Here is a 66,661-nt window from a genome sequence, read left to right on the forward strand (position 1 = left end):
CATCTTTATGCAGCACAACAGTTTTTAGGGTTTTCTAATGATAAATTAGCCTTTTAAAATGATAAACTTGGATTAGCTAACACAACGTGGCATTAGAACATGGTTGCTGATAATGGGCCTTTTTACTCCCATGTAGATATTCCATAACAAATCAGCCGTTTCCAGCGACAATAGTCATTTACAACATTGACAATGTTGACACAGTATTTCTGATCAATTTGATGTTATTTTAATGGACAAAAAAATGTGCTTTTCTTTCAAAAATCAAGGACATTTCTAAGTGATCGCAAACTTTTGAACGGTAGTGTATATATTTGTGAAGTGCTGCACATCAAATCAATTGCATGTGCTCTATTAATTTATAATTGATAATACTGGAAGAAAATGTACAACAAATGAAAGATCTATGTGGATGTATATAAAGTGTAATATTGGGATGCAAACTCAAAATTGAATATATTGCAACTCTACATGTATCTGACATGGTACAGGTCTCTTCTTTTGTTTGCCGTACATTACAAAGGGACCTGCAAATAGATCTTTGAGGTCATTAAGAAGCTTTTCTTTTGGAACGTTATCGTTTTACAGCACAATCAATCATATAATCAGCCAAATTGACATTTAGATAAATCAAAGAATAGGATTACTTTAAATATCAAGTTACATCCTTTTATGTGATAGTCAGATGTTTACTTACCAGTAGCCTGTGGGCCAGGGGAGAACATGAGTAACAGTTTCTCCTGGCTTTTCTCCTGGGTGTTTGTTGTTTTGTTGGCGACGTTCTTAATAAAGTAAAATGTACGCTCACCACGCCGCACCTTGGTCCGGTCATTTCCCTGATGAAGTTGGTGACACTTTCAGGTCAGGGAGCAATCTGATTTCCATGAAATACCCGTAACTAATCATTTAATACCCCTACCTGTATGTATGATGTTCTTGCATTTAGTTTTGATCTGCTGCCAGGTTATTTTTGCTCCCATGGGGTTGCAAATAAACACATAACACATTGCTGCCCGTGTCATTAAAAAGCACTATGAATTCAATAGATAACTATTAATCCTCCATAGGCTATGGAATGGGCCTACCATTACAATTGTGACATAGCCTAATATGTAAGTTGTAGTAGTCTATTGTCTTGACGTGTAACATCACCAGTGTTGCAATAAAAGTGCTCTATGAAGCTGGAAGCATTATTACTAATAACCCATGTGTGCAAGCTAGGGCTGTTGGATATTGCAGTCATTCCACTTCACTTGAGCATTTACTCTGTATACAATTTTCTTCCAGTGCCAGGCTCCCTCTGTTTTTTGGGGAGAAATTACGTAAACATTATTCAATGTTACAATTGCTTCTTGTTCTAGACTTGTGAAATATTGGGCTCTGTCTTTTGATTTTGTATCTGCCCATTAGCTGTCCTGGAACCAACAAATCCTGGACATCGTCTGGTTAAGTGCACCCGGAAATGTTCAACATGTCCTGAATTTGTTAAACCGTCTTTCTGGAATACCCCCCGATATCAAACCTATGGTTGTGTGACACACATGCATGCATGCAGACAGTAAGAGAGTAAGAGCAGCTCATGATTGTATGACAGTGCAGGGTCACGCTTTAATTGGATAGTTTGGATTGTCCATCTGTAGACGCTATACAGATGGTCATTCTATCAGCAAATTATATCTGCTGATAAGCAACTGCTTGCTAAGGTTGCGATTAGGGTTAGAATAAGGTTTAGAATACGGGTTAAGGTTATGGTTAGGCCTAAGCTTAGTAGATAGTTAGTTGAAATGTTACTGATAGTTTCTAGAGACCCTACAGATGGACTATCCAGATAAGTGTTGCCCAGTACAGTCGCAGACATCTACACATCCAGAGCTCTTAGATCATATCAGTAACAAAAAAGTCAAAGAATAACAAGCACTGGAACACACACACATCACATACTAAACCCTTTGTTCTCCCAAGTCTGTTGTGAACACACCCCACGATGGCGTAACCAAGAGTATATTTTTTAGGATATTGACTTCAGGTACTAGGCCTAAACAAATATTATTTTATCCAGACCTGGGACTATTCTGGTTTGTGCTGTGTTTCTGTTGTTTTGCCAATGGGGAGGCCAACTGAAAAAAATGTCATAACTGAATTGATCAATGAATGAACATACAAATGAACGAATGAAAGATACAGTATTGCTAGCAAATATCAAGATAATTTGTTACGTCCGATGGAGCATAGATTTGCATGTACTCGAGCCTTGCACTGGCTTATGAGGCTGTAACACAGTAAAAGAAAACCTGTGACATCAAAGCGATAGTTAAACCCAAAAATCAAAGTTTAGGCCAAGATGCGTTCCAAATTGACCCCTAGACCATACTCCTAGGCACTACATCTAGATCTGAAAGAGTCATTGAATAGACTGAAATGAAAACGTCTGGCAAACTTCGATTTCGGAGTATGTGTCGTCCCGTTGACTGTAGAGTAATTCAACAAACGATTCGTTGTCTTATTATTCCTCTGTAGTACTGAGATACAAGGATTCAAACTCGCTACTTCATCTTTGGTTCCCTCATCTTTGTATTAGGGGTTTTTCATCCGTCCGCAAAATTATTGACCCCTGTGATTACATCTGCAAACTCCCTTGAGTTTCAGCTTACCTAGAGCAGAGTTTTTAAAAGACTCACGTTTACACATTTCTTAAAGTCGTCCTGGCACGCCAAGCAGGTAAGACTCAAGGAATGTCAAAATACTCGCATGTAATTAAACGGCGGGTGTGGTAACAGTTACGGAGGTGTATCTTTGGGACCACTGTCTTGAAAGAGACATAATGTAAGGGGAGGAATCCAAACCATGTGCTCTTGGCGACAACCCAGAGTTAGTTATGTCTGTGGGAAAAAGCAAACTTCACAAAATACAAAATATCACATGTCAGCCGTAGCTGGTGACTTGAACTTTTCTCTGGCCAATAAATGACAAGGTCAATATGAATTGACTCTTGAACTCAATGAGTATTTATATATTTCATGCACGAATAATGCAATGTCTACCCTTTCCCCGGGCTGGCTAATGTTAAAAGGAAGCCCCTTCCACATCTCCCTCTTTTCCAGATGCACATAGCCTCAGGGCTACGGGGCCTGGCCCGCCCTACTGTGTTTCCTTGCCCATCCAAATTGATAATCTATTTGGCCGAGACACGCACCGACAGAAAGATGCATCCATCTCAGATAAAGCATCCAAGTGAGCGAAACAGCGCCCCTCTGTCTCCGTATGTAGACCATTTAGTCTATCTTCTGGACAAAAGGAGTATGGCACGTTATACTTTTCTGGCTAGACAACATCAGATACATAGGATGCATATAGTAAGACAGACGTGCACTGTTTTCCTTGCTAGTTTCAGCAGAGAGGAAGAGGAGAAGTGCAAGGGCTCAGTCTCGCCAAAATCTGACCTAAGTATGTTTCCTGCATTCCTGCCTTCTTGGGACAACGACTTGCATTGTTAAGACATGAGCATCTTGTCATTATATACAATCAATCAATTTGATATATCAATCCCTTTTTACATCAGCAGATGTCACAAGGTGCTTATATGGAAACCCAACCTAAAACTCTGAACAGCAAAGCAATGCAGAAGCACAGTGGCTAGAAGAAACCCACTAGAACATGGTGGGAGGAAACATAATAGTTCATAACCATCCAACAAATAAAACCAGAGAGACAAGTTGACAAGACAACATAAGAAATAACAACGGTGATGGATTCGGCAGAAGACAACGCTAACAGTGGCTATATGAGATGCCTGTCTATGCACTCAGAAAAATATTTGTCCTTTATCATTAGTAAACATGGAAAATATATGTACAGTACACACCTACTCATTCAAGGGTTTTTCTTTATTTTTACTCTTTTCTACATTGTAGAACAGTAGTGAAGACATCAGCACTATGAAATAACACATATGGAACCATGTAGTAACCAAAAAAGTGTTAAACAAAATGAAATATATGTTATATTTGAGATTCTTCAAAGCAGCCACCCTTTGCCTTGATGACAGCTTTCCACAATCTTGGCATTCTCTCAACCAGCTTCACCTGAAATGCTTTTCCAACAGTCTTGAAGGAGTTTCCACATCTGCTGAGCACTTGTTGGCTGCTTTTCCTTCACTCTGTGGTTCAACTCATCCCAAACCATCTCAATTGGTTTGAGGTCAGGTGATTGTGGAGGCCAGGTCATATGATGCAGCACTCCATCACTCTCCTTCTTGGTCAAATAGACCTTAGACAGTGTGGAGGAGTGTATACTTAAAATGCAGCACATTGGAATTTGTTCAAATGACCTTAACCTTGTTCTATGTCTGATTAGTGGGGTGGCAGGTAGCCTAGTGGTTAGAGCGTTGGGCCAGTAACAGAAAGGTTGCTAGATTGAATCCCTGAGCTGACAAGGTAAAAAGCTGTCATTCTGCCCCTGAACAAGGCAGTTAACCCACTAAATAAAGGTTTTAAAAAATATTACATAAGTGCTGTTGGAACACAATACATTATTTTATTCTATTTTATTTAACCTTTTTTAACTATGCAAGTCCGTTTACAATCACGGCCTACCCTTGCCAAACCCTCCCCTAACTCGGATGATAATGGGCCAATTCTGAGCCGCCCTACATAACATATTTAACTGATGCGCCATCATTGGTTTATGGGCTTCCCATTGTATTAAAGCTTGGCCCCAAGGGCAGTCAGCAACCAGTTTACTGAACAGAAAAATGAACAGAAAAATGTATTCATATACAGGTACAATGTTTTTTATGAAAACAATATACAGTGCTGTGAAGAAAAAAAATTGCCCCCTTTATTTTCTTTACATTTTCATATTTTTGATATTGAATGTTATCTGATCTTCAACCAAAACCTTTTATTAGATAAAGGGAACCTGAGTGAACAAATAACACCACAATTACATACTTATTTTATAAAATGTCATGAACAAACTTATGCAACACCCAATGCCTCTGTGTGAAAAAAGTAATTGCCCCCTTACACTCAACAACTGGTTGTGCAATGACTCCAACCAAATGTTTCCTGTCGTTGTTGATCAGTCTCTCACATCGCTGTGGAGGAATTTTGGAACACTCTTCCATGCAGAACTTCTGTAACTTAGCGACATTTGTGGGTTTTCAAGTATGAACTGCTCATTTCAAGTCCTGCCACAACATCGCAATTGGGATTAGGTCTGGCTTCAGCTTAAGCTCACAGATGGATAGCCTGACAGTCTCCTGTAGAATTATCTGAGACCCAGCAGAATTCATGGTTCCTTCCATTAAGGCAAGTCGTCCAGGTCCCGAGGCAGCAAAGCATCCCCAAACCATCACACCACCATCACCATGCTTCACTGTTTGGTTCTTAATGTGGAATGCAGTGTTTGGTTTTCACCAGGCATAATAGAGACCCATGTCATCCAAAAAGTTATACTTTTGAATCATCTGTCCGTAGAATATTACAAGGTGCTTCCAGATGCTTTTTGGCAAACTTGAGTCAACTTTTTGCCTGGCGGAAACCAAATGCTGCATTCCATAGTAAGCACCTCATACCAGTGGTCAAGCAAGGTGGTGGTGGTGTGATGGTTTGGGGATGCTTTGCAGTCATTGCAGCTAAAGGTGGCACAAACAGTTATTTAGTGTAAGGGGACAATTACTTTTTCACACAGGGAAATTGATTGACTTTGTTAATTAAATTAAATAATATCTACTTTGTGCATTATTGTCACGTTCTGACCTTTATTTCCTTTGTTTTGTATTCATTATTTAGTATGGTCAGGGCGTGAGTTGGGGTGGGCAGTCTGTTTGATTTTCTATGATTTGGGGATTTCTATGTTTCGGCCTAGTATGGTTCTCAATCAGAGGCAGGTGTCATTAGTTGTCTCTGATTGAGAATCATACTTAGGTGGCCTGTGTTGCACTGTTTGTTTGTGGGTGATTGTCTATGTTTGTTGCTTGTGTCAGCACAGTCCTTATGATAGCTTCACGGTCTTTATTTGGTTATTGTTTTTGTATTCAGTGTTGAGTTCTTTCTTTAATTAAACATTCATCATGAACACATACCACGCCGCATTTTGGTCCTCTGATCCTTCTCGCCTCTCCTCTTCAGATGAAGAGGAGGAAGATTGTGACAATTATGGGTTACTGTGCATTATGGGTTACTTTGTCATTATGGGTTATTGTGTGTAGATTGATGAGGGATTCTTTTTTTGAATAAGGCTGTAACATAACAAAATGTGGGGTCTGAATACTTTCCGAATGCGCTTTATATATACAGTTGAAGTCGGAAGTTTAGGTCATTAAAACTCCTTTTTCAACCACTCCACACATTTCTTGTTAACAAACTATAGTTTTGGCAAGTCGGATAGGACATCTATAATTTTTCCAACAATTGTTTATAGACAGATTATTTCACTTATAATTCACTGTATCACAATTCCAGTGGGTCAGAAGTTTACATACACTAAATTGACTGTGCCTTTAAACAGCTTGGAAAATCCCATAAAATTATGACATGGCTTTAGAAGCTTCTGATTTAGAAGCTTCTGAAGCTTCTGAGGCTAATTGACAACATCTGAGTCAATTGGAGGTGTACCTGTGGATCAGCCAACACCTCAGAAAATAAGACCTCCACATGTCTGGTTCATCCTTGGGAGCAATTTCCAAATGCCTGAAGGTGCCATGTTCATCTGTACAAACAATAGTACGCAAGTATAAACACCATGGGACCACGCAGCCGTCATACCGTTCAGGAAGGAGACGTGTTCTGTCTCCTAGAGATTAATGTACTTTGGTGCAAAAAGTGCAAATCAATCCCAGAACAACAGCAAAGCATCTTGTGAAGATGCTGGAGGAAACAGGTACAAAAGTATCGATATCCACAGTGAAAGGAGTCATATATCGACAGAGAATTTGTATTAGGATTAAATGTCAGGAATCGTGAAAAACTGAATTGAAATGTATTTGAAAAAGGTGTATATAAACTTCCGAACTTCAACTGTACATATCGATATCATATCAGAAAGAACTGCAACTGATATCCATATAGATTTTCCATTTAAATGCCCGTCTCTAGTTCATATTCAACTTTGTATAACACAGCTGTTCTTAGATCATGATAATGATAGCCTTTGTATACTTGATCAAGTATGTGGTTTGTAGGCGTGCATATTCTGTGTGTCATCAATGGCTGTGTGCACACGTTTGCACATACATATGTGTGTGTGCCATTGGCAAAATAATCTTGTATGTTTGTGGTTCTGGCATTTTGTTGGGAAACTCAGACTGATGAAAACACAATACATTTATCACAATCATGATGTAATAGAGTACATTACATTATGTATTACAATCCATTACAATTGCAACATCTATCAGGTCCAGGTATGTGTCTCCGTGTACGGCTAGATGAGGAATTCAGTCATGGCATGGGAGAGAGCTCATTCACTCTTCTTCAAAAGATAATTAGTACAGGACACACCTCAACACACCCTTTTCCAACGTGCTGTCGTGAACAAACATTTTCCTTTGCACCTCAACATTCATCCTAATGATGTCATCGAGGTTGTTCTTTAAGCTATAAAGGCTTTAGCAGTGAAGGAGCTAAGTAGAGGTTGGAGGTGCACCATTGGAAGAGTACTGAGCTTTCAGAAGATTTCAGCTGCAACATTACAACTGAAAAGAATCGCTGAACAGCAAGGACAGTAAAGGAGTGCTATTAAAAAAAAAACGACATCCATAACCCATTCATTTTTTGTGGGGTAAGTGTGGTGTTCAATTATTGTGTTACGTGTCTTTTCATTGTGATCAGAGTTTTAGTTTGTGTTTGTAAAGGTGCAATTTTGTCAGAACAATCTTCATTGACAAGGCAATAACTGGTCAACTTCCTCTCTAACTCTGTTCCTTGAACTCAGTCAACCATGTTCTTATCATCTCAAGTGAAGTTCTTAATCCAGGTACCAGAACTTTTTACCTTGGTCCTGGAATAATTTCAAGAACTCCTTAAAACTGCAATGCTTTGACCTGATAGACGAATTCAAGGCAATTGTTGCCGGCTTGCCGCAGGAAGTGTGCAACCGTTTTCACTCTTAATGGCTACATTTGTTTTAATGTGACGGTGGTAAGTGTTGTCACTGATATTAATGTTTTTGCTGTGCATGTGTTGTGGTAAATGTGTAAAAACAGTACATCTTAAGATACCATTCTCATTTGTACATTTGCAAATTTGGCAGGAAATCTATACATTTACAGTTTTTACACAAACACATGCACTGTACTGCATATCCATTTTTTTATTGAGCTGCCATATATGCCAGGTCTCCATCAAAATAGATGCCTTCTGATCTTAATTGGACTTCCTGTATGAATAAATAGTGGTCAAAATATTAATGAATAACTTTTAAAATACAACTGTGAATTAGTCAAATATTCAATCCTAGCAACAACACTGTACAAAAACAGGGACAAAATCAGACATTGTGATTGTGATCTCTTTCCACAATATTCCAATTGATGTTATGTTTGTCAATGTCATTCTGTTTGTAACTATTTGTCTTTTATCTTTACATTAATCTTGTGTGCCCATCTCTCTGTGACTACAGACTAAAAAGAAAACTGTTTAAAAAATGAACAGGAAAATTCTCATAGTCCTTCTTCTGATTGTAGGTAAGTTCATTCTCTAGTCTTTAAATTGTAGATCATGTCGAAATTCGAAAATATATTCTAAAATCTATGCTTTTTCATTTGCAACAGCATCAGGGAATGCCCAAAACCCAACAACTAAAGCCCCCGCAACAACCACAGCTCCCCCCGCGACCACCACAGCTGGCATGACGACTAGCACAATTATGGTCACAACAACCAAAGCTGCATCAACTACAACCACAGCTTCTGCTACAACTACGTCTTCTCCAACTACAACCACAGCTAGCATTACAACAACCACAGCTCCCCCCGCAACCACCACAGCTGGCATGACGACTAGCACAACTGTGGTCACAACAACCACAGGTGCTTCGACTACAACCACAGCTGCTGTAACAACAACCAAAGCTGCATCAACTACAACCACAGCTTCTGCCACAACTACGTCTTCTCCAACTACAACCACAGCTAGCGTTACAACAACCACAGCTCCTTTTAAGACAACCACAGCTTCTGCGGCAACAAATACAATTGCACCCACTTCAACCACAGTCGCACAAACAACTCCCATTCCACCCATAACCACCACAACCACAGACTCAACAGCAGCACCGACAGCGAATGAGGGGTCAGTGGGATTAGGATTCAGAATGATCCGTGCATTCCTCAATGAGTATTCTGACTCTTCCACATCAGCATATCAGGAACTTGCAGCAAATGTTACCAAAGAGGTAATCAGCGTATCTTTCAACACCATGACACTGACTTTCCTGCTTTAATTACTGATTGAAATTATTGATACTAATACATTTTTCCCCACAGGTGGGTCGTGTTTACAAAAAGGTTCACCCTTTAACATACTTAAGGTGTAGGGTTATTCAGTTCACGTAAGTAACAATAATTGTTTTCTGTAAGTCTATGAATGTCTTCATTCAAATACAACTATCTACAAATAAGTTTGAATAACACATAACACATAAAGAACACTGCCCTGAAAAGAAAAACAAAAGATGTATTTATTTCTTTGTTTACAGGAATGGCTCAATTATTGCCAAATTGGCCCTTATTTTCAAGAACTCGACAGTGGTTCCCAGTGCATCGACTGTAAGGCAAGAATTTATTGACGCTGTGTATCAGGACAACACCATCCTCAATGTTGATGCAACCTCCATTACTGCAGGTAAGAAAAATGCATCATTTGCCGAATCTTGTCATTGTCATCACTCTCAACATTCACACATGGCACTCTATGTTGGGTTCATTTTTATGAGTTAACTTCTGTGTTCTTACAGGGACACCAACCACAGCTTCAAGTCTACTCACAATCTTTCTGGTTGTATTGTCACACCTGCTTCATTACTATTGAGACTGATGACCACAGCGACAGCGCAACTTGCCAGTCAATCCAATTATATAACAGTTTTTAATAGAAGTGTATAGCATTAATTCATATTAATTATCCAAATATGTACATTGTAAAGATGAATTGCTATGGAGAACATGACAATATTGAACACCTTGAGGATAATGTAAAAATCTGAATATGGGTAGCTTTCCTTCTACTTACTGCACTGCCTTGATTTTTAACATTTGTTGATGTGAAATATTGTTTTATAATTCAGCATGAACCATGTTTTGAATGAATGAAGGAAACGCTGGTTTCATTAGCTTCGCTGTACTAATTAAGAAATTAAATGAAAAGACATGCACATCCCTCTTGAGTTACCAAAGTTCAAAATGAATGAACTAAAAGGGTTTAAGCTAAACAGGACATTCTTTGTTTACAATGGCAACAAAGACATAGACAATGGTCATGATAAGGTTCAGACAGGTATGTCTAAATTCATCAATATTATTATTATTTTTTTTTTTAAATGAATGAACATTTTAGATTGTGGCTATAATATGTTACCACATATCAGTCTTGGGCTGGGTATTTGTGACAGGAAATCTGTCATCAAGAGACCATACAAATGGGTCACACCAGATCACTCCCTTCAGATATAAATGTGTATTCTGCTTACATATTTCATTGTTCATCTCCTATAATCATGAGGGGGGGGGGGCTTTTAACACACCTCGACCATTGTTTAGTCACCCTGATTTCACCAATTGTGTGTCTATTTGGTTCTCTGAAAGAGTTGAAATTTTAGAGAGAGGCCTTACTGACATTCCAAAACCAGTGTCTGTCTCTAATGAACACAGTAAAAGTTCAGCTGTGTCATATGTATCACATCAAGGCAGAAAGATAGACATATGACATATGACAATCAATAAAAGTTGGGAAACATAAAGACCCAAGCACAAAAATGTTCATGGTATATGCTACAGGGCCTCCCGAAAGTATTCCTATCTCTTGACTTATTCCACAATTGTTGTGTTTTTCAAAAATGGATGTAATAAAAAAGAATCTCACCCACCTACACACAAAACCCCATAACGACAAAGTGAAAACATGTTTTTAGAAGTGTATTGAAAATGAAATGCAGAGGTTCACATAAGTATTCACACTCCTTTGCTCTGACACTCCAAATGGAGCTCAGGTTCATCCAATTTCGGGTGCGTTAGTAAATTGACTCTGGAGTGCCAGAGGGCTCTCAGAGTGCGCTCTGGGCTTTCATAAATTAAGAGTGTTGTCAGATTATCCGTTTGCAAAGTCAGAGTGTTTCCCTCTCAGAGCATTCAGTGCGCACAAATGCTCTCCATCCAACCTCACTGAGCTCGATCTGTTTTGCAAGGAGGAATGGGAAAACATTTCAGTCTCTCGATGTGCAAAACTGATAGAGACATACCCCAAGCGACTTACAGCTGTAATCGCAGCAAAAGGTGGCGCTACAAAGTATTAACTTAAGGGGGCTGAATAATTTTTCAGGCCCAATTTTTCAGTTTTTGATTTGTTAAAAAAGTTTGAAATATCCAATAAATGTCGTTCCACTTCATGATTGTGTCCCACTTGTTGTTGATTCTTCACAAAAAATACAGTTTTATATCTTTATGTTTGAAGCCTGAAATGTGGCAAAAGGTCGCAAGGTTCAAGGGGGCCGAATACTTTCGCAAGGCACTGTATACTTGTATGTTCCCGGCCTTGCCTCATATGCATGATTCGATATCAAATCCAACATGATTTTGCAGCAACGTCCAGTTCGTCATTACCACCACAGGGAATCAGCTCTATTTGGGGTGTAACAGTATAACTTTAGACCGTTCCCTCGCCCATATACCCGGGCGCGAACCAGGGACCCTCTGCACACATCAACAACAGTCACCCACAAAGCATCGTTACCCATCGCTCCACAAAAGCCGCGGCCCTTGCAGAGCAAGGGGAACTACAACTTCAAGGTCTCAGAGCAAGTGACGTCACCGATTGAAACGCTATTTAGCGCGCACCACCGCTAACTAAGCTAGCCGTTTCACATCCGTTACAGGGGCTTAACTTTCACTGAAAATATATGGTTAACCTCTGGGACTATCGATCCCGACGGAATAAGAGCAAATCTTAGATACTAATTACTAGTCTGCAGCCATAAATTATGTAAACCTGGGATGCTATTACCGACAACCGCCGAAACATCTATTCTATGAGAACATTTCTGAATGGTACTCTGAAGTATTCATTGTAACCACGAAAGACTTTGATCTTCAGGGAAAAAGAGAGAGAGAGAGTGTCACGATCGTCATAATGAGGAGACCAAGGTGCAGCGTGGTAAGCATACATAACTCTTTTAATGAAAGAACGAACACTGAACAAAACTATACAAAACAACAAAACGTGAAGCTATATGACTCGTACAAACAGGCAACTAAACATAGAATAACAACCCAAACAACTATCCAAGGAATATGGCTACCTAAATATGGTCCCCAATCAGAGACAACGATAAACAGCTGCCTCTGATTGAGAACCAATCTAGGCAACCATAGACATATAAACACCTAGAATATAAAACCCCATAAACATACAAAACCCCTAGACAATTCAAAAACTACACAAACCACCCGTTTCACACCTTGACCTAATCAGATAATAAAGAAAACAAAGATAACTAAGGTCAGGGCGTGACAGAGAGAAAGAGACTCGGATGAACTGACTGTCCAGCAGACGGACTGACGATTCCAACAGAGATCCCGACGACACATGGGCGTAAAACTATATTGATTGCAATTATTCCCAAATGAGTGAGCGTTCAGGTGCAAAGGATTAGCATTTCAATTTATATAGTTATCAACTGTGTGTGTAGTGACCCCTTTTGTCTTTCCCGCTCTCGCACAGTTCACACTCACTTCCCTTCGTGCACCAAGCCGTCATATCAGCTTAGCCCACTAGGGAACCTTCCCTATAATTTATTAGTAACATATCTAGTGTTGTTTGTTTATGCATTTCTGTGATTATTTAGTTAGTTGGTAAATGAATGATTGAGCCAATTGGTGTATGGATGATTCATAGTAAAGGCTGGGTTCGTGCAGATAACGAACAATTTGCGACGTTTGGAATGAGACTGACATGAGGTAAATAATAAGTCATTATTATGAAGACTAATTGATCAGATATTAAAATATCTGAAGAGTTACATTAGGAAAAGTCTGAATCTGAAGATTTTCCTTGATTTTCCTTGGTGCCCCGATGTCCTAGTTAATTACATTTACATGATTTGTTTAATCAAGTAATAATAATTACAGAGAATTGATTTGACAAAATAAAAGTCTCAAGAACAGCTCAAATAAGCAAAGAGAAATGACAGTCCATCATTACTTTAAGACATGAAGGTCAGTCAATGCTGGACATCTCAAGAACTTACTATGTTCTTCAAGTGCAGTCGGAAACACCATCAAGCACAATGATGAAACGGTCTCTTGTGAGGACCGCCACAGGAAAGGAAGATTCCAAGAATACAGGATGAGATGTTACTATCCTTTGTGCAAGCACTTCCAAGAGTTCATGAACAGTGAGCCTGGTGAAATTTGTGGAGCGCATCGTCAGTAGTGTACCTTTGGTTCCTAGGGTGTTTCGGCCTTTCACACTATACACCCTTCCCAAAGGCGGCCAGCGACAGGGTGATCAATCCTACGCTTGCGTCCCATTCCCAATTAGTCATAGGAGTTGCCTTGTTGTTGATAGCCAACATCCCATGGGACTATGCATGGCAGGGGCGTCCTCCCCCCTGAGTCAAGCATTGTTGACCGCAATACCTCCTGGCCCTCTCACTTCGGGGCCCAGCTGGGGTCTTTCCTCTTCATCCAGAGCCACTGACTGCTGCCTTCTGCCGCCTCCGATACAGCTTTGATTGCCGAACGCTGGCTCTGGCCCTTAATTCCCAGGTCTCTAAACAGTCTGGTTGTAGATGTTGCCACAAAACCTCTGCAGCCCACCTCCACTGGTCGGACTTCTGTGTTCCAGCCATGATGCCGTGCTTCGGCAGCTAGATCGGCATAGCGCAGATGTTTTCGCTCATAAGCCTCATCTACTGAGTCCTCCCAGGGTACTGTGAGCTCAATGATGAAGATCTTCTTGAGCGAACGGGACCAGAGCACCATGTCAGGTCTTAGGGTGGTGGTTGCGATCTCCGGAGGAAACACAAGTTGCCGACCAATGTCAGCTAGCATTTTCCAGTCTCGCTCTAATGGTGTAGAGCCGCTCTTCAGTGGTTTATCCCCTTCGCAGACAAAGGTCGTCCGTAAGGGGTGTGATGCTGCTGGGGGTGATAGGGAGTTGGTGGCAGCTCGCTTGTCCTCCAGGGCGGATGCAAGGTTTTTAAGGACTTGGTTGTGACGCCAAGTGTAGCGTCCTTGGGTGAGGCTTGTTTTACACCCTGAGAGAATGTGCCTGAGGTTGGCTGGCATGGAACAGAGGGCACAGTCCGGATCTTCACCATACCATTGGTGAAGATTAACTGGTGTTGGAAGGACGTCATATGTTGCTCTGATGGAAAAGCTCAACTGTCTCGCTTTCATGGCCCACAGATCCTTCCAGCTGATCTTCCTCTTCTCCACACTGTCCCACTGTCCCTGTTTGGCAAGAGAGACTGCCTTGGCCCACCTTGCAGCCTCCTCCTGATGGTGTACTTCCTGCACTACCATCTTCCGCCGCTCTGGTGCAGTGGCCTTACTCCAAGCATCACGGCTAGTTAGCCCAAGGCCTCCTCTCCCTTGCTGAACATGACCCACAATGTCAGCATGTCTGAGGGCTGCTGTTGCCTCCTGGACTGCTTTTCCTGGCCTCCATTTGCACCCAGTTGCCAAGGTCGGCGCATTGTTGCTCACCACTGGGTCTCGAGATTCATTCAGTGTCATCTGGAGCCTGGTTTTTGCACACTTGAATTCCTCTGTTAGACTAGTGGGGGGCAGCTTGAAGACACCATCTCCATAGAAGCCTATGGTGGTAAGGCATCGTGGAACTCCGAGCCACTTCTTTAAGTAGCCTGCGACTCCTCTTTCCATCTTCTCCACTGTTGAGATTGGAACCTCATACACTGCTAGGGGCCACAATACCCGGGGTAGGAGACCAAACTGCAGACACCAGGCCTTTAACTTTCCAGGTAGCTGGGTGTTGTCGATGGACTGTAGGCTACTACTGATGTCTTTGCGCAGCTGTTGCACCTGGTCTTTGTCCTTCAGGCTTGCATCATACCACCTTCCAAGGCTTTTTACCGGCTGCTCAGACACTGTTGGGATTTGGTCATCTCCGATGAAGAATTTCAGGTCAGAGAGTACTCCCTTCACAATCGAGATGCTGCGTGACTTGGATGGTTTAATCTTCATACGGGCCCAGCTGATGTTCTCCTCGAGTTTTCTGAGCAGTCTCCTGGTGCATGGGACAGTGGTGGTCAATGTTGTAATGTTGTCCATGTAGGTACCACATGTGCTGGCACCACGCATCAGGCCTATAGTGCGTCTCGCCTGTCCAGCGCTGCTAGAGCCTTCCTCCTCTCCAGCGCAGCCGGAGTCTCCCGCCTGTCCGGCGCTGCCAGAGCTCCCTTCCCCTCAGTCCAGAGGCGCCAGAGCCCCTCATTGCAGAGGCGCCAGAGCTCCTCAGTTCAGCGCTGCCAGAGCCTTCCTCCTCTCCAGCGCAGCCGGAGTCTCCCGCCTGTCCGGCGCTGCCAGAGCTCCCGCCCCTCAGTCCTGAGCTTCCTCTCAGTCCTGAGCTTCCCCTCAGTCCCGAGCTTCCCCTCAGTCCCGAGCTACCCCTCAGTCCTGAGCTACCTCAGTCCCGAGCTGCCCCTCAGTCCGGAGCTGCCCCTCAGTCCAGTGGGGCCCGTTGTTAGGGTTCCTAGGCCAAGGTTAGCGGCGAGGGTCGCCACTCAAGGGACGCTAAGGAGGTGGACTAAGACAATTATGTAGTGGGGTCCACGTCCAGCACCAGAGCCGCCACCGCGGACAGATGCCCACCCAGACCCTCCCCTATAGGTTTAGGTTGTGCGATCGGAGTCCGCACCTTGGGGGAGGGGGGTACTGTCACGTTCTGACCATCGTTCTTGTGTGTTTTCCTTGTTTTAGTGTTGGTCAGGACGTGAGCTTGGTGGGCATTCTATGTTGTGTGTCTGGTTTGTCTATTTCTATGTTTGGCCTGATATGGTTCTCAATCAGAGGCAGGTGTTAGTCATTGTCTCTGATTGGGAACCATATTTAGGTAGCCTGTTTTGTGTTGGGTTTTGTGGGTGGTTGTCTCCTGTGTCAGTGTTTGTACCACACGGGACTGTTTCGGGTTTTCATGTTTCTTGTTTTGTAGTCTATTTCATGTATAGTTTTCGTTATTAAAAGAACCATGAATGATAACTACGCTGCGTCTTGGTCCGATCCCTGCTACACCTCTTCTTCAGAGGAAGAGGAAGAAGAGAACCGTTACACGTCACCCTTTCCCACTAGGCTTGCAGATGTTGAAAGGAAGCCCCTTCTACATCTCCCTCCTTTCCACATGCACATAGCCTGCTTATCATCCCACATCCACCCTGACCCCGCTTCAAACTAGACTCTAACCTGACCACTACTTAAAAAAAAAAATTTCACAAGAATATACCAGTGTAGTACAGAAGAAACTCCATCTACTACAATGATTAATAGATTCAGTTGTCTGGTGGTAAGGGTCGTTTCAGGTCAAGTTGCCTGATGATAAGGGGTTGGTTTGAAGCTGGGCCCCTGTTCTTTTATTCCATTCATGCTTCGGGGGGCAAGCATGGTGCTGCAGGTATGGAAATCCAGTCTCCATGTGTGGGGGCAATCCATATTGCCTGACGACAAATGTGATATTGCCCTAAGGTACGAGACGTTAAGGTGGCTCTCCGCAGAACCACACCTGTCTCTCTGAATCAAAGACATACAGTACCTGTCATACCTATGTCTCATTGTGACGAGAGGGAGGGTGACTTGCCAAAAATAACAAGGACAAACAAGGAAGCTGCCTTCCCTACAATAACAACAAAACACGACACATTTATGAGCAGTTTTCGTGTTCCCAAAATCAAGGATGCTGTACATTTAAAGTCTGCGTTTGGGAAACAAAAACTGCCGCCCTGCCACTCAAATTTGATCGACAAAGCTATGGATGCAAGGACTGAAGATCCATGGGATCAAATGTATACTTTTCAAGGGCAACTCCGCCACTTGTAACATTTGGGGTGATGTTCTAAAGTATCTAGTGAGGTCCTACACAGTTTCAGTCTAATTTTATGATTTCAAGTAGGATCCTTAAGATCCCTAAGATGACTATTTTTTTCTGATCCTATTGAAACCCCTTGCGTTATGATGCTCTGGTTGTCTTTGTCTAACGGCAAATATATATTTTAAATAGAGACTCAAAAACCTGTAGAATTATATTCTACGACAACCTATTCCAATATTTTCCTGTTATTTAAGGCTCAAACTCCCATGATTTTTTGGCAAAACCACTCCTACCATCAACGTCGAAGTTGCAGCTCCAGGAGCAATTGTGCCCTGTCCAAATAGACTATATTTTTGTAGTGAATTACTTGTAAAATTCCTATTTTTGATTAGTTCCAATAGGCCTACAGTGTTGTTGGATGGTTTCTTGGGCAGTCACTAAGGCAACTCACGTTCAGCCACTAAGACCAGGGTGAAAAAACATACTGTGGCAACCTCCAAGACTAGCATAATGAAAATATGCATATTTTACACATTTTTTTATGCCTTCACGCCATTAAATTGAGTTAAGGAGGAAATTGATTCTTTGCAGCCTGAATGGAGAATGTTTTATGTACAAACCGATCCGCGGGGGATACAAGTGTATAGCCGCCTGCATACATTTCCTATGTCTGGTAAGAGGAAAGGACTCACTATCACCATCTTCCGGCTGTTGGGCTAATATAGATGTATACATCCAAGGCGGGTAGATGGTGTGGTTAAGACAGCTTATTATTTGAGGATTTGATCTGATAAAAACAAACCAAAAATTGGCTAGCTGATGTCTCAAACAATATTACACATGTGAAATTGGGTTGTCACTAGTTACCATAGCCACAAAGTCCAAACTGGCAATATCAGAAAAATGTGTGTGAACAAACATTTGCTTTTTGATCTTCATTTAAGGTTAGGGTTAGGCATGAGGTTAGCAGCGTGGTTAAAGTCAGTTGTTAAGGTTAGGTTTAAAATTGGCAACCCTTTAATTAGTGCACTTCCGCAACAGTCGGTTTGGCCAGAGCCCCATTCAGCAGGACGCTACGGTGTGCAGCGTTAATTCAACGGAAACTGTGCTGTTCTGAATGACCAGTTGAAGAATGTTATGTGATTTATGGTGTTGTGGCAGTGTGTGCTAATATTTCCTCTAAGGGCATATTAATCAGTAGCAACCAATCCAGTTTCAAACTCTGCGAAAGGCGGAAGTAGGCTTCTCCTGTGCAGACAGGGAGCAAACTGCAGACAATATCATCTCAAATGTTAAGCACCTTTACCCCAGCACCTTTACCTTTGGCCATTGGAGTACATTTGTCTACTGGTGGAGTGAGTATGTGAAAACTACTCTTCTCAAACATATATGTTTCTCTTGCTGTTCCTTTGAAGATAAGGATGTATTTTGTACCTGTAGTCTGCAGGTACAACCCCCTTTTAAATACCTTTAATCTACAAGGGGAAATCCAAGCCATGTCCAATTAAGGAACATCACACTTTCCTTTTGGTACTTTTGGCACCATCCTCTTTGTCAGGTGATTTCCAGGAAGACTGTCCTTCTACTGCTACTAGAACAGGTGACAACCAAACGAGTGAGCATCAACAGATCATTAGAGCCACCAGCACCTACTCTAGCTCAGGTCGATGTGGCAACAAGTGTGGTTCATTTATTTTCTGAACCAGTTATTGGCCAATGTTTAATCATGAAAATGTCACCAAACACAGATGGCATACACTTGAAATATGTAGGTATTTATTTAAGGGTGAATAAAATATATATATATATGTTTAAACATAATTTATTGTCATTGGTTGTCATTGAAAACAAAATTATATTGCACATTATATTTTTTTACAATAAAGTAAGAAATCAGTACAAAACTATTTTAGATACAGTAGTAGCCCACTCTTAAATGACAATGGTTTATCAAAATTATCAGTAAAACCTCACAAATGGTGCATTTAACGTGGTGAACTAATTCAAATTGATTGGTGACCGGCTTATAGTTCACTTTGTTAGCTAGTACCAGCAAAACAAGACAGTTAAATCAGTCAATCAATCAAATGCATTTAGACAGCCGATGTCACCAAGTGCTTATTCAGAAACCCAGCCTAAAACCCCAAACAGCAAGCAATGCAGAAAGGCGGGAACCTAGGAAGAAACCTAGAGCGGAGGGGTGGCCAGTCCTCTTCTGGCTGTGCTGGGTTGAGTTAAAGCAACTGCCCAGTGAAAAACTCACTTTTAAAAGTTTGTTTTCTCTTAACGCATACCCAAATAATGCTGTTCATTCTTCCAATAATTGCTTTTGTGGTCAAAGCATAAATTGGAGGGGGGAAAAACACTTTAAAAACCATACCTCAAACTTGTATCTCAAACATGCCGTTTAAAAAACGTTTGGTATTTCCTCATCCTGTAGAAAGGACGTTATCAACCTGAGGAGGATAATCTGGCCAATCAGTGGTCTTCTTTCGTTCCTATTTTTTGTGAACGGTATACGCCCACACCATTCCAACACAGAAAATCTGCTTTTTAACATACTTCATTACCATTTTCTGGAAGAAAAACAAATAGATCATATTTCATAAAAGTTTGGAAATACTGGATAGCTTGTTTAAAATAAAGAAAGGACAGAAATGCAATTATATTATTCATTGTGCATTCTCCCTCAATAGGCTACAGCATCGCTTTGGTTGGTATTTTAATCAATAAAGAATCTATCGTGTAGTGCAAAAAGAACCCCTGATATGGCTAATGCAATTATGCTTTATAGATCACTAATTCAACAGATATTGTTCATATTATATGCCAAGGGATAGACGAACGGGAACAGCCCTCCTCCACATCTATTGCTCCACATCTAACCTCCAAGACACCTCAGAAAGGTGATGAAGGTAGCCCCATTCTTCACCCCCAGCTCTCCCAGGCTCTGGTGCCTCTGGACGGGCTTGCCGTTGTATGCGAGGTTCAGGCTTCCCGTCAGATCAGGCCGCTTCTGTAGGAACCTCCTCTGAAGTTTGCCGATGGTGTCTGTGCTCTTGAGGACGAATGGGACTCTTTTGCCGTCTGAGCCGCTGAGCACGGTGACAGCTACACGGGATGCTCGGTTCGGTTTATGGTCTTGGACAACCAGTAGAGAGGCGTGAGTTGCGTTCAGGAATGTTGGATCGTACGGAACAGGGATCGGTGGGTCTCCTCTGGGGCAATCGTGGAGTCTAACAGGTAAGGCCTGAGACAGGGAGAGAGAAAGAGACAGGGGGGTAGAGAGAGGAATAGAGTGTGTGTGTGAGAGGAGAGAGATATGGCATACTGTAAATACTGGCTATATCATCAATAATGTCAAGGTTCTTCATCCTCTTCATTCTTTTCTGACATTCTACTTCAATGAACATCACTTTTGCAATGTACAACAATGATGGGAAATGCCACACATTTGCTTATTTCATGCCCTCCACTATGCCTGCTTTCAGTTTCTGTTACTGTGTCCTACAGTCGATATCATGATGAAGAATTGTGAATGATAAAAGAAAAACCCTCTGACTCACATTTTACTTTTGGGCACAAGAAATAGTGCTTACATTTTCAACATTGATGACCAATACATATCTCTTCTAAAAAAAATAATGTTTTACTCGAAACAATACTAAAATATGTTACCAACCACGGCAGTATGACATTATAGTGTGGAAGTACCGGTGCGTAAATAAACAAGCCTTACCATTGGCCATTGTAGCTGTGCCGTTGCCATTTTGCAGAGGGTTTGTGAAGAGTACTCATCAACCTCATATGTTCCTCTTTTAACTTGAACTGTATTTATACTAAATCAATAGGGGAGGTCCAGAAGGGGAGGTCCTTATTTCCCATTCGATCACAACTATTATCAACAAAGTGTCTGGGGTAACACGAGTTAGGCATAAGGTTAGCGGTGTGGTTAAGGTCAGGGTTAATGTTGGTGTTAAAGGTTCAAATTACATTTTTATCAAAATTGTAGAAATAGGCGGGGTTTATGATTTTCTGATTGTGGTAACTAGAGAAGACCCTTTAATTAGTGTATTTGCTCGACGGTCGGTTTGGCCAGAGCCGCATTCAGCAGGACACTACAGTGAGCATAATAAATTAAACGGAAACGGTGCTGTTCTGAACGACCAGTTGAAGAATGTTACGTGATTATGGTGTTGTGGCAGTGTGTGCTAATATTTCCTCTAAATGCATATTAATCAGTAGTAACCACTATAGATTCCAAATATACGAGGGGCATTGTAGAAGCAGTCTCATTCTGTGCTGCTTGGAGTAAACGGCAGACCGTATCATCTCAAATGTTAAACCCCGGCACGCTTGTCCTTTGGAAATTGGTGTGCATTTGCCATTATTACTGGTGGAGTACGTATGTCAAATCTACTCTTCTCAACCATAGAGTTTCTCTTTCTGTTCCTTTGAATGTAAACCCCCTTTTAAATACCTTTAATCTACAAGGGGAAATCCAAGCCATGTCCATTTAAGGAACACCACACTTTCCTTTTGGTACTTTTGGCACCATCCTCTTTGTCAGGTGATTTGCAGGAAGACTGTCCTTCTACTGCTACTAGAACAGGTGACAACCAAATGAGTGAGCATCAACAGCTCTTGCTGCTGGTGATTCTCTGATCCACCTCTACGCAGACGACACCATTCTGTATACATCTGGCCCTTCTTCGGACACTGTGTTAACTAACCTCCAGACGAGCTTCAATGCCATGCAACTCTCCTTCCGTGGCCTCCAACTGCTCTTGAAACGCAAATAAAACTAAATGCATGCTATTCAACCGATCATTGCCCGCACCTGCCCGCCCATCCAGCATCACTACTCTGGACGGCTCTGACTTAGAATACGTGGATAACTACAAATACCTAGGTGTCTGGCTAGACTGTAAACTCTCCTTCCAGACTCACATTAAGCCTCTCCAATCAAAAATGTAATCTAGAATCAGCTTCCTATTTCGCAACAAAGCTTCCTTCACTCATGCTGCCAAACATACCCTATGTAAAACGGACCATCCTACCGATCCTTGACTTCGGCGATGTCATCTATAAAATAGCCTCCACCACTCTACTCAGCAAACTGGATGTTGTCTATCACAGTGCCATCCGTTTTGCCACCAAAGCCCCATACACTACTCACCACTGCGACCTATACGCTCTCTCGTTGGCTGGCCCTCGATTCATACTCGTCGCCAAACCCACTGGCTACAGGTTATCTGCAAGTCTCTGCTAGGTAAAGCCCCGCCTTATCTCAGCTCGCTGGTCACCATAGCAGTACCCACTCGTAGCATGCGCTCCAGCAGGTATATCTCACTTGTCACCCCCAAAGCCAATTCCTCCTTTCTTCCAGTTCTCTGCTGCCACTGACTGGAACGAACTGCAAAAATCACTGAAGCTGGAGATTCCCATCTCCCTCACTAGCTTGTAGAACCAGCTGTCAGAGCAGCTCAAAGATCACTGCAACTGTTCATAGCCCATCTGCATACAGCCCATCTATCTACCTCATCCCCATACTGTATTAATTTATTCTGCTCCTTTTGCACCACAGTATTTCTACTTGCACATCCATCTTTTGCACATCTACCATTCCAGTGTTTAATTGCCATATTGTAATTACTTCGCCACCATGGCCTATTTATTGCCTTAACTCCCTTATTTGACCTAATTTGCACTCACTGTATATAGACTTTGTTTTCTTTTTTTCTACTGTATTACTGACTGTATGTTTTGTTCATTCCATTTGTAACTCTGTGTTGTTGTATGTGTCGAACTGCTATGCTTTATCTTGTCCAGGTTGCAGTTGTAAATGAGAACTTGTTCTCAACTAGCTTACCTGGTTAAATAAAGGTGAAATAAAAATTAATTAATTAACAGATCATTAGATTTGTGCAGCACCTACGCTAGCTCAGGTCGATGTGGCAAAAAGTGTGGTTCATTTATTTTCTGAACAAGTTCTTGGCCAATGTTTTATCATGAAAATTTCACCAAACACAGATGGCATACACTTGAAATAATTAGGTATTTATTTAAGGGTGAATAAAATGTCCATATACGCAGATAAAATATGTTTCAGTCACTTACAAGCATTTCACTACACTCGCATTAACATCTGCTAACCATGTGTATGTGACAAATTAAATTTGATTTGATTTGAACATCGTTTATTTTGTTCATCATCCTCCTGATTGGCTAGCCTCATTGGTTGTCATTGAAAATATATAGTATTTTTACAATAAAGTAAGAAATCAGTACTGAGCTATTTCTGATATAGTAGTAGCCCACTCTTAATCGACAATGGTTTATCAAAATGATCAGTAAAACCTCACAAATGATACATTTAACTTGGTGAACTAACTCACATTGATTGGTGACCGGTGTATAGTATAGCTAGGCAAGAGCAAAACAAGACAGTTAAATCAGTCAATCAATCAAATGTATTTAGAAAGCCAATGTCACAAAGTGCTTATTCAGAAACCCAGCCTAAAACCCCAAACAGCAAGCAATGCAGATGTAGAAGCACGGTGGCTAGGAAAAACTCCCTCAAAAGGCAGGAACCTAGGAAGAAACCTAAAGCAGAAACAGGCTCTGAGGGGTGGCCAGTCCTCTTCTGGCTGTGCTGGATGGAGTTAAAGTAACTGCCCAGTGAAAAACTCACTTTTAAAAGTTCATATTCTCATATATCCAAATATATCCAAATGATGTTGTTGATTTGTCCAATACTTGTGTTTGTGGCCAAAGCATAAATTGGAGAAAAAAAACATGAAAAAAAAATATTCACAATTGTTTCTCAAACAGGCTGTTTAAAAAATGCTTGCTACAGTATGTCCTCATATAAATAATGTTATCTCCCTGAGGAAGATGAGCTGGCCAATCAGCAGTCTTACTCGCGTGAATATTCTTTATAAACGGTATACGTCGACACCTTTCTGATGTTGGTGTACGCCCACAACACTCCAACACAGAAAATATGCTTTTTAACATACTTTTAACATACTCAATTACTATTACTATACTATAGAAAAACTATTTAGCTCATATTGTAAGTAATTGTAGAACATATTTCATAGAAGTCTGGAAACACTGGACAGTTACTTTAACATAAAGGACAAAGATGCATTAACATTATTCATTGTGCATTCTCCCTCAGCAAGCTACAACATCACAGTGGTTGGTATTCTAAACGATAAAGAATCTACTATGTAGTGCAAAAAGAACACCCGATATGGCTAATGCAAATATTCTTTATAGATCACAAATTAATTGACAGATATTGTTCATATTGCATGAGAAGGGAAAGATCAACGGAAACAGCCCTCCTTCACATCTATTGCTGCACTTTTACTCCACATCTACCCTCCAAGACACCTCTGAAAAGTGATGAAGGTAGCCCCATTCTTCACCCCCAGCTCTCCCAGGCTCTGGTGCCCCTGGACGGGCTTGCCATTGTAGGCGAGGTTCAGGCTTCCCGTCAGGTCAGGCCGCTTCTGTAGGAACCTCCTCTGAAGTTTGCCGATGGTGTCTGTGCTCTTGAGGAGCAATGGAACTATTTTCCCATCTGAGCCGTTGAGCACAGTGACAGTGAAATGGGAAGCTCAGGTCGGTTTCGTGTCTTCGACAACCAGAAGAGAGGTGTGAGATGCATTCAGGAATGTTGGATTGTACGGAACAGGGATCGGTGGGTCTCCTCTGGGACAATGCTGGAGTCTAACAAGTAAGGCCTGGAACAGAGAGAGAGAAAGATAGAGGGGGGGGGGGTAAAGAGAGAAAGAGTGTGTGTGAGATGAGAGTGATGGCATAAGTATAGGCTATATAATCAAGAACGTTGAGGTTGTTAATCCTCTTCCTCCTTTTCTGATACACTACATCAAGAAACATCACTTTTGCAATAAAAAAAAATGCCAGAATATGCCACAGATTTTTTCATTTCATGCACTGCTCTATGCCTGCTTTCAGTTTCTGGTACTGTGTCATACAGATGATACCCTGATAAAAGAAAAACCCTCTCACACACATTTGACTTTTTGGCACAATAAATAGTGCTTACAATTTCACCATTGTTGACTAATACATATGTCTTCTAAAAACAAAAACTCTAAACCATACTATGTTGCCAATCACTACAGCTTTAACATCTATGACATTATCGTGTGGAAGTACTTTTGCATGAAGAAAACTATAGTATTGTGTAGAAAAACACCTCATAGCCTTACCATTGGCCATTGCAGCTTTGCCGTTGCCATTTTGCAGAGGGTTTGTGAAGAGTACTCATCAACCTTATCTTTTCTTCTTTCACCTTGGAATGTGTGACTGTGACTGTGTGTGGCTGTAACTTATTCTAAATCTGTAGGGGAGGTCCAAAAGTGTCAGAAGCCAGAATGAAGTCCCTAGATCCCCAAAAGTTAATTATTCTACCATTTTGCCACCATTCCCTTCTCTGGAGTATAGCCAGCATGATCCTATTTGTCAGGTGATTTCCACAAACTGTCATGACTCCTGGTACCAGTTCCATCAGATAGGCAAAGGTCATAGAGTTATAACTCTCTAACAACAACAACCTGCACCAGGAACAAAGCAACAAAAAGCACCTGAATGCCAAGTTGTTGTGAGTTGTTAATCACTGGCTGACTTACCATTAGGCAGAATAGGCAATTGCCTCAGGTCTCACATCATCAAGAGACCTCCTGAGCTCGGCATCATAATTCAAAATATAACAGTAACATTGCTTTTATATGTACATTCTCCACTTGAACCGCACCCATGCTGATATTCAATCCAAACCTCCAAAAGAATGAAGAATTGTTGAGAAGGATTATTGGGAGTGATAGCAGTTTAAGACATGAAGGCCAGTCAATGCGGAACATTTCAAGAACCTACAAAGTTTCTTCAAGTGCAGTCGTAAAAACCATCAAGTGCTATGATGAAACTGGCTCTCATGAGGACAGACACAGGAAAGGAAAACCCAGAGTTACCTCTGCTCCAGAGAATAAGTTCGTTAGAGTTACCAGCCTCAGAAATTTCAGCACAAATAAATGCTTCACAGATTTCAAGTAACTGACACATCTCAACATCAACTGTTCAGAGGAGACTGTGTGAATCAAGCCTTCATGCAACGGCTGTTGGAAGGAGAGGACCAATGTGCAGTGTGGTATGTGTCCATATTTATTTAATGAACACTGAAATCACAAAAATAACACCGCAACCGACCGAAACAGTTCTGGCTGGTGCAGACACACAACAGAAAACAACTACCCACAAATCATAGTGGGAAAACAGGCTGCCTAAGTATGGTTCTCAATCAGAGACAACGATAAACAGCTGCCTCTGATTGGGAAACAAAACAAGGCCAAACACAGAAATACAAAAACATAGAACAACACATAGAATGCCCAACCCAACTCACACCCTGACCAAACTAAAATAGAGACATAAAAAAGGAACTAAGGTTAGGACGTGACACTTCATGGTTGAAATGCTGCAAAGAAGCCACTACTAAAGGACACCAATACAAAGAAGAGACTTGCTTGGGCCAAGAAACACAAGCAATGGACATCAGACAGTGGAAACCTCTCATTTGGTCTGCCATGTCTTTGTGAGATGCAGAGTAGGTGAACGGGTGATCTCTGCATGTGTGGTTCCCACCGTGAAGCACGGAGGAGGAGGTGTGATGGTGTGGGGGTGCTTTGCTGGTTACACTGTCTGTGATTTATTTAGAATTCAAGGCACACTTAACCATGATGGTTATCACAGCATTCTGCAGCGATATGCCATCCCACCTGGTTTGTGCTTAGTGGGACTATCATTTGTTTTTCAACAGGACAATGACCCAAAACACACCTCCATGCGGTGTAAGGGCTATTTGACCCAGAAGGAGAGTGATGGAGTGCTGCATCAGATGACCTGGACTCCACAGTCACCCAACCTCAACCCAAATTAGATGGTTTGGGATGAGTTTGGAGAAGGTCAGGAGAAGCCTACTTCTGCAATGCCTTTCATAGATTTGGAAACTGTAGTGGCAGCTATGTATTGCACTTTGTGACATCTGCTGATGTGAAAAGGGCTTTATAAATACATTTGATTGATTGATTGATGTGGATTTTCACGCTGTTACCATTGTCATGACGTTGGCCTGGGGGGTTGGTTTATGACAGTCATAAATACCTCTTCCTCCCTTTTCCCTTTTCTAATCTACTGAGGTTACATTTTTTTTAAACTTGGTTAACATAGAGATTCTGGGAACATCTGTAGGTGGTGGGAGATGAACTATATTCTGGTAATCCGAACAATTGAACATATTGTTTGTTCGTTTGTTCTTCTTCATTAAAGAACATGAGTAACCACCACGCTGCATTTTAGTCCGCTCCTCTTTCAACAGACGAACGCCGTTACACATATGCAGTGGTACTTAATGAATATGATGTCAGTTCGGTTGTCATCTGAGACATTCTCATCAATGATAAGATGACATTAACTCTACAAATCAAATCAAATCAAATTTTATTTGTCACATACACATGGTTAGCAGATGTTAATGCGAGTGTAGCGAAATGCTTGTGCTTCTAGTTCCGACAATGCAGTAATAACGAACAAGTAATCTAACTAACAATTCCAAAAAAACTACTGTCTTATACACAGTGTAAGGGGATAAGGAATATGTACATAAGGATATATGAATGAGTGATGGTACAGAGCAGCATAGGCAAGATACAGTAGATGATATCGAGTACAGTATATACATATGAGATGAGTATGTAAACCAAGTGGCATAGTTAAAGTGGCTAGTGATACATGTATTACATAAGGATGCAGTCGATGATATAGAGTACAGTATCTACGTATGCATATGAGATGAATAATGTAGGGTAAGTAACATTATATAAGGTAGCATTGTTTAAAGTGGCTAGTGATATATTTACATCATTTCCCATCAATTCCCATTATTAAAGTGGCTGGAGTAGAGTCAGTGTCATTGACAGTGTGTTGGCAGTAGCCACTCAATGTTAGTGGTGGCTGTTTAACAGTCTGATGGCCTTGAGATAGAAGCTGTTTTTCAGTCTCTCGGTCCCAGCTTTGATGCACCTGTACTGACCTCGCCTTCTGGATGACAGCGGGGTGAACAGGCAGTGGCTCGGGTGGTTGATGTCCTTGATGATCTTTATGGCCTTCCTGTAGCATCGGGTGGTGTAGGTGTCCTGGAGGGCAGGTAGTTTGCCCCCGGTGATGCGTTGTGCAGACCTCACTACCCTCTGGAGAGCCTTACGGTTGAGGGCGGTGCAGTTGCCATACCAGGCGGTGATACAGCCCGCCAGGATGCTCTCGATTGTGCATCTGTAGAAGTTTGTGAGTGCTTTTGGTGACAAGCCGAATTTCTTCAGCCTCCTGAGGTTGAAGAGGCGCTGCTGCGCCTTCCTCACGATGCTGTCTGTGTGAGTGGACCAATTCAGTTTGTCTGTGATGTGTATGCCGAGGAACTTAAAACTTGCTACCCTCTCCACTACTGTTCCATCGATGTGGATGGGGGGGTGTTCCCTCGGCTGTTTCCTGAAGTCCACAATCATCTCCTTAGTTTTGTTGACGTTGAGTGGAAAGTCTACAGCGGAAAGTCTACACATCAGATTTATCGGATTCACATGGAATTGTTGTTCAATTTAAATGTTTGAATATTAAATTATTTGTGATGGGATGAAATGTGATTTTAGCTTCTAAAATGTGAGATTTGGATTTTCATAAAATGGGGAGGGCTGCTCAATCAGTGGCTCTCCCCTGTGAAGGGACAAGGGCTATAAAACGTTTCAAACGCACCCTCCTCTCCCTTCCTATAAGCCCTTGACAACAGAATAACTTCCTGTTCCGAGGATATGAGGGCGACGGTCCTATGTCAGAATGGTTCAGATAATAACTACAGAATGAAGCCTCATGTGACCTCTTCAACTCTTTCACTTTCTCAGGCAAACAAACACACACACGCAGTCAAGATCTCTGCACGTATTTGCTTCACATTATCATGCTGATGCATTAAAGTAATGATAGATTGTCATTTCTCTTTGGTTATTTGAGCTGTTCTTGCAATAATATAGTCTTGGTCTTTTACCAAATGGGACAATCTTCTGTATACCACCCCTACCTTGTCACTACACAACTGACTGGCTCAAACACATTAAAAAGGAAAGAAGTTCCACAAATGAACTTTTAACAAGGCATACCTGTTAATTGAAATGCATTCCAGGTGACGACCTCATGAAGCTGGTTGAAAGAATGACAATAATGTGCAAAGCTGTCATTAAGGCAAAGGGTGGCTACTTTAAATAATCTAAAATCTCAAATATCTTTTGATTTCTTGAACACTTTTTTGGTTACTACATGATTCCATGTGTTATTTCATAGTCTTGATGTCTTCACTATTATTCTACAATGTAGAAAATAGATTAAATAAAGGAAAACCCTTGAATGAATAGGTGTGTCTATACTTTTGGCTGGTACTGTATATGTTTCTCGTTCTGTTCCTTTGAAGATATGGATTTATTTTACACCTTTAATCTGCAGGGGGAAATCTAATCCAAAGGGAATCCCCTTCGTGTCCATTAAGGAACACCACACTTTCTTTTGGTACTTTTGGAACAGCCATTTCCTGGAGTGTAGCCAGCACCATCCTCTTTGTCAGGTGATTTCCATGAAGACTGTCATTTTACTGATACTAGAATAATTGACAACTGAACGAGTGAGTATCAGCAGATCATTAGATTTGTGCAGCACCTACGCTAGCTCAGGTCGATGTGGCAACAAGGGGGGTTCATTTATTTTCGGAACTAGTTATTGGCCAATGTTTTATCATGAAAATGTTACCAAACACAAATTGCATATGCTTTAAATATTTAAGTGTTTATTTAATGAAGGGTGAATACAATGTCCATTCCGTATATGCAGATAAAATAAATACACGTTTAAACATTATTTATTTTGTTCATTATCCTTCTGATTGGCTAGCCTTTTTGGTTGTCATTGAAAACATATTTCTAGTTACAAAAATATTTGTTGTTACAGTAAAGTAAGAAATACAGTAGTCTTTAAACAACAATTGTATATAAAATCTATCAATAAAACCTCACAAACGGCACATTTAACGTGGTGAACTAAATCACTTGATTGGTGACCGGTTTATCGTGCACTTTGTTAGCTAGTACCAGGCAAGAGCAAAACAAGACAAACATATTTATAAAGCCCTTTTTAAATCAGGCAGATGTCACAATGTGCTTATACATAAACCCAGACTTAAACATCAAACCGTAAACAATGCAGATGTAGAAGCACGGCTAGTAAAAACTCGCTAGAAAGGCAGAAACCTGGGAAGAAATCTAGAGAGGAACCAGGCTCTGAGGGGTGGCCAGTCCTCTTCTGGCTGTGCCTGGTGGAGTTAATGTAACTGCCCAGTGAAAATCTCACTCTTAAAAGTTCAGTTTCTGATTTGTCCCGTACATATTTGTGGCCAAAGCAAAAATTGGAGAAAAAAACACTTTGAAAACCCCATCTCAAACTTGTACCTCAAACAGGCCATTTAAGAAACTCTTGCCATTTCCTCATATGAATTATTTCCCTGAGGAAGATGAGCTGGCCAATCAGCCGTCTACTCAAGTTAATATGTTTAATGACCGGTGTACGCCCACACAATTCCAACACAAAAAAAGCTGCTTTTTAACATACTTAATTCTCATTTTTTGGAATGAAAACAATTTCACTCTTATTGTAAGTATTTATAGGTCATATTTTATAGAAGTATGGGAAAGACTGGACAGTTACATTAACATAAAGAAAGGAAAGAGATGGCTTGACATTATTCATTGTGAATCCTCCCTCAGTAGGCTACAGTATCACATTGGTTGGTATTTGAATCAAGAAAGCATATATTATGTTGTGCAAAAAGAACACCTGATATGTCTAATGCAATTGTTCTTTGTAAATTACAAAATCATTAACAGATAATGCTTGTATATTATTTCATACCATGGGATAGATAAATGGAATCAGCCCTCCTCCACATCTATTGCTCCACGTCTACTCCACGTCTACCCTCCACGACATCTCTGAAAGGTGATGAAGGTAGCCCCATTCTTCACCCCCAGCTCTCCCAGGCTCTGGTGCCCCTGGACGGGCTTGCCGTTGTAGGCGAGGTTCAGGCTTCCCGTCAGGTCAGGATGCTTCAGTAGGAAACTCTTCTGAAGTTTGCCGATGGTGTCTGTGCTCTTGAGGACCAATGGGACTCTTTTGCCGTCTGTGCCGTTGAGCACGGTGACAGTTAACCGGGAGGATCGGGTCGATTTATGGTTTTGGACAACCTGCAGAGAGGCGTGAGTTGCGTTCAGGAATGTTGGATCGCACGGAACAGGGATCGGTGAGTCTCCTCTGGGACAATGCTGGCGCCTAACAGGTAAGGCCTGGGACAGAGAGAAAGGGGGGGGGGTGGAGAGAGATAGTGAGTATGCGTGAGATCAGAGAGATATGTCATACATATAGGCTATATCATGAAGAGCGTCGAGGTTGTAAATGCTCTTCCTCCTTTTCTGACACACTACATCAATTAACATCAATTTTGCTATATAAAAAAATGCAGAATATGCCACAGATGTGTTTATTTTATGCACTGCACTATGCATGCTTTCAGTTTCTGTTACAGTCAGTCATGCAAATGAACAGAGTTTATACAATGCTAAACAAATATGAATTATAAAAGGTTACGTACTCCCTTACACACATTTTACTTTTGGGCACAAAAAAAATGGCTGTCACATTTTCAACATTTATGACCAATACATACAGTATCTCTTTAAAAAAACTCAAATCAATGCTATGTTACTAACAACTAAAACTTTAACATCTATGATATTTTATTTTGGAAGTACTATTGCATGAAGAAAACTATAATAATGTGTAGTTAAACACCTAATAGCCTTACCATTGGCCATTGTAGCTGTGCCGTTTCCATTTTGCAGAGGGTTTGTGAAGACTACTCATCAACCTTATATGTTCCTCTTTTAACATGAACTGTATTTAAATCAATAGGGGAGGTCCAGAAGCTGCAGAAGCCAGAGGGAAGTCCCTAGATCCCCAAATTCAAAGTGTATTTGCATTTAGCCACCATTCCTCTCTCTGGAGTATAGCCAGCATGATCCTATTTGTCAGGTGATTTCCACAAACTGTCGTGACTCCTGGTACCAGTTCCATCAGATAGGCAAAGGTCATAGAGTTATAACTCTCTAACAACAACAACCTGCACCCGGAGGAGAGCAACAATAAATACCTGGTTATTGGGAGTGATACACAACAGTTTACTGCATCAAATCAAATGTATTTATACAGCCCTTCTTACATCAGCTGATATCTCAAAGTGCTGTACAGAAACCCAGCCTAAAACCCCAAACAGCAAGCAATGCAGGTGTAGAAGCACGGTGGCTAGGAAAAACTCCCTAGACCGGCCAAACCCAAAACCATCAGCATGATAATGTGGCACAGATATGTGCAGAGACCTTGACCTGTGTGTGTGTGTGTACGTGTGTTTGCCTGAGAGAGAACGGGAAAGAGATAAATAGGTCATATGACTGTTAACAACAATAATAAAACAACTGTGGAAACAACTGCATTTCTAGCCCTCATTTCTTTGAAATCACAAGTTTAGCTTGGACTATGTCTATACATTAGTGTTTTAAAAGTCAATAAAATGATTGGTATCACTAATGTATTTGGTAAGCTTATTTCCTATTCGAGCAAAACTGTTATCAACAAGTGTCTGGGGTAACATGAGTCCTAACCTCGACTCAGTACTCAGTCCCGGTCATGCCTAATTGTCTGTGCTGCATTATTTGTCAAGCAGTGTTAACAGCATGAAACTCCACGAAAACATTTATTTGGGGGAATCCCATCCTCGTGATAGGGCAATATAATAATATGTTACCCAAGCTACTAACTCTACACACTACAAGCGTTGTACTGTATTGGGCATTTTGTTGTTGAGAGACACTCCAAAGATGAAATTCAAATCAATGAAGTAAATTCCCAGAGACAAAACCCTGGTACGCATAAAACTGAAACTGAAACTACAACAATAACTTTTCACACAGGTATTTTTTTGTACCAAGATAAATTATCTAATGTCATTGGCCGGTAATTTTGCTTACGTTAACCCCCAAAAAAGTCTTAATACAAGTAATTTATCTTATAACTCTACTGAGGGCCGCGCCAACTAGATGGAACTCCACCTCCAGGCTGGCACAGACAATCTACTTTTACCAATCTGATCTACATGCGCTGTTCCGGATTATGAGGGACAATCCGGATGACTGGGATGGTGAGACCCTGACCATGGCCTCCAGATGTGATCTTTGACTGTCAAAGGCATCCACCTGCTCGTATTGTTCTGTACGTAAATCCAAGACACTCCATTTATGTTACGTTTTGTATGGTATGTATTCATTTGTGGATGTCCATCAACCATTTGGTATGATATATTATGAATATGAATTCATATTATATGTTACAAATTTGCAAAATGTACAATATGTTAGCTAGATGGCTAACTTTAGCTAGACGAGGTTTTAGAGTTAGGGTTAAGGTTAGGGTTAAGTTTAGGAGTTAGGCTAAAGGGTTAAGGGAAAGGTTAGCTAAAAGGGTTCATGTTTGGGCTAGAGGAAGGGTTAGCTAAAAGGGTTAAGGTTAGGGGAAAGGTTAGCTAACATGCTAGTAGTTGCAAAGTAGCTAAAAAGTAGTAAGTAGTTGAACATTTGCTAATTAGCTAAAATACGAACGTTGTTAGTGATGCAATTTTATCTTGCAACCTTTGGGTTGCTAGATGTTCATATTATATATCTACCCATCCACCCCAACCAACCAAGCTAAGTTTTTGCCTTAACTTACCATCTATCTTATCTAACCATATCATACTAATTGGAGTGTCCCGGATTTACATAGCTAGCCTCAGAACTCACCGCAAGTCACGGCAGAGCTACGATAAGGTACTTTCCACATAAAGTGAAAGTAAAGTCAAACTCCATAACAATAACTTTTCCCAGAGGTATTTATTGAACACAAAACAGTCTTGATAATTCATATTTGCTTGACTTTCTTTTCAACAATTTTTTTTTTTACAAACACCAAAAAGTAGGCTCCAAACCACTTGTGAGCCAAATAATGTGTGGATGAAGAATCCTTATTTTGGACAGTTAGTACAAAGTAGGCTAATCATTATAGGTGCTTAGAGAGAGAACAGAAACCTCCCGACCTGATTGCCATCCTCCTTACAGGACACTTTTGGATCAGGAGAATAAAAAAAGAAGACTTATCAGAGACATGACCTGTATCAGACCAACATATAGACTGGACGATACAGACCAATGTATCACACATCACTTCTGATAAAAGCAGCAAATTCCTCTTTAATACCAATTGAGTTATTGAATTTGTATTGGACACGTCTAATTTCAAACGCAGAATTGACCCCAACACTGATTTAGTCATATCAGCTCTTACAGAGCAAACTAGTATAATGAATAGGGGTGGTGTTTACCACTGCAGCCTACCATAGGGGTGGTGTTTACCACTGTAGCCTACCATAGGGGTGGTGTTTACCACTGCAGCCTACCATAGGGGTGGTGTTTACCACTGTAGCCTACCATAGGGGTGGTGTTTACCACTGCAGCCTACCATAGGGGTGGTGTTTACCACTGTAGCCTACCATAGGGGTGGTGTTTACCACTGTAGCCTACCATAGGGGTGGTGTTTACCACTGTAGCCTACCATAGGGGTGGTGTTTACCACTGTAGCCTACCATAGACCACCATGCCTTTAGCAGGCTTGCAAAGTGACATTGATCTGTTTGTCTTTGTTTGATCCATTTGTTTGCTTCAGTTTTCAGTAATTGAATCCTTTGACATATTGTTGATTTAAAAATGTTTTTCAAATGCACTGGATGGGTCGAAAAGATATAGTAACCTTACATACCATGCACCATTTTGACATAGCGGAAGATACATACTGAATGTATGCTGTTTTTCATGCTAAGATAGACCAAGATACGTGTTGGTTTTGCACATACTTGTTCATTGGTTTTGCAATATGTTGATGCCATTGATTAAAAGAGTAAGAATAGGATGCAATGTCCAACCCAAAATCTAAGCTTGTTTTACTCCATTGTTTGTAAAAAAGAATTGTGAGAAGAAAAAAAAAGCAGTTGGTTGCATAGATAATTATTATTACTAAATGTTACATGAAATGTAAATATTAAATATCAAAACCGAATGGAAACCCAGTTGTAAATATGTATTGGCAATAATTCACTTAACTGTGAGGCATGGAATAATTTTTATTTTGTCAGGCTGGATGTTTGAAATATGAGTAGACATGATGATTGGAGTCATACTTCTTCAGCAGTGGAATAAAGGCAATTAGCACTTGAATGTTGTAAAGCAAAAACTGTGTGTAAATAATGGAATGTTTTATGATTGTCAGTGGCGATTTTAGCATGTCAATCTTGGTGGGGCAAACTCCTAAAATTGTTTTAGACGCATGCCAGCAAAGCCACCACACAACACAATACATTAATTGCACTAGAACAGTGACAAACGGTGCCCACAAACTGTTTGGGCCTAAACAAAGCTGTCCGATCAGCAGAGATTTATTTTCAGCACCATGGAGTGAATCCTTACCACGTCTAAACCTGGCTATCAGCGGAGCCTTGTCTGGCAGTGAAACAGTTCATTCAGCCTCATTTACTGCCTTTTTAAAAATCTTAGCTGATATGGCAGACTTGCTTAAAACAAATGGGTCCTACTGACAATTGAGATGTACAAACAATGGCATATACAAGCGTATAAGAGGCAATCCGTAATTTCGATTAAGACATTAATGAGCAAGGTGGAACGGATGTAATCAATATAACTTTGTTCAGGACTTTTGAAACGTACAGCGACAGAATTCAGAACATGGTCAGAACTGTAGGATAAATAAAGGGGGCATAAAAGGAGACAATGAAAGTTTTTTTTCAATTTTCGATGATTACATTTCTCTAAAACAGGCTATAGGCTACATGTGCACCACCAAGTCAGAACAGTAGGCTAAGTTATGAGGGGGAAAGGGATCAAATTATTAGGGTGAGGCACATGGACTACTAATAGCTAACTACACAACACACACTTAGTATTACTTTCTTAGCTACAGTATACATATCTCCCTGGAATACTGCATCACTTATGCAGCAGCATACAAGACATTTTTGGACTCACCTTGTTGTGCTGTGCTCACTTGAACAGGAAGGTGGAGTCCTTCTTGTGGAGTCCTTCTTGGAGTCCTTCTTGTGGGCAGATTTTGACTAGCATTCTCTGGATTTATGGTGCTTTCAAGACAACTAGGGCAGATTTTGACTAGCATTCTCCGGATTTATGGTGCTTTCAAGACAACTAGGAACTCATGACGTCAGTGACCTTCAGGTCGGAGCTCAAGAAAGAGGCACGAGTTCCCGACTCGGAATTCCGATTTGGATGAATGTATTTTACCAGTCGTTTTTTCAGAGTTCCCAGTTGTCTTGAACTCTCTGAAGGCTGAGATTTCCCAGTTCAGAGTTTCCAGTAATTTTGAACATGGCAGAAGTCAAGCTGGATTGACACCATGGCCAATGTGTTCAACCTTTTCTGGGCCATGGTGTGTTGTGAGTGAATGTTTATCCTCAAGGATGATCAATGGAAACAGGATGCACCTGAGCTCAATTTCAAGTCACAAAGCAAAGGGTCTGAATACTTATGTATATACAGTGTTTCTGTTTTTTATTTTATTACATTTGCAAACAATTCTAAAAATATGCTTTAGATTTGTGATTATGTGGTATTGTGTTTGGATTGATGAGGAAATAAATACCTTTAATGCATTTTAGAATAAGGCTGTAACATAACAAAATGTGGAAAAAGGTGAAGGGGTCTGAATACATTCCGAATGCACTGTACATGAAAAGGCACAAAACTGTCTATATAAGGTCCCACAGTTCACAGCGCATGTCAGAGCAAAAACCAAGCCATGAGGTCAAAGGAATTGTCTGTAGAGCTCCGAGACAGGATTGTGTCGATGCACAGATCTGGGGAAGGGTACAAAACATATCTGCTGCATTGAAGGTCCCGAAGAACACAGTGGCCTCCATCATTCTATAATGGAAGAAGTCTGGAACCACCAAGACTCTTTCCAGAGCTGGCTACCCGGACAAACTGAGTAATCGGGGGACAAGGACTTTGCTCAGGGAGGTGACCAAAAACCTGATGGTCACTCTGACAGAGCTCCAGAGTTCCTCTATGGAGATGGGAGAACCTTCCAGAAGGACAACCATCTCTGCAGCATTCCAGCAATCAGGCCTTAAACGTAGAGTAGCCAGACGGAAGCCACTCTTCAGTACAGGGCACATGACAGCCCACTTGGAGTTCGCGAAAAGGCACCTAAAGGACTCTCAGACCATAAGAAAAATGATTCTCTGGTCTGGTGAAACAAAGATTGAACTATTTGGCCTGAATGTTGGCACCATCCCTAAGGTGAAGCATGGTGGTGGCAGCATCATGCAGTGGGATGTTTTTTAGTGGCAGGGACTGGGACACTAGTCAGGATCGAGGGAAAGATGAACAGAGCAAAGTACAGATAGATTCTTGATGAAACCGGTTCCAGAGTGCTCAGGACCTCAGACTGGTGCGAAGGTTCACCTTCCAACAGGACAACGACCCTAAGCACACAGCCAAGACAATGGAGTGGCTTCCAGACAAGTCTCTGAATGTCCTTGAGTGGCACAGCCAGAGCCCGGAATTTAATCTGATCAAACATCTCTGGAGAGAACTGAAATTTAAAAATAAAAAAAAAAACGTTTTTTGCTTTGTCATTATGGGGTATTGTGTGTAGATCGATGAGGATTAAATAAATAAAAAAATAATAGATTTTAGAATAAGGCTGTAGCGTAACAAAATGTGGAAAAAGTCAAGGGGTCTGAATACTTTCCGAACGTATGTATATATGTACAGTATATACAGTACCAGTCAAATTTTGGACACACCTACTCATTCAAGGGTTCTTCTTTATTTTTACAGTGTAGAATAATAGTGAATACATTAAAACTATGAAATAACACATATGAAATCATATAGTAACCAAAAAAGTGTTACATTTTTGGGGGGATTCTTCAAAGTAGCCACCTTTTGCCTAAATGACAGCTTTGCACATTCTTCGCTTGGTGGGCTAAAAATCGCCACCTGCTGGAGGAAACAGATTTTGGGACGAGTTGGGCCTCTCGCTTCGGCTCTTCCTCTCTGCCTTTACAGACAACAAGGGATCCTCCTCCCTGCCCCCCACCCCTCCCGAGAAGACTAGCATGACTGCCCAACCTGTCAAACAACTTCACAGCTCCCCATCAACAGGTAATACAAAAAGAAAATAAGAGAAACCTAGTCCTACAAAGTAATCCACCCTGAATAGGAATGAGAAAAATGACACTAGGCTGGTTTTATTTTTGCACAAGAACTCTCCCTGGAAGATCTAACAGACGTTGACCAAGTTTTTTTTTAAAGAAATGGGTTAAAGGAACATAGGTGGTTTCTTTTGGTAAGATAGAGCCAATGGCATAAACATTTTCTTTGTCAAAAAGGTGACATTGATTCAGAACATGGAGGGGGTGAACGATGGGAGATTCTTGTTATTTGAACTTTCTTTACAATCAATCTCAATCATTTTTGTATTATGAAATGTAAATGTGATGTATTGATGTTTATTGCCTCTTTTGATCCCCCAAAAACTAGCGAAATGTAAACAAAACCAAAAAGATATACATATATTTATACAACGACTGTGTCTAATCTTGAATGCTGATTGGTTAAAACTCCATTCCATTTGACTGAGCAATCCACTGTCTCATCAGCCCAGCCAGGCAATGTATAAACTCTCCACAATAAAAAGCATTGAGACATTATCTCATATTTCTTTTAGACTAACATTTCATTTTCAACAGCGGAGATTTGTATAAGCCTTTCTGTCTGTCTCTCCGACATTTGCAACATTGTTTCAATATTGAAATTCGATCTGTTCCATAGTATGAGCGTGTCGGGACAAGACAGACAGGCAGCGTTTCACAGCCAGTCGAAATCATGAATCATGAACTTGCCTGGTCATCTCTACTGCCTCTAATCTGGCGGACTCACTCAAAACAAATGCTTTGTTTGTAATTATGTCGGAGTGTTGGAGTGTGCCCCTGGTTATCCGTCAATAAAAAAAAAAGAAAATGGTGCGGTCTGCTTTGCTTAATATAAGGAATTAGAAATGGTTTATACTTTTACTTTTGATACTTAAGTACATTTCATCATTCAATTTACTTTTGATACTTAATTAAGTATATTTGAAACCAAATACTTTTAGACTTTTACTCAAGTAGTATTTTACTGGGTGACTTTCACTTTTACTTGAGACATTATCTATTGAGGTATCTTTACTTCAACTCAAGTATGACAATTGAGTACTTTTTCCACCACTGGGAACTGGAACAGCCTTGTTTTCTTTGTGACACTAATCCAGACGAAATATCTGCAGGTGGGTCTGGTTTGGTGGGCTTTGGACATACTGTACAGTACCAGTCAAAAGTTTGGACAAAACTATTCATTCAAGGATTTTTCTTTATTTTTACTATTGTAAACTTTGCAGAATAATAGTGAAGACATCAAAACTATGAAGTATATAAACAATATCATAACCGCCATCGACAAAAGACAATACTGTGCAGCCGTCTTCATCGACCTGGCTTCTGAAATGACTGCCTCGCCTGGTTCACCAACTACTTCTCAGATAGAGTTCAGTGTGTCAAATCGGAGGACGTGTTGTCCGGACCTCTGGCAGTCTCTATGGGGGTGCCACAAGGTTCAATTCTCAGGCTGACTCTTTTCTCTGTATATATCAATGATGTCGCTCTTGCTGCTGGTGATTCTCTGATCCACCTCTACGCAGATGACACCAGTCTGTATACACCTGGCCCTTCTTTGAACACTGTGCTAACAAACCTCCAAACAAGCTTCAATGCCATACAACACTCCTTCCGTGGCCTCCAACTGCTAGTAAAACGAATTGCATGCTCTTCAACCGATTGCTGTCCGCACCCTCCTGCCCGACTAGCATCACTACTCTGGATGGTTCTGACTTAGAATATGTGGACAACTACAAATACCTAGGTGTCTGGTTAGACTGTAAACTCTCCTTCCAGACTCACATCAAACATCTCCAATCCAAAATTAAATCTAGAATCGGCTTCCTATTTCGCAACAAAACCTCTTTCACTCATGCCGTCAAACATACCCTCGTAAAGCTGACTATCCTACCGATCCTTGACTTTGGCGTCAATTACAAAATAGCCCCCAACAATCTACTGAGCAAATTGGATGCAGTCTATCACAGTGCCATCCATTTTATCACCAAAGACCCATATACTACCCGCCACTGCGACCTGTATGCTCTCGTTGGCTGGCCCTCACTACATATCTGTCACCAAACCCACTGGCTCCAGGTCATCTAACTCTTTGCTAGGTAAAGCCCCGCCTTATCTCAGCTCACTGGTCACCTTAGCAACACCCACCTGTAGCACACGCTCCAGCAGGTATATTGCATTGGTCATCCCCAAAGCCAACACTTCCTTTGTCCGCCTTTCCTTCCAGTTCTCTGCTGCCAATGACTGGAACGAACTACAAAAATCTCTGAAACTGGAAACACTTATCTCCCTCACTAGCTTTAAGCACCAACTGTCAGAGCAGCTCACAGATTACTGCACCTGTACATAGCCCACCTATAATTTAGCCCAAACAACTACCTCTTTCCCAACTGTATTTAATTTTTATTTATTTATTTATTTTGCTCCTTTGCACCCCATTATTTTTATTTCTACTTTGCACATTCTTCCATTGCAAAACTACCATTCCAGTGTTTTACTTGCTATATTGTCTTTACTTTGCCACCATGGCCTTTTTTGCCTTTACCTCCCTTCTCACCTCATTTGCTCACATTGTATATAGACTTGTTTATACTGTATTATTGACTGTATGTTTGTTTTACTCCATGTGTAACTCTGTGTCGTTGTATCTGTCGAACTGCTTTGCTTTATCTTGGCCAGGTCGCAATTGTAAATGAGAACTTGTTCTCAACTTGCCTACCTGGTTAAATAAAGGTAAAATAAATAAATAAATAAAAAATTGCCTACCTCCCTACTCTTCTACATTTTCACACACTGTACATAGATTTTTCTATTCTATTTAAAAAAATAATAATATTATTATTATTTTTTGTGTTATTGACAGTACGTTTGTTTATGTGTAACTCTGTGTTGTTGTTTTTGTAGCACTGCTTTGCTTTATCTTGGCCAGGTTGCAGTTGTAAATGAGAACTTGTTCTCAACTGGCCCACCTGGTTAAATAAAGGTGAAATAAAAATAAAAATAATGAAATAACACATATGGAATCATGTAGTAACCAAAAAAAGTGTTAAACAAATCTCGAGATTTGAGAATCTTCAAAGTAGCCACCCTTCGCCTTAATGACAGCATTTCACACTCTTGGCATTCTTTCAACCAGCTTCACCTGGAATGCTTTTCCAACAGTCTTTAAGGAGCAGTTTTTCCTTCACTCTGCGGTCCAACTCATCCCAATCCATCTCAATTGGGTTGAGGTCGGGTGATTGTGGAGGCCAGGTCAGGTCTAACCACTAGGCTACCCTGGGGCGGCAGGGTAGCCTAGTGGTTATGTTGCAAGTTCAAACCCCCGAGCTGACAAGGTACAAATCTGTCGTTCTGTCCCTGAACAGGCAGTTAACCCACTATTCCTAGGTCATTATTGAAAATAAGAATTTGTTCTTAACTGACTTGCCTAGTTAAATAAAGGTAAAATTTTAAAAAGATGCACTATTCCATCACTTTCCTTCTTGGTCAAATAGCCCTTACACAGCACGTGTTTGTGAGAGTCTCCCCTTTGATGGTGGGGTCATATTTGTGTTAGTTCAGACGAGTCCCGTTACACTTGTGGGGATTATTAGCAAAACGAGGACACCGTCGTGTTCATCAATCTCATTTTACCATAATTTGTAGGCCATATTTTTTTGTAGGCCAAACCCTTCAGACGCTACAGACATTTTCATGAGAATACCAATTTCCGGGATGTCTCCTGGTCCACCTTCCACCGCAGATGCGGAAGGCCGATGCGTAAGGTCTGGACTCTGCACCCGCTATGAGTTTGTGTCACAACAGGAGGAGGAATGCAACTCTAGGTCGGCGTCCTCTTCAGCTTTCCCTCCTTAGAAACTGTCTTGTTTTGAAGAATGTTGTCAGAATCGTATTGTGGACTAACAGCATGAAACTACTAGAGAGTGATATCGAAATGTTAGGAACAGGAAATAACAAATACATATGTTATTAACTGACAGCTATAGTGCTTTCCCGTTTGCAGTCCTAAAAAAAACAGGAATGAGTTACGGTTTGTTCAGCCATTCCTATGGGGAAAGAATTGGGTTTTGGGATAAACACTGAAAATAAGGGAAAACAGGTTTGTTTACACAGGCTTAGGAGATCTTATACGTTTTGTTCAATGAGATAATGTCAGTCAGTTAACAGGATCTTAATGAATAATGAAGCCTTTATGTGCTTTTTTTGATTAGATAAGTGCTTAAAAATGTATGTTAGCTGATGAATAATTATATCATAAAACAAATATATAAGATATCCTATGCCCGTGTATACCACAGGCCTTATTTCTGTGTTTATTATAAAACTGCATTAATTTCTATATAGGCTTTGCCCATCGAAACCATGGCTGAGTTAGTGCCTACAAAAGACAACATTCATAGAACCACCTCAGTGGCTGCATTTCAAACTCATAAAAGACGCACCCTTGTCCACTTCCCCTCGCCTTATGCCCTTGGGGGAATCCACTCGGCCATCTTTGTCGCCGGTCCAAATGACTAATCAAGGAAGGGAAATTGGCAACATAAGCCGCAAAGACCTCGTTTTTAATGGAGTTAAAAAAAAAAAATTATGTTCACTTCGGGTCCTGAAAAGCCCCATAATTCAATTTGCAATGATTGTACATCCGCTAAGAAAAGTCTGCCAATACTTAAAACCTCAACGTCAACATGGAGTCGACATACAAATGTAAGTAAAAACAAATGTAAATAAGTTAGAAATTGTGTTACTAATGCACAAACACGTCTCGTAAAAGTAATGATATTTTTTGATTGTTTAGCTTTTGGACATTGTAGAAATAAAACTTTTTCTTTCTTCAGAAGTTCCAGCTAGGCAGGCTAACGTTAGTTAACGAATTAATCTGCTAGCTATCATACAGTAGGCATATAATTAAGAAATAAGGCACGTGGGGGTGTGGTATATGGCCAATATACCATGGCTAAGGGCTATTCTTACTCACAACGCAAAGCGGAGTATTGGCCATATAGCACAAACCCCGAGGTGTCTTAACACTATTATAAACTGGTTACCAACATAATTACAGCAGTAAACATACATGTTTTGTCATACCCGTGATATACGGTCTGATATACCACGGCTGTCGGCCACCCAGTTTATAATAATAATTATATAATTAATATAAGTAGACATGCAATCATAATTGACTGTAGTTCATGTAAAGCAATCACAAGTTACCGGTGGTTGAAAACACAATAGTTTTGGGATGAACGAGTGAGGAATTGCCAGCAAGGTGGTCCATTTAAAATTAATTCCTTCCTCCCTCGCCCTGCAAGTGTAAACTCGTCAGACGTCATGATAAGTCATCAGAAGTGTCCACTTACTTTGAGGGCTGAGGGTATGTCTTTTAAGTGGGGCGGCAGGGTAGCCTAGTGATTGGAGCGTTGGACTAGTAACTGGAAGGTTGCAAGTTCAAATCCCCAAGCTGACAAGGTACAAATCTGTCGTGCTGCCCCTGAATAGGCAGTTAACCCACTGTTCCTAGGCCGTCATTGAAAATAAAAATGTGTTCTTTACTGACTTGCCTAGTTAAAAAATATATATTTGGAATGTAACCAGTGTATTTAAAAAAATGTATATTTTTTTTAACCTTTATTTAACTAGGCAAGTCAGTTAAGAACAATTGAACAGCGAATGTGTAGGCATTCATATAACACGTCACTGTATAGAACGGCGAACGTATAGTCAAAAACTACAAAGCCCATGTGGTAGTGGTACACAAGACGCTGTCTGATGATGCTGCTTTGACAAAAGAACCCACACCCCTCAGTAGTTACCACAGCCACAAAGTCGTATTTCTACAATATTCATAAAATCAGATTTTTTTAAACCTAACCTTAACCACACTGTCAACCTTATACCTAACCTTAAATTAAGACCAAAAAGCAAGAAAAAACATTTTTGTTTTTGCATATTTTGGACCAATTCTGACTTTGTGGTTGTGGTAACTAGTGAAAGCCTTAAATCATCCGGAAAAGGAACGCTATTGAGTGAGTTGAATAGCTATTTAGTATTTGCTTTCAACGTTAGTATCGTTTAAACTCATCTGATAGGCATTACATTGGTCAATTATTTAAATGCATGTTGTTGTTTTTCATTCACAACAAATATATATTTTTTCAAGAAACATGCCACTATCGTGGCGGTTTTGCACCAGTTAACGTTAGCTAGCTAGCAATATTAGCCTTTGATGGCAGTCGGTAGATAGAAGGCAATATGTGTAATTTTTTGCCACTTTCCTCATAGCAGAGAAATAGATTTCTGTTTAGTAAGCTAGGCAGATAAATGTCATTACTTAATCATTATTACCATATACTTATTTGCATTCGCCTTAGCAAGATACTGACAGCTAGCTAACTCCCTTTCATTTGTGCTTATACCGGTAACTTTGCTGCTTGTTAGTTAACGTTACAGGATCTTGCTGTCAGAGCCAAAATGTGCCAGTCTAAGAACTGAATTCAAATGTAGTTGAATGACAGTTTGAAATACATTTTCTTCTGATTTGTTCTCCTTCAAAGCAGTGACGCTGGCCTACTTGGTGGTTGTGAGGACCTGGACTACAAGGAAGGCGCAGAAGACGACAGGCTGGGAAGCACTGAAACAACCATCATGCTCAGGAACTGCACTTTTAATGTTAAGGACATCACTGCCATGCTGTCAAGTTCTCACTGACAAGCTGACCTCTTATAGGGCCCTTATCCCCTACTTTTTGACTTCATAGGAGGGCAGAAGTAGACATTAACAAATGAAGTAAGAAGGAAATCATTTTCATCCACAGACAGACACACTCTTGAATTGAAACCATGGTGGATAACCGCTACGCTACGGCCCTGGTCATTGGCTCTGTTCTGAGTCTGCTGGCCACTGTCTATCTCTCCATTGCTGTGGGAACACAGCACTGGTACCAGTACCGAAGTCCGCCCGGCAACCATGAGGCCAGCAACGCTTCGGAGCTCCGCGAGGACTTCATCAACGGAGAGTTTGATGAAAAGACCTACAGCGACACGCTGTTCCGCCTCAACGGCACACTGGGGCTGTGGTGGAGGTGTGTGCAGGCGCCAGGCCAGTCACACTGGTTCAAAGAGCCTGGTAAGAACCTACACACACTAGAGTGGAGGAGCAGGGTCACTGAACCACATGACTAGTCACATTGGTTAAAATCATCTGCTAAATGGCATTTATTATATTACTATATATTATTATGATTATATATGAATATATTATATTTATTACAGCATTCATTGCAGGTGTTGGTACAGAAACGGTGTGCTGGATAGACAGGTGGACCAATTACACATAGCTGTGCCAATTAGTGTTAAACACCATGCTAATATTGTATTATAAAATAAAGACCTCCTTTTTTCTGATACCCACACAAGAGCAACACTGGATTTGATATTAGTATAAATATTTGGTGCTTACTTCCAATGAGTCTGGGGTTCAATATGATCGCAGGTTGTTGACAATTTAGCTTTTTAAAGGCAATCTCTGATTGAGTGGACATCTGCCTTGTTTAACCGTGAATGCAAACGTGTGAATATTGCCTTTTAAAAGCTGCAATGTCGACAACCCACATCAGATTGAATCCCGGTCTAACTCTGTCTCTTTTCTTGTATTCTCAGATCCTAAGATGGTAACACAGTGTGTGAGCTTCACTCTGCCTCAGCAGTTTGTACCCAAGTACAAAGACCCAGGGAATCACAACACTGGGGAGGACGTGCTTCGGACATGTGAGTCTTGCCTTGCAGCCACACACACATACAGTGCGTTTGGAAAGTATTCAGACCCCTTGACTTTTTCCAAATTTTGTTACAGCCTTATTCTAAAATGGATTACTTAAAAAAAAAAAGATTTATCCTCAGCGATCTATACACAATACCCCATAATGACACAGCAAAAACAGGTATTTCAATTTTTTTGCTAAAAAATGAAATACCATATTTACATAAGTACCCTTTTCTACTAGACTCAAAATTGAGCTCAGGTGCATCCTGTTTCCATTGATCATCCTTGAGATGTTTCTATAACTTGATTGGAATCCACCTGTGGGAAATTCAATTGATTGGACATGATTTGGAAAGGCACATACCTGTCTATATAAGGTCCCACAGCTGACAGTGCATGTCAGTGCAAAAACCAAGCCATGAGGTTGAAGGAATTGTCCCTAGAGCTCAGAGACAGGATTGTGTCAAGGCACAGATCTCGGGAAGGGTACCAAAACTATTTCTGGAGCATTGAAAGTCCCCAAGAACACAGTGGCCTTTCTTAAATGGAATAAGTTTGGAACCACCAAGACTCTTCCTAGAGCTGGCAGCCCAGCTCTTTGGCTTACTCTTTGGCCTGAATGCCAAGTCTGGAGGAAACCTGGCACCATCCCTACGGTGAAGCATGGTTGTGTCGGCATCATGCTGTGGGGGTGTTTTTCAGCGGCAGAGACTGGGAGGCTAGTCAGGATCGAGGGAAAGATGAATGGAGCGAAGTACAGAGAGATAATTGATGAAAACCTGCTCCAGAGCGCTCAGGGCCTCAGACTCGGGCGAAGGTTCACCTTCCAACAGGACAACGACCCTAAGCACACAGCCAAGACAATGCAGGAGTGGCTTCAGAACAAGTCTCTGAATTTCCTTGATTGGCCCAGCCAGAGCCTGGACTTGAGTCTGATCGAACATCTCTGGAGAGACCTGCAGCAAGGCTCCCCATCCAACCTGACAGAGCTTGAGAGGATCTGCAGAGAAGAGCGGGAGAAACTCCCCAAATACACGTGTGCCAAGCTTGCAGCGTCATACCCAAGAAGACTCAAGGCTGTAATTGCTGCCAAAGGTGCTTTAACAAGTACTGAATAAAGGGTCTGAATACTTATTTAAATGTGATATTTCTGTTTTTTATTTTTCATTAATTAGCCAAAATTAGAATAAGGCTGTAACCTAACAAAGTGGAAAAAGCCAAGGGGTGTGAATGTTTAACTAAGGCACTGTACATACTTAGAATGTATAAACATACTGTAGTTCAAACAAGGTTCACTGGTTTTATTTAGTTTAAGTTATAAAACTTTTTTTTCGTTTGTATATTATTTAGTATCTGTTTTAGGGACAGAAAGTAGACTGTGCGTGGGAGGCTAGGAGACTTGTGTTACATAGTTGTTGTGTATTTTGAGATGTCACGTCTTGCCACTGTGGGGTAGAAATGCATCAGGTGATGGGTCAAGTCATAGGTTAGGTTTTAAAGGTAGACTCCGCCAGTGAGATGATGTAGATGCACGAAGTAAACCAGTCATAGTGGGTCAATTTCCTCAACAACCAGCAGCATTAAAGAGCGAGGCTAAACTTCTCCGCTGTTTTAGTCGCGTAGCTACCACGTTGTAGAAGCGTGAAGCACACCCGTATTACATGCACAGCTACTTTGTGTTAGAGCAAAGTCTTGCATCACGCTCATTGGATGTGATCGAGTAGTAAGGCTAACGAAGCCGACTTGTCGATGAGTGAAGTCAGGGAGGTGCATCTGTGACATTTAGTGGTTTTCAAACAGCAAGGCTCAGATCAACATGATGGCAGTGTCAACAAACCTGCGATTGTTTAGCTTTTTTTTGACATTTATTTTTTATAAAAGTTTAAATTAACTTTTCTAAACCCCCATATCACACACTCACCAGCAGCAAAACATAGGCCTAACGTGTACAATGACCTGGTTAGAGGGGTCTAAAAGATCACTTTGATTTGTGTCCCCTTTTCTGCAGTTGCACCTCTGACTTCACTCCTTGACTTTTGTCTACAGTCGGTTGCTTGAACCTTTACCACTCAAACCCAATCTGTGACCCACCAGATTCAGAAGCTTGAAAAACCTGTTAGAATTTTTCCCAAAAATTTAGAGAGCAAAAAACGGAACATTTTATTTTATTTGTGTTGTTTTTGAAGTCGTATAATTTTAGTTTTTCAAACAGGTTTGTTAATTTTTTATTTCAGTTTCCGGATTAGTTTTAGTTTTTCATTTACTATAATAACCTTGGTTCAAACTGTGTTTCATAGAAATGAGAGTTGGAAATTTGGTGGTTTCCACTGTTTATTGTTACTGACAGTCATGTGAACTCATCTCTTTCCCTTTCTCTCTGAAGCAAATAGACACAGTAATAAAATTGGTTTGGCATTATAAAGCTCTTCAGATATTGTTCATCTGTCTACGAATCTATAAAAATAACTTTATTTGTACTGCACTTTTCTGACATTTCTAAATTGGTTTCTCTCTGTGTCTGAGCAGACCTGTGGAGGTGCCAGTTCCTGCTGCCTCTGGTGTCCCTAGCCTTGGTGTTCCTCAGCGGGCTCATCGGTGTGTGCGCCTGCCTCTGCCGCAGCATCACCCCCACCCTGTGTGTAGGAGTGCTCCACCTGCTGGCAGGTTTGAGAATTACATGGATAATCACAATGCCTCTCAACACCCTTAATCCCACCACGCACAAACACACTTTACACCCAACAACACATGTAAAATGTACTAATGAAAGCTAAGGGATTCATGAAGGTTAAATGTACAATTGCATGAAGTTACATTCATTGTTGTCCTTCCCATCCAGGTCTGTGCTCCCTGGGCACAGTGTGCTGCTTCCTGGCTGGCATGGACCTGCTCCACAGGGTCTCAGTGCGTCCCGACGGTGTGGACGGCTCCCTGGGCTGGTCCCTCTACCTGGCCCTCATCTCCTCACCGCTGCAGATGATGGCGGCCGCCCTCTTCCTGTGGGCCGCCCGTAGCCACCGCCAGAACTACACACGCATGACTGCCTACCGGGTGGCCTAAAGAGACAGGGGTTTATTTCATATGTCAGGGTTGCGTTCAGTAAAAGCATAACGTTTTGAAATGGAAAATGTGAAGTTGTAGTGTTTCCAGTCACATGCGGACTCCAATTTGTAGAAGGTGAGATTGTTTCTATGAAATGGCTACGTTTCTAAACATTTTACAAAGTGCATGTTTTAGTGAATGTGACTCTAAACGGCAGCCTACACAACAATGATTCATACTCCCGAGGGGTGTCCTACGAAGCAGGTTCGTTGCCATAGAAATGTACGTATTTGGCTAAAAGGTGAGCCACTTAAAGATGACTGGTATCTCGAATTGAACTCAGACTTGACCAAAGTTACCTTGCTAACTAACTACTCAGAGTAGTTAGTTAGCAAGGTAACTTTGGTCAAGTCTGAGTTCAATTCGAGATACCAGTCATCTTTAAGTGGCTCACCTTTTAGCCAAATACGTACATTTCTATGGCAACGAACCCTTCAGAACTAACCTGCTCCGGGGCAGACTAACTTGCAGCTAACTCCACTTATCCTGAGTTGAGGACCTATGAAATCAGATTCCCCTCTATCAACGATTGCGTTGTCATCCCTTTCATTTGAGGAAGACAAATGATTCAATAATTTAATCAAATGTTTTGTTTGTGTAAAAAAAAAAAAAGTATTACTTTACACATTTAGTAATAACCGAATGCATTTCAAACTTCACGCAATGTAACACTTTTGTATATAACGTCATAAATATTTTTTTGGGGGGGGGGTTGGAGTAGGAAGAAAGTGCTTGTGCGTTGACGAGCACACCAAAGACGGCATTCACGAGAAGTAATAAAACGAAGATGGCTGGTTAATTTTGGAAAACCCTGAGTAGTTTTAGCTTGCTTCGTTGGACACCCCTCTGCTCTTGGAAGGCCTTTGTATGTTCGCGTCTGTCTTCGCCCAGCACCGAAGCTGTTAAAGTTCGGTTAAAGTTCAGCACTGAAGCTGTTAAAGTTAAAGTCCTGATCTGGGTCACGTTCAGGGAGGTGCAATGTACTGAAACATTGTGAATAGAAATGGGATAAATAGAGCTGACATTTTTAACTCGTCATGTCAGAGTATCTGAAGGCTCCACAACATTGTGCCCTACTGAACACAACTCGAGTGATTTAGTGCCGGGCTGGGACAAAAGCCTGCACACTTTGGCCTCGCCAGGACGAGGCATGAAGAGCACAGGGTGGCCCAATCATTCACTCTGAAACAGCTACGGATTTACAGTGTTGTCGTCATGACAATCCTCCCCGTTCCTATACCTGAATGACAGATTTTAGGGTGACTGAATCTTCACAACACCTTTACTACACCCCACAGGGTGGCCTAAACGATCACTCCACCTTAAGCACAACTGTTTGACAGCTGACACTAGCCAATAAAACCTCAAACGAGACATCACCTGTATAAACATATCCTAAGAGATTCATAGAGACAAGTGGTCAATTTGATTTTACGATTAATTTCTCCCCAGCAGCATGTACTGTATGTGCATCAGGTATAACAAAACCTGTGGTTGATTATGAGAAGGTGAGGTGCGTTTTATAAAAACATTTCTTGAAACCATTTGTAGGTGCATCTTTAGCGATGCTTTTTTTTTATTCAAGTAAACAGTTGGAGTCATATTTTGCCTTTGCTTCTGTTGCCATCTCTACCATTTATGAATGAAAGCTTTTTGCATCACTGCATGGATAGATAATCCTAGCCTTTTTTGTGGGTTTTCCTCCACTAAATTTTTTTTTCTGTGGTTTTGTATTATGTGATCTATAGCGCGTTGTAGTGACATGACCCCATTTGCCTACATTTCATTTTTTTTGTTCAGCAGATGAGAATTTTCTGCTTAATCATATGTTGACTGAATGTCACCTATTGGAATGTAACCACTTCTTTGCCATTGTCATCCATCTTTGTTAACTTAAACGTTTTGAATGTAAAGACATGTTGCCCTGTGTCGTTTTGACACCACTATAGCTAACCAGTGTTTTGATCTTCCTTTTGATGTTTATGATATTTTTTTCGGTTATGTTGAAGTGTAGTTACAATACTTAGGTTTTCGGAAGCCTACAGTGTTTTGAAGCCAGCTTGAAACTACCAATGACAAGACAATTGACACTAACTCCAAGTACGCTTGGTAAATGAGCACTCAACAGATATGGTTTACCGGGACACATTTTATGAAGGGTGTTTAAATGTGTTGAAACACCTTGTGGCTTTTGTTTTTATATGTCACTATACCTAAAGCACACAGCTTAATTGTTTTCCATAAGAATAAATTAAACCTATGCTGACCTCCGGTCTGGTTGTCTGAATGTTAATATTGTATGTGCGTGAGAGTGTGTTTTAAATAATTAAAATGATGTGTGTAACATGAGGAAAGACCACACCATAAACAATTTACATCTCCTTCCCTCTTGACAATCAAACCATTTACAACTCCCATTCGCCAATCAATGGCTGTATATACTCACCCAATCCAGTTCTTGTTCTCTTGATAGTGTTCCGCATCCCTCCACCACCCATCTCCTCCCTTCTCTGCTCTTCTTGTTTTTCCCAGGATACATTAACTCTGCTGAGAAGCAGATACCACTAGGACTCCCACCCCAAACACTGTCTTCATCTCCCGATACCATAACGTCCAAGAAAACATCCTCCCGAAACCACCACACTCTTTCAACCATTCCGAACCATTATGCTCCTTTAATCATCCAGGGTTCCTCTCGATGCTGCGACACTACCTCTGACGATGCCTACCAAGACAACCACCTATCAATCATCCAACTTCATGCCAAACCCAAGCTGTTCTTTGCATGATGACATTCTGCGTTGATACACTACATGACCTAAAGTATGTGGACACCTGCTCGTTGAAAATCTTCCAAAATCATGGGCATTCATTTGGAGTTGGTTCCCCTTTGCTGCTATAACAGCCTCCACTCTTCTGGCAAGGCTTTCCACTAGATGTTGGAACATTGCTACGGGCACTTGCATCCATTCAGCCACAACTGCATTAGTAAGGTCGGTCACTGATGTTGGGCAAATAGGCCTGGCATTCCAATTAATTCCAAATGTGTTTGATGGAGTTGAGGGTAGGGCTCTGTGCAAGCCAGTCAAGTTCTTCCACACCGATTTCGACAAACCATTTCTGTATGGACCTCACTTTGTGCACAGGGTCGATGTCATGCTGAAACAGGAAAGGGCCTTCCCCAAACATATGCCACAAAGTTGGAAGCACAGAATCGTCTTGAATATCATTGTATGCTGTAGCATTAACATTTCCCTTCACTGGAACTAAGGGGCCTAGCCCGAACCATGAAAAACAACCCCAGACCATTATTCCTCCTCCGCCAAACTTTACAGTTCGCACTATGCATTAGGGTAGGTACCGTTCTCCTGGCATCTGCCAAACCCAGATTCGTCCATCAGACTGCCAGATGGTGAAGCGTGGTTCATCACTCCAGAGAACGCGTTTCCACTGCTCCAGAGTCCACTAGCGGCGAGCTTTACAGCACTCCAGCCAACGCTTGATGATGCACATGGTGATCTTAGGCTTGTGTGCGGCTGCTCAGTCATTGAAACCCATATCATGAAGCTCCCGATGAACAGTTATTGTGCTGAAGTTGCTCCCAGAGGCAGTTTGAAACTCGGTAGTGAGTGTTGCAACCGAGGACAGGCAATGTTTACCCGCTACGAGCTTCAGCATTCGCAATCCCATTCTGTGAGGTTGTGTGGCCTACTACTTCATGGCTGAGCCATTGTTGCTCCTAGACGTTTCCACTTCACAATGACAGCACTTACAGTTGACGGGCAGCTCTAGCAGGGCAGAAATTTGACACACTGTCTTGTTGGAAAGGTGTCATCCTATGACAGTGCCACGTTGAAAGTCACTGAGCTCTTCAGTCAGGCCAATCTACTGCCAATGTTTGCCTATGGACATTGCTAGCTTTGTGCTTGATTTTATATACCTGTCAGCAACAGTTGTGGCTGGAATAGCCAAATACACTCATTTGAAGGGGTGTCCACATAATTTGTATATATAGTGTACCTTGTAACCTTTTCCTGCATTAAACTATCTCAAAGGTGTCGTCTGTACCTAGCACAAACTTAGATGGAGCAATGAAATGCAACATTACATCACTATGAAGACAACTAATTAAACAGAAAATGTACATGTTTAATTGAAATACTAGATTATTGCATTAAACCGTGCATCCTTTCACATACAGTATTCCTGAGGATATTTGGTGATGACTAAAAACAATATAATTAAAAATCAATTGAAAATGAGGTTAGACTAGTAAGTGCTTCTTAAGGCTCTGTGTGTGTTTTTCCTTTAATTCTCCCGCTCTTCAAATGGCCTTTCTTTTCCTCCCCATCAATCTCTCTTCACTCGCAAGGGGGGGATAGTGAGTGTCATCTTTCGTGCCAGGTGGAATGCAATGCTTTTCTCATAGTACGCACACTCGTTCACAAAGTAGGGATGGAGGACTTCTACCCCTTCGTACTTCACTATCTCCCCGGAAAACATCAGGAACATGGGATCTCCCGGATGGAGGAGGCAGAAGTCACGGTCCTGGTGAGAGAGATTCACATCAGCATGCTTTGCATTTAGATCATGTACTGCTTCTATGCTGTGAAATTATACTAAAATGAGAACAATGCCTCCCAACATGGAGAAAGTTATCGTTTGTTTTGTTTTAAACCTTCTAAAAGGGGGAAAAGCAGAATGTTGCTTGGGAGTGATCAGTGTACATAAGTAGTAGATTGAGAAAGTCTTCCCATTGGGAAGAAGAGAGTCCTGGTTGAAGGAAACAGATTATGGAGACTAGTGAAGGTAACAAAGTAAATGGTAATCGGCTTTCAGATAGCAATCCAATAATGCAATATCTTAGTAATTTGAAGAAGATTGAGCATTGGGATTGATATTAAATTAGAGGCCGCTCACTCTTCAAGGCCTGGTCCACTGCTCTCATGTTTAAGTCATCTGTTGTTTGTGATTTAAGATAAGCTTCCTGTGGGACAATAGCTGCCAGTACACACTGAACTCGAACAGGCTGTAAGAGACACCGTGAGGAAATTTGGGACATTTTGTACATCATTGTATGTCTATGCAACACGTCAAAAAGATTAAGATTACATGGGAGTTGTTTACTTTAGAAGGTGACCAATTCAGCTTTACGGGACACCGTATCATCTGTGTCTGAACAGTGCAGCATGCTATTCAGGTAGGATGCAATTTTTGAACTTTTTTTTTTTTTTTCATCTTTACTGCATATCATTGTTATTATTGTAGGCCTATTTATTTATCTAAACCAATTCTTGAAATATGCTAAATGTGTTTTGTTTCATTCTGCTGAGACATTTATGTTGGCTAAATTAAGTTTGAGCTGTCTTTTAATGATGTGCTCTGTATTTAACTTATGATGTGTTATAAGTAACTTTTGTCAAATAAATATCATTAGCCTATAGCTGTCAGCATGTGTTGAGTATGGTAGGCACTTGCCTTTCTGCAATATAGACTGTTTAAATCTTCTGTGAAGGTTTTGTTTCATTCTGTTGAGCCATTTTCTTTGGCCAAATTACATTCCAACTGTAATGTTGTGTCTGTCTTGATATAATATTCGACTCATATATTCCCTATAAATAATGGCTTGACTTTCTTTTGATATTGCCCTAATAAAATGTTGAAACGGTGTGGCTGCTAGCCTATTATACTACTTACTACTGGTAAATTTCTCAAATGTCCGATAAATAAAAACCATCCCAACGACTTGTCCGGCGTCAATTTGTCATAATCGGAAACCCTGATATGTAGTATACTGTATACAGTATATAGTATAGGCTACAGTAGGCTACAATATACACTTCCCAGTGACACTGATTTACCCAATGATGAAGATGAAGATGAAGCAGAGGCTACTCACTGGTGATGGCCGATGAGCTCGTGCCAATATCTCAAGATAAGCTACTTTGAAAAACAGTGCTATTTACTCAGACTCATTCAAAAGTTGTTTCAAATTTTTCGGGCAGTAGGCATTTACTTTTCAAACGGAAGGCCTACGTTTTTCTCGAAATTGTATTTGGAAATTTGCGAAAGGCAAACTGGCAGCTGCAACCACCCATAGAAATATAATCCAAAAATGACAGTTCCCATTCATGTCAGAACTGGCAGCCATTGATAGTGTACCCATGAGTTTAACAGTCAAAGTTCCATGGTTAGAGGTTCTAAAATAATTTTGGGGATTATGTCTATGGCCACAACTCAACAACCTGTTTCATACTTGCCTCGCATGCTGCCCAAATTGCGGACTTTCCGACTGTAAGTGCTTGTGATAAAACTTAATCCACAGCTATTTTTTTGAATTTTTTAGAAGCCTCTGTGGCTAAAATATGCACTCTGGTTTAGTATTTTGAATTACGTCATTTATGACTGTTCAGACAGGAGTAATATAACTTTAGGAGAAAACATTTGATTTTTGTTGCCTAATTATGGAAAAAGTATTTCAATTTATCAGGGGGTGCTGCAGCAGCTATGCATTGAAGGGTCCATGTACAGGACTTTAACCAACTGCAGGAAGGTTCAATTATATACAAGAGCAGAAGGTTCCTGAACCTGTAGTTGGGGGTGTATGGCAGCAGTGATTTGATTGGTCTCTGGGTCTCTTGGGTAGTCTATACTCTTCACGAAGGTGTACACATCGTCCACCTCGCCACCTTCAAAGGCACTTCCTGGTAGAGATAAGATGAGAGATGGTTTGTAATTGGTTAATGACTAGAATAGAATCGAAAATGTCATTTCTCTTGAAAGGGAACTTGTCTTGATACATACATATACATTATATACAAGAGCACAGGCCAGTTATAGTACACAAGATAGGAAAAAATATACAAAATACAATAACCACAAATGCCGTGAAGACAACATTGTGTTGAATGGTAGGCCTTTGTGCATGAAGAAAATCTTACTGTATCTGTTCCTGGTACGTGGGAGCTAAATGCTTGTAGGTATGAATGATGTTAATGCTATTCTTGTTGTTGACCAAGGCTGTAGGCCAGGTAGCGATGATCAAGGGTTGTGTACTCTGTGTGTAGGGGATGTGATGGGTCAGCAATGTTTACGGATGATGGGAGTTCAAGTACCTGAGTTGAAGCACTGGACCCAATCTAGTGTCTGGTCGACTGCCTCCTTCATGATGTTGAAGATGTCGGCTCTGACCACACCATGGGGTTGAGGTCCCACCTCTATCGCTGTGGAGTGACAGCATTAGAATGAATACATTTGTCATGTAAATGGGAAAACATACAGGAAAAAAACACTGGTTTCCTATGACAGGAAGAAGATTGCATGGTGTGTTTCCTATGAACACACAGCACAAGCACTTACAGAAGCCATGCTTGCCCAGGGAGTCCTGGGAGTAGGCGTCAGCTAGTGGTAGATCCAGCAGGATAAACCTCACTGGCGCTGAGGTGATCTTCCTCTGAGAACACAACAGATTAACACTTTACACTCCCATATAACCCAGATTGTAGCAGTAAAATGAAGCCCTTCTCATAGAAACCGGGTCAGATGGTGCATGCACATCCCCTTTAAGACAGTAATAGAGTCATGTTGAAATTATACACTCCAATCAGTCCAGCCAGCCAAATTAAGTTTCCATCCAATTGGGAACAGAGTTTCATACGAATATTTTAAAATCTGCATAAAGAAAATATGCTAATTTTCCCACCATTGGTGTGTTTCCACCAGATGTACTTTTTCGCAATGTGTTTCCATCACATTTTCAACTACAACAAAAAAACAGTTGAGTTAAATAGCAAATGTTCTTGGCACTCGCACTCTAGTAAACCGCAGCGCACAACAGCTTGCAGATACAGTGCGGGTAGGCTATGTGGGTAGGCTAGTCTACGTTACAAGATTATTATGGATAAGAGCAAAAATGTTTTTTATTTGGCAAACGGCAGTCAAGCATCGATCATCATGTCACCAGAATAAGACCCGAGATATTTATTGGAAAGGAGCATCAAGCACTTTCACCATCTGTAACCTAATAAACTGCATAGTTTCCCGAGTCGTAGTGGGAGGACCACACACCATATTACCGTGTGACTCCAAGTTTACTTATACATGATGGTTATTATATCAATATTTGCGCATTAAATGTGTTTCCACCGTCATTTCTTTACAATAGTACTTTTTTTTACGCAAAAAGATCCCACCATATCGAAGGAACATTGATCAATTGTACTGAATCTTCCTGTTTCCATCGCAGCTGTCATGATTATTTTTGTTACACAGTGTGACTTTACTCGCATAAAAACTGTGGATGGAAGCATGGTTAAAGACAGCAACAGACAGAGGCATTTCCTGCCCCTTCCAAACAGCAATGCTTCCAACCAGCATATCATCTCAATGACAGCAACAGTCAGATTAACCATCCACTTTCCCTTTAAAACATATTTTTTTTATTTCACCTTTATTTAACCAGTTAGGCTAGTTGAGAACAAGTTCTCATTTACAACTGCGACCTGGCCAAGAATAAAGCAACACCGTTTGACACATACAACATGGAATAAACAAGCATACAGTCAATAATACAGTAGGAAAAAAAAGTCTATATACAGTGTGTGCAAATGAGGTAGGATAAGGGAGGTAAGGCAATAAATAGGCCATGGTGGCGAAGTAATTAGAAAATAGCCATTAAACACTGGAGTGGTAGATGTGCAGAAGATGAATGTGCAAGTAGAGATACTGGGGTGCAAAGGAGCAAGATAAAAAAATACAGTATGTGGACGAGGTAGATTGGATGGGCTATTTACAGATGAGCTATGTACAGGAGCAGTGATCTGTGAGCTGCTCAGACAGCTGGTGCTTAAAGCTAGTGAGGGAGATATGGGTCTCCAGCTTCAGTGATTTTTGCAGTTTGTTCCAGTCATTGGCAGCAGAGAACTGGAAGGAAAGGTGGCCAAATTAGGAATTGGCTTTGGGGGTGACAAGTGAGATATACCTGCTGGAGCGCGTGCTACGGGTGGGTGCTGCTATGGTGACCAGTGAGCTGAGATAAGGGGGGCTTTACCTAGACTTGTAGATGACCTGATGCCAGTGGGTTTGGCGACGAGTATGAATCGAGGGCCAGCCAACGAGAACGTACAGGTCGCAATGGTGGGTAGTATATGGAGCTTTGGTGACAAAACGATGGCACTGTGATAGACTGCATCCAATTTGTTGAGTAGAGTGTTGAAGGCTATTTTCTAAATGACATCGGCGAAGTCGAGATCGGTGATGGTCAGTTTTACGAGAGTATGTTTGGCAGCATGAGTAAAGGACGCTTTGTTGCAAAATAGGAAGCCGATTCTAGATTTAATTTTGGATTGGAGATGCTTAATGTGAGTCTGGAAGGAGAGTTTACAGTCTAACCAGACACCTAGGTATTTGGTAGTTGTCCACATATTCTAAGTCAGAACCGTCCAGGGTGGTGATGCTAGTCGGGCGGGCGGGTGCGGGCAGCGATCGGTTGAAGGGCATGCATTTAGTTTTACTTGCATTTAAGAGCAGTTGGAGGCAACGGAAGGAGAGTTGTATGGCATTGAAGCTCGTCTGGATGTTAGTTAACACAGTGTCCAAAGAAGATCGCTCTTTATTCCCACGCACAGAAACAAAACAACATAGAGAGCCTATTTGATGACCCACATTGGGGGCTGGCAGTACAACTAAGGACAAGGGGACGTTGTTTCAAAGATCAGGTCTTGGATCAGTTTCACCTTGTCCTTAACCCTCATTTGATTTAATTGAATTGAAACTCTGCTCACCTGGATTTGTCTATAGATGTGCAGGATGACCCAGTCTTGGGCAGAGTAGGAGATGAGACTGAGGCCCATGTTGGCTGTGGTGTTGTGGAGATCACACACCAGGTCCATGGCCCCCGCGCTGCCCTTGGGCCCCAGTAGAGTGTTCAGCTCCTGGGCTCGCCTCACCTCGTACGGAGTGGCGTCCGTCACAGGTGAACTAGGGTGGGAGAGAGAATGGAGACAGCGAAAGAGAGAGTGGGAGTGGGAGAGGCAGAAACAGAGAGTGAACATACTAGAAGTGAGGTGTATCGCCTTGGCATGGGAGAATACCAACAACTCATCTATGCTGGTGAGAGACTGAGAGGAGGAAGTAAATGCCACCAAACTCTTTAGGATGTCATCCCTTCAGCTCTGTAGGGTTGAGTAAATCTTGAATATCAATAAGTACTAAGAATTAATTATGATATAGTCCCATAAATGCAAAAACGTTAATAGACTGTTCAGATAAGTAGCGGCCTTGGTAGCCAGGCACATAACAACCCAGGCTGCAAGGTTCAGAATATTCCAAAACAAAGTTATCTGGAAATGTTGCCATGACCACATTGTTAATTTACTGACTCCACGGTGGAGGAATATATTATTTGGAAGCTTCCTTGTCTCTTTACAATGCATTGTAAGATCTCGTCTTTGATTCATACAGTTCACACCTGAATAGTTCATTTGCCAACAGGTCCATACTTGTTAGTGGTAAGATGATAGGATACATCTGTAGTTGTGGTGGACTATCCCTTGCTGGATCACACTGATTGCATGTGTAGTTTCATTTGTGCTTCTGGCAACCTTTACCTGAGTATGGCGTCGGTGAAACAACGGTTGAGGTCCACGTCGGTGTAGCGTTTGCACATTTGGACAGCACGCGGGTTGGATATGACTGTGGTCAAGGTCGCCGACCCTACCTTCTCCAACTTCTGCAGCTCCCTCACCAGATACACGCCCGACATCTCGTTCCCATGGGTGCCGCCGCAGAGGGCGACACGGGACTGCGGTGGGAGAGAGACTGGCTCCATCTGCTGGCCAGAGAGAGAGAGAGAGAGAGAGAGAGAGAGAGAGAGAGAGAGAGAGAGAGAGAGAGAGAGAGAGAGAGAGAGAGAGAGAGAGAGAGAGAGAGAGAGAGAGAGAGAGAGAGAGGTATTGTAAAATATAAAATAATAACCACAGTGTAAGCAAATAGTCATCTTTGAGCTCTCTATCGCATTACACATTACTAGGGCCATGGTAATGTGGTGAGCAGACATTTGCCTCAGCCCTTTTCACCCCTTCTGATTTAGTTTAATGAACTTAATGATCTGCTGATGAGTATTTCTGTCTTCTCATACAGGAGCAATTTTCAGCCAAAATAAATCACCTGAGGCAACATTACAGCAGGCTAAACTTGCCCGACTGCTCAGTTCACTTGAACCCGAAAAACAAGGTTCCGGAGTTTTACCTGGTTACAATCAGGAAGAAAATAAAATTGAACCACCACTGGGACCTGTGGTGCCACCTCTGCTCATTACAGGTACAAGAGTCAGACAATGCCCTAAATAACCCCAGAGGCCCTAGAGGTATTCCCGGCTATTATGTTCACAGTCTACTATGGACAACTCTCCGCAATAAGACCATTAATTCTTCTGGTTCCGATGTCCTCTGGGGTGGTTAAGTGATTCTTCATGGGCTCCTTGGTCCAGGTTTACTGTATGAACTGAGGCTTGGTAGGGTTAAGTTAATTGTTTAGATTCCAGTTAAGGAGCATTGTTAGCATCCAAGCTGTTTAACATTAACCATGGTTGCACTAAAAAACGATTAGATACAGACGTTTCTTTCTCTCTCTCTCTCTCTCTCTCTCTCTCTGCAAATGTCGTTCATTAACTATGAATGCACCAACCTTTACAGTTTTTGCAAGCTAGTGAGGGTCAGCGGTGTTATTTGAAACAATGGGTAGAGGAGAGTGCGGTAAGTTGAGCCAAAGGGGTAAGTTGAGCCACCGGTGTTTCTAGGAAAGCATACACAAAATGAATCATTTGACCAAGTATTTAGGAAGAGGTCATCATTTCATGGAGTCTGTGAAGGAAGAAACCACATGGAAAAAGTTAGTTCCAAAAAAACGTATTTTTACCAAGTAAAAGGTTTCATGACGCTTATCGAAGCAAAAGTAGATCATTTTAAGATTATTCTATTCATCCGTTGGGGTCTCTATAAGCTTCAATATGAGGTCCGTAAACCTAGCATGAAATGACCATGAGGTAAGTTGAGCCATTGGCAAGTTGACCAAATTTAAGTGTTTAGTTCCTATGCGTAATCCAAAGCATTATCACTGGGATATGAGGTAACAATGAGTGTTAATTAAACGCGTTATAATCGTTTGGTAGGTGTTAAGCTTGTATTAAAAGATACTTACAATTATTAAAAGACAAAAAAGTGATTATGTTGTTTTATTAAATTAACATGGACACTTACCACGCTGCGTTTTGGTCCGATCTTTCCTGTTCCTCAGATGAAGGAGATCGTTACACACAACTCAACTTACCCCATACCTGTGGTAAATTGTGCCAGGAGACAGCTTTTTTTGGACAAACTTTGTTTTCAAAACTGTAATGTTTACATGAATCCATTTGGGGCGGCAGGGTAGCCTAGTGGTTAGAATGTTGGACTAGTACCCAAAAGGTTGCCAGTTTGAGCTGACAAGGTACAAATCTGTCGTTCTACACCTGAACAGGCAGTTAACCCACTGTTCCTAGGCGAGTCATCGAAAATAAGTTTTTGTTCTTAACTTACTTGTCTAGTTAAATAAAGGTAAAAAAATGTTTTTTTAATTAAAGTTGCATTTAGGTAACAACCATTGTAAAACTATTCTATGCAAGAAACTTATGCCTGACCTCATAGCTTCTATTCATTGTATGTTACTTATCCACAGTTGAAAAATTTGACTCAGATATCCTATCACTGTTTTTTGTGTCACTGGGTCATTGTAAGAGCAGGGGAATCATCTTCAGGTTTCTGTCTCTATCTCTGTCACACTCTGTTTTCTCTGTCTTTCTCTGTCCGTCTTTGTCTTTCTCCATGTTATTCTCACTTCCCCTCAATCTAATCCCAATCTATCATAAATTATTCTACTCATCAGCTGCTCACCAGGACATTGATTAGCTGAATCAAGGCTAGAGCAAAAGCCTACATAACCAAGCTCTCCAGAATGGTTGGCCACCTGTGCTCTAATCTATAAGTGGCTTCTCCTAATGTATTTTTTTTGCATGGCACATTCTATGGAAACCAACTGTGAATAGTATAAAGCTATTTTCATAGAGAATGGTGTTTCTGAAACACTCTATCATAAATATATAAAGTGGCTCTCAGAGCTCATATTGTATAAATCCACCATGGTGTCACCATACACTGACAACAATGTTTACATCCTGAACTTTAACCCTCTGTCATATAACGTGTCCTGAACGTTAACCCTCTGTCATATAACGTGTCCTGAACTTTAACCCTCTGTCATATAACGTGTCCTGAACGTTAACCCTCTGTCATATAACGTGTCCTGAACTTTAACCCTCTGTCATATAACGTGTCCTGAACTTTAACCCTCTGTCATATAACGTGTCCTGAACTTTAACCCTCTGTCATATAACGTGTCCTGAACTTTAGCCCTCTGTCATATAACGTGTCCTGAACTTTAACCCACTGTCATATAACGTGTCCTGAACTTTAACCCTCTGTCATATAACCCTGAACGTTAACCCTCTGTCATATAACGTGTCCTGAACTTTAACCCTCTGTCATATAACGTGTCCTGAACTTTAACCCTCTGTCATATAACGTGTCCTGAACTTTAACCCTCTATCATATAACGTGTCTTGAACTTTAACCCTCTGTCATATAACGTGTCCTGAACTTTAACCCTCTGTCATATAACGTGTCCTGAACTTGAACACTTTGTCATATGAACAGACCCACTTCGTTTGTCTTCACTCTGCCAGAGAGCAAGGGAAATCTAAATTCCGGACAAACAGGCAAGCAGGAAATGTATCAGCTGATATACAAGCATGTGTTTTCCGGCCACTCAGTTTCTGCACTTCAAGGCACACATATTGTATGTATACAAAACACCCCTCCCACAAACAAGTGTGCAGTCACACAGACACCAGCTGTGCAAGTATACACACACTCACACTCAGTCACTAACACCCAAAGGAATCCATATGAGAGACAGGTAAGAACTCTCAACATGGTATAGAGAAAAGTGTAAGGCTAGCAGTCTTACCGTGTGGTGTTGGTGAAAGTTCCTTCCCTGGCTGGGACTACAGTCTCCCAAGTTATACTGAGCAGTCAGCAACCTTTGAACTTTTCAACTAGCCCACCCATGCGTGAGCCAAATTTCACAATCTGTAAACAAAGCAAACCAGGCACAATGACAGAGGCAAGAAAGACCTGACACACACACACCACACAAACACTCGCAAGGGTGTGCAAAGACACACACATACAACAGCAGACGACGCCCTTAGCAAATCCACAATTTTCACAGACAGAACTTTCTTTGATCTATCCCTCCCTTATTTCCTTTCCCCTCTTCCTGGTGCCTCCTTCCCGTTAATGTTATTCTCAGATCAGATTTCAGTTGGCAACATTTATGATGTAATAGGAACTCCCTCTGCTGGTCCTAAACCACTGCAGTACAAAGTGCTGAGTCTCCCAGAGAGAAAGAGACAGAGAGAGAGAGAGAGAGAGAGGTAAGACATTGATTGTGATCTGAGCCATCATCATACATTTTTCATAAGTTGTTAGGTGCAAGGTTTGTGGGGGAGAGAAAGGGATGGATGAGAAAGAGAAGGTTAGTGGGGGTGGGGGAAAGGAAGGGATGGATGAGAAAGAGAAGGTTTGTGAGGGTGGGGAAAGGAAGGAATGGATGAGAAAGAGAAGGTTAGTGGGGGTGGGGGAAAGGAAGGGATGGATGAGAAAGGAAGGTTTGTGAGGGTGGGGGAAAGGAAGGGATGGATGAGAAAGAGTTTGTGAGGGTGGGGGAAAGGAAGGAATGGATGAGAAAGAGAAGGTTTGTGGGGGTGGGGGAAAATAAGGGATGGATGAGAAAGAGAAGGTTTGTGAGGGTGGGGGAAAGGAAGGAATGGATGAGAAAGAGAAGGTTAGTGGGGGTGGGTGGGGAAAATAAGGGATGGATGAGAAAGAGAATGTTTGTGAGGGTGGGGGAAAGGAAGGAATGGATGAGAAAGAGAAGGTTAGTGGGGGTGGGGGAAAGGAAGGGATGGATGAGAAAGAGAAGGTTTGTGAGGGTGGGGGAAAGGAAGGGATGGATGAGAAAGAGAAGGTTAGTGGGGGTGGGGAAAGGAAGGGATGGATGAGAAAGAGAAGGTTTGTGAGGGTGGGGGAAAGGAAGGGATGGATGAGAAAGAGAAGGTTTGAGGGTGGGGGAAAGGAAGGAATGGATGAGAAAGAGAAGGTTTGTGAGGGTGGGGGGGAAAGGAAGGAATGGATGAGAAAGGAAGGTTTGTGAGGGTGGGGGAAAGGAAGGAATGGATGAGAAAGAGAAGGTTTGTGAGGGTGGGGAAAGGAAGGAATGGATGAGAAAGAGGATGAGGGGAAAATAAGGGATGGATGAGGTTTTGTGAGGGTGGGGGAAAGGAAGGAATGGATGAGAAAGAAAGGTTAATGGATGGGGGAAAATAAGGGATGGATGAGAAAGAGAATGTTTGTGAGGGTGGGGGAAAGGAAGGGATGGATGAGAAAGAGAAGGTTTGTGAGGGTGGGGGAAAGGAAGGGATGGATGAGAAAGAGAAGGTTTGTGAGGGTGGGGAAAGGAAGGAATGGATGAGAAAGAGAAGGTTTGTGAGGGTGGGGAAAGGAAGGAATGGATGAGAAAGAGAAGGTTTGTGAGGATGGGGGAAAGGAAGGGATGGATGAGAAAGAGAAGGTTTGTGAGGATGGGGGAAAGGAAGGGATGGATGAGAAAGAGAAGGTTTGTGAGGATGGGGGAAAGGAAGGGATGGATGAGAAAGAGAAGGTTTGTGAGGATGGGGGAAAGGAAGGGATGGATGAGAAAGGCCCGTTTCCAAAATGCAAAGTCAGCAATTGACGTATCTTAATCTACTGGTGCTTGTAATTCATATCTTTTTACTATGTAATTACCGTTTTAGTGTCATTTTGAGTAAATACTTGCTAATGTCTATACCGTAAAATAAAGTTTTTCCAAAACATATACTTTCCCTGTGTCAACTAATAACATTCTAAAGTGGGTGTGTACCTCTAATGCTTTCTTCATTTTCTTCCTCATTGCCCTCCCTCTTCGACCTGTTTTGTCCTTCTTTTCCATCTTCCTTTAGTCTCCACCCCTCTCTCTCTCTCTCTCTCTTTCTCCAAAGCTGTAATTAGCCCACTAATCCTGTTGGGTCAGTCAATCACACATAAAGACTCAAACAGGACAGGAGAGACTAGGAGCAGAGGTGGCACCACAGAGATCTCTTCTTCCTGATGTAACTAGGTAAAACTCCAGAACCTACTTGTAGCAGGAACCTTATGGGTTGCCCTATTGCCTGGGGTAAGTGAACTGAGCATTTAGGAAAACAACAAAACTGTAAAGAATTCCAGTAGGTCTAGCCTAAAACTGATCTTTCTGGTTGAGCCCATTTGTGTAAGTGAAAGTGGACAATTTATGGCAGCCGGGCAAGCTGAGCCTGCTCTGTGGTTGCCCCATGGAAAGTGAAGAATTGTGGTTGACCCACGGAAACTGTGGTTGACCCATGGAAAGCACTCTGCTTTCTTTGTAGACGTGCGTCATGCCGGCCCGCGTAACCTGGGATTTCCATTAATCTAATTGGTCTGGACACACACACACACACACACACACACAAAATTGAATCAGAGTTTATTGGTCGTATACACAGATTTGCAGATGTTATAACAGGTGCAGAGAAATTCTCCTGCTTCTAGTTCCAACGTGCAGTAATAACACCTAGCAATACAAAACAATACACACAAGAGTACAAACAAAGAAATTAACAAATATCAGAAGGAGCAATTTCAGAGTCTGGAATAAAAATAAATAAGCATGGGACAACATCCCTGTGGAACGTTTTCGACAACTTGTGAAGTCCATGCCCCAACAAATTTAGTCTGTTCTGAGAACAAAAAGGGGTGCAACTCAATATTAGGAAGGTGTTGCTAATAATTCATACATGTACAGTACCAGTCAAAAGTTTGGACATTCCTACTCATTCAAGGGATTT

General features: G+C 41.4%; 3 protein-coding genes across 9 annotated transcripts; 2 read left to right on the forward strand and 1 right to left on the reverse strand.

Moving 5' to 3' along the window:
• Positions 1 to 7,581: 7,581 nt before the first annotated feature.
• LOC112231780 (cell wall protein DAN4-like) lies at positions 7,582 to 10,374 on the forward strand. The gene is made up of 6 exons (XM_024398536.2): positions 7,582 to 7,782; positions 8,623 to 8,686; positions 8,774 to 9,396; positions 9,488 to 9,552; positions 9,700 to 9,845; positions 9,958 to 10,374. The coding sequence occupies exons 2-6, from the start codon at positions 8,647 to 8,649 to the stop codon at positions 10,029 to 10,031; spliced, it is 948 nt and encodes a 315-aa protein (XP_024254304.1). The 5' UTR covers positions 7,582 to 7,782; positions 8,623 to 8,646; the 3' UTR covers positions 10,032 to 10,374.
• A 34,256-nt stretch (positions 10,375 to 44,630) lies between these two features.
• cldnd1b (claudin domain containing 1b) lies at positions 44,631 to 49,649 on the forward strand. 5 transcript variants are annotated; one of them, XM_024398540.2, is made up of 6 exons: positions 44,631 to 44,786; positions 45,315 to 45,429; positions 45,575 to 45,885; positions 46,419 to 46,526; positions 49,048 to 49,185; positions 49,361 to 49,649. In XM_024398540.2, the coding sequence occupies exons 3-6, from the start codon at positions 45,600 to 45,602 to the stop codon at positions 49,579 to 49,581; spliced, it is 753 nt and encodes a 250-aa protein (XP_024254308.1). In that variant the 5' UTR covers positions 44,631 to 44,786; positions 45,315 to 45,429; positions 45,575 to 45,599; the 3' UTR covers positions 49,582 to 49,649. The 5 variants fall into 5 exon arrangements, with proteins under 5 accessions (XP_024254308.1, XP_042167915.1, XP_042167916.1 ...); XM_042311981.1 differs by having other exon boundaries at positions 45,315 to 45,413; XM_042311982.1 differs by having other exon boundaries at positions 44,699 to 44,786; positions 45,318 to 45,429.
• A 4,102-nt stretch (positions 49,650 to 53,751) lies between these two features.
• Positions 53,752 to 64,007, reverse strand: LOC112231784 (N-acyl-aromatic-L-amino acid amidohydrolase (carboxylate-forming) B). 3 transcript variants are annotated; one of them, XM_024398542.2, is made up of 8 exons: positions 63,685 to 64,007; positions 61,309 to 61,416; positions 60,231 to 60,454; positions 59,406 to 59,601; positions 56,983 to 57,076; positions 56,739 to 56,846; positions 56,212 to 56,327; positions 53,752 to 54,171 (listed from the first exon to the last, which is right to left on the reverse strand). In XM_024398542.2, exons 3-8 carry the CDS (start codon positions 60,449 to 60,451, stop codon positions 53,974 to 53,976), a joined length of 933 nt encoding a protein of 310 aa, XP_024254310.1. In that variant the 5' UTR covers positions 60,452 to 60,454; positions 61,309 to 61,416; positions 63,685 to 64,007; the 3' UTR covers positions 53,752 to 53,973. The 3 variants fall into 3 exon arrangements, with proteins under 3 accessions (XP_024254310.1, XP_024254309.1, XP_024254311.1); XM_024398541.1 differs by having other exon boundaries at positions 60,231 to 60,451; positions 63,685 to 64,006; XM_024398543.2 differs by lacking the exon at positions 61,309 to 61,416 and having other exon boundaries at positions 60,231 to 60,451.
• Positions 64,008 to 66,661: the final 2,654 nt, after the last annotated feature.

Source organism: Oncorhynchus tshawytscha, linkage group LG34, assembly GCF_018296145.1.
Source record: "Oncorhynchus tshawytscha isolate Ot180627B linkage group LG34, Otsh_v2.0, whole genome shotgun sequence".
In the NCBI taxonomy this organism is placed as follows: domain Eukaryota; kingdom Metazoa; phylum Chordata; class Actinopteri; order Salmoniformes; family Salmonidae; genus Oncorhynchus; species Oncorhynchus tshawytscha.

Bases quoted from the DNA above. Each gene is read 5' to 3' on its own strand.
- LOC112231784 (XM_024398543.2), bottom strand. From the start codon at position 60,451: ATGGAGCCAGTCTCTCTCCCACCGCAGTCCCGTGTCGCCCTCTGCGGC. The intron at 56,847-56,982 runs GTAAGTGCTTGT...GTCACTCCACAG, and splicing joins CCTGGGCAAGCATGGCTTCT to CGATAGAGGTGGGACCTCAA. The intron at 54,172-56,211 runs GTTCAGGAACCT...CTCTCTCACCAG, and splicing joins CCATACACCCCCAACTACAG to GACCGTGACTTCTGCCTCCT.
- LOC112231780 (XM_024398536.2), top strand. From the start codon at position 8,647: ATGAACAGGAAAATTCTCATAGTCCTTCTTCTGATTGTAG. The intron at 8,687-8,773 runs GTAAGTTCATTC...CATTTGCAACAG, and splicing joins AGTCCTTCTTCTGATTGTAG to CATCAGGGAATGCCCAAAAC. The intron at 9,846-9,957 runs GTAAGAAAAATG...GTGTTCTTACAG, and splicing joins TGCAACCTCCATTACTGCAG to GGACACCAACCACAGCTTCA.
- cldnd1b (XM_024398540.2), top strand. From the start codon at position 45,600: ATGGTGGATAACCGCTACGCTACGGCCCTGGTCATTGGCTCTGTTCTG. The intron at 45,886-46,418 runs GTAAGAACCTAC...TTGTATTCTCAG, and splicing joins ACACTGGTTCAAAGAGCCTG to ATCCTAAGATGGTAACACAG. The intron at 49,186-49,360 runs GTTTGAGAATTA...CTTCCCATCCAG, and splicing joins AGTGCTCCACCTGCTGGCAG to GTCTGTGCTCCCTGGGCACA.